The 64,107-nt window shown below is 36.8% G+C and overlaps 1 protein-coding gene across 1 annotated transcript; it reads left to right on the top strand.

The window, feature by feature from the left end:
* The first annotated feature begins 6,315 nt into the window (after positions 1-6,315).
* On the top strand, positions 6,316-20,313 carry LOC121369744 (gamma-aminobutyric acid type B receptor subunit 1-like). The gene is made up of 9 exons (XM_041494802.1): positions 6,316-6,540; positions 7,753-7,890; positions 9,091-9,165; positions 13,954-14,124; positions 15,430-15,531; positions 16,699-16,764; positions 17,488-17,821; positions 19,195-19,330; positions 20,247-20,313. The coding sequence occupies exons 1-9, from the start codon at positions 6,316-6,318 to the stop codon at positions 20,311-20,313; spliced, it is 1,314 nt and encodes a 437-aa protein (XP_041350736.1).
* The last annotated feature ends 43,794 nt before the right edge of the window (positions 20,314-64,107 follow it).

Raw genomic sequence — 64,107 nt, 5'->3', positions numbered from 1 at the left:
TGTTCGCAACCGCACCGTCCTAATGCATAAATGTTTAACGACACCCCAACACAAAGATACACATCGGCTATTACGAAGCCAATCGCACAAACGAGCTATCTGCTGAGTCGTGCCCGTTTGTTCAGCACGTAGCTCGCTGTGCGCGCGTAAATGTCGCCGAGGTTTCCACGTCATGAACGAAAGAAATGTTTTATTTAACGACGCACTCAACACATTTTATTTACGGTTATATGGCGTCAGACATATGGTTAAGGACCACACAGATTTTGAGTGGAAACCCCCTGTCGCCACTACATGGGCTACTCTTCCGATTAGCAACAAGGGATCTTTTATTTGCGCTTTGCAGGATAGCACAAACCATGGCCTTTGTTGAACCAGTTATGGATCACTGGTCGGTGCAAGTGGTTTACACCTACCCATTGAGCCTTGCGGAGCACTCACTCAGGGTTTGATTTAATAATCCCACGCCTCGACTCTTAAATAGGAAGGTACGATTGTCGACAGTACTTTGTCAAGATCAAAACCGGTTTTAACGAAAGTATAGTACGTATCCTCAACCGAACGTTCTTTGTACAGCGCAAGAATTCTCATTTCATTTTTTGAGACGAACCCTAAAATTTCAAATCCGCAAACGCACCTGTTAACTGAAATTGACAACAGGCTGTCGTTTGTGGTTCGTCGAGCAATGGCCGCACAGGCAACGAATCGAGCGTATGCTTTTGACGTTCACCGTTCATAGCGAACACACACGAATGTTTTAAAAGTGCAATTGAACTTGTATTTCATATTTGTGCATGATATTATTATATGGTAACCAGACACTGTAACTTTAATAATGCATTAATAACTGGGATACCATAATATTTATTGGTGCCAAAACAGTCTCCGCAACATCTGTGGTTTAACTCGCTATTACATATTGCTGAAACTGCTTATTTATCATTTGAATGAATCAATCAATGTTTAACGACCATTGTATGTTTATCTGCTAAGCATGCAATTAATTTCTCTCGAATAATGGGTATCAAAAGAAATATGCCAAGGCAATGGCCAATATCCCCCTTGCCTCCTGCATCTAGTAATATGCTAGGTGCTTGGCAAAACCATTACAGAACGAAATCTCATTCACTATTTAAAATCCAACACGTTGATCGCCCACAGACGTTGCAATTGATGTCAACTATGTACCAGTTCTAATACCAGACAATAAAGATAATTAATTACCTGCAATTCTGTTCTGTTGTTAGCCCACCAAGACTGGAATTTATTTGTAACAAAGAAGGTAACATGCCTGTTAACCATTTCAGAAATAGAACTATCGATAAGCAAAATCACAATTTGTATACTGGCGGACATGGGCTTACAATCATACGAAAGACTACAAATAACTCAAATTGAAATAGTTTGTTTGGTTGTTTTGTTTAACGACACCACTAGAGCACACTGATTTATTAATCAGCTATTGGATGTCAAACATGGTCATTTTGACACAGTCATAGAGAGGAAACCCGCTACATTTTTGTTTCATTAGTAGCAAGGGATCTTTTATATGCACCATCCCACAGACAGGATAGCACATACCACGGCCTTTGATATACCAGTCGTGGTGCACTGGCTGGACCGAGAAATAGCCCAATGGAAACACAGACAGGGATCGATCCCAAACCGACCGCGCATCAAGCGAGCGATCTCAAATTGATTCAAGTGGGCGCATATACGTTTTAGGTCTGTCAGAAATTGTCCCCGCGTCATGTACGAGTTTATTATCGTTGTAGGTATTATGCAGTGGACATGCCATTTTCAGCACTTTCAAGGGTCGGATCAGTCCGTAATAAACGACACGGATATTCAAACATTTATATATGTTCATGTTCGGCATGGCAAATTCATTAACATTAAAAATGCCATGTAATGGATGAAATTCAAATGAAGAATATTTCAGCAAGAGACATGAATATTCTCATTTTGTCCTAAAAATGGCAGGATGGTCCATAGAAATTTTCTCCCAATATATTTCCCTTTCTAACATGTTTTTTAAAATAAATTGTTTATTGTTCCCAGAAACATAAGCAAGGTCAAGGTTTGGGATCTTGAATCATTGTTGTTCATGGTATAATATATGTGTGTGTGTTTGTGAGAGAGATCGTCAGACAGAGTATATATATATATATATATATATATATATATATATATATATATATATATATTCATTCTTAATAAACATTGTTTATATTTAATTACATTAATATATTGGAATTTCCATAGAAACACAGAAGCTGTGGAAGTTGTGTAGAATTTTCAATCGATTATTGATTTCGAGAGACTAATCATTTTATCTCCCAGCTGGTACCGATAATTAGGAAGTTGATTAAAATATTAAAATTAAAAATACTGCAATTTACATTCCAGGGACGGATTTTGGAGATTGCCAGTCCCCTGCCCCTTTGTCTCAAAACCTCTCCATACAATCCCTGCAATTAAACAAGTGTCCACGGGAAAACAAATCTATGCCATTTAAAAAACCTGAATATAGTTCAAGGCAAGAAGGTGTTGTGGAGAATTAAAAACTCCACGGCATTATCAGTTGCCGTGGGCAATTGCATGGGTTGCCCTACAAATATTATTTCTTCCTTGTATTTTCTACGACTATTCAAGCATCGCATGTCCTACCGTATCACAAAATCTAGTATCATCTCCATAATAATTCCTGCAACATATTTATTCTTGAAAATATGTCACGCACGATAATCCGTAAACAGTTATTAGTCTATAATGATGTACGACAACCTTATTATTTCAAAGCTAAAACTGTCAGTTTGAAATCGATTACGTCAATGTTCATTTAGGCCAGTCATTAACTTCGGTGATTTGTAAAAATAATTATTTTATTTTATTCTCTCATTGATTTTCGTCATGTTTGCTGTATTTGGTCTTCAAAACATATACGTATGATTATTACAACGTACAAGACCTTTTCCTACATTAATTAGAGAGAAAAGGGAAAAGAAACTCAATAAATCAACATAACTTATTCAGGCGACAAAAAAATAAAAAGAAAGGAGGACGATAACAAAAGAGTGGAATCGATAATCAAAACTATAAATATAGGTTTTGTTTAGAGCAATGTTCCAGTTACAGAAGCAGAACGAGTCTTCAGTCACATAAGAAGCTACAGGATTGATTGACGTTCTAAGGTGCAGTATTGTTATTATTATTATTATTATTATTATTTATCACTTTTCGGGGGGCACGACATAGCCCAGTGGTAAAACACTCGCTTGATGCGCGGTCGGTCTGAGATCAATCCCCGTCTGTGGACCCATTGGGCTATTTCTCGCCCAAGCCAGTTGAACACGACTGGTACATCAAAGGCCGTGGCATGTACTATCTTGTCTATGGGGTGGTGCATATTAAAAATGCCTTGCTACTAAAGGAAATGTAGCGCGTTTCCTCTCTAATACTATGTCAAAATTACCAAATGTTTACCATCCAGTAGCCGATGATTAATAAATCAATGTGTTGTAGTGGCGTCTTTAAACAAAACACACTTTTAGGGGAATTATTAATGTTTTCTTTTACACTATTTTAGAAACGTGTAAATGTTCACTAGATTTTTAATAATGGAAATAATATTGATGTACTTACCTTCGTTTGGAACCTAATAGCCGAACTTTATTTTTGTGCTGAGGTGTTGTTAAACATTCATTCAAAGTTTCACTACTTAAATCACCAACATAAAGTCATATTTCTTTCTGCATTGTTATTTATTATTATTTGTTGATTTATTATATTTACTTTTATAGCATAGGGTGTCACAAATTGTCAAGGCTTACAAACAAAAAATAAAGTACAAATATATATCGCGTGCCCCCCCCCCCCCCCCCGCAAAAAAATGGAATTGGCTAAAAAAAAATACAAATGTACTTGGACTGTAATGGTTTGCTATATAGATATTTACCACCTTCAGGGAAAATTGTACATCAAATATCGTTAAAATCGCAACATATTCAAACTTGGAAGTTAAAACATGCGACACAAAACGATATATAAATTTTATCTACTTTAAAGTTTGTTTACTGCACTGCACAGCATTCACAAAGGATAAACTAATGAAGAAATCATGTTGGAAGAAATCAGAAAATCGATTTTTTTTTTTTTTTTCATAGGAAATAACGTTCGAGGGCTGTCTACGAGCAACACGGTTGACATATGAACCACATTTCGAAGTAAGCAGAAGTAGATAACATTTTACTTGGCTTCTGTCGTTGCAGGTTTGACTTAATATTTGAAGCTGTTGCTATTTTAATATTTGACGTATGACCTATTGGCCTAAATGTGTCTCTGAATGTGTTAGGGGGTGGCACAAAGGAAGTTCATATAAAAATCACCTTTATTGAAATAGGCGTGTTCGAAACCCCAGAGGTATGTGAACACGTAAAACTGAAATATATGTAATTATAAACATTATAAAAATTTCAGTTTACCCCGTACCCTTGGGACAAATTAAGAAGTACGAGAATAGTTCAAAGTAAAAGTCAACAAAATATTTTAAAATGTCAATGACTAGTTTATAACGCGTATAATAATATACTATCTGAACCAGAAACATTTACCAGAAACAGAATTAGAATCTGAAAATGGAGTACATGTAGGTATAATTTAACACGAAGTTTAAAAATGATATTTCCAAACGGCAAGTATACACAAACGGCAAGACTGGGACAAAGAAAACTGGCAAATGAATTCTACCAACGAGCGACATTATTTATTAAACCTTATCATTTGAGTTCACAAATTAATCTCGTGTAGGCCTACAGTTTGAATGACCTTCCACCCTGACTTTGGCACCAGCCACACCTTCACCACTGACATTATATATATATATACAAACAGTACAAAAGACTCATTCATAACCTTACTGACTGGGTTCTTTGTTTATTACGGTTATATGTCATCGAACATATGGCTAAGAACCACACAGATAATCAAGTATTCTTTTATATGCACCATCATAGATATGGAATTATACATACCACGGACGTTTGTTACATCAATTGTGGAGTACTGACTGGAACGAGAAATAGCGCAATGGCCCACCGAAGGGGATCGACCATAAACCGACTGCACATCAGGCGAACGCTTTGCCCCTGGGCTACGTGTCGCCCCAGAGGTTAGGTATAGACCTAAAGACAGACCTGTAATTGATTGCTAATATATTTAGCCCTATAAAACAGAATGACCGGGTATTTTCTAAATTCACAACGCTACTTTATTAAAGAGACATTCCTGAGTTTACTGCAATTTTTAAGATGTTATCGACTAACAGACTTTTTGACGACTGTAACTATGTATCAAATAGATTTTTCTGCATAAAATATTAGTGGCTGTATATTAAACATGTTTCTGATCGTTCTAATATTTGTACTAGGTTAAATTTCATTTTATTTCCTAATGCTTGTTTCGTACGTACGAAATTATTTGAAGACAAAATTCAGTTTGAGCTTCTTACAAATATTAAAACAACCATACACACATTGAATATAAAGACACTGATATTCTAAACAAGAACATATATTTAATATGTAAGTTTAATGGTAGAAGTATTTTATTAGTCGCAAACATCTTACAATGCAACAAACTCGGGAATGTCCCTTTAATATCATCAATGCGCCATCTATTTATGTCGACATGTTCATGACATATGTAAACCTTAGATTTAACAATATGGATTGCTTTGCAAATATACAACATATTAGTGCTTTAGAAGATGATTAATAAAACATTCTCATTGGTTTAATGAAGCACAAGATAGATTTTTCCTTTAAAAGGATTACTTACTTCATTCATAAAATGGCTCCCATTGAAAGCAATGCGTCATCAAATGAGCCTGCTCTGAAATCACTTTCAACTTTATGACATTATCAACAGACTTGTTGGAGTTGTTTCATTTTGACCCAGGTTTCACTTTACTCAAGGTCCTCCTAAATATGGACGTAGTAATGGGTATAAAATATCAAAATCACAGTCCCCATACTTTTAAAATAATTATATATTCAGTAGGGTTTTATCGTTTGTTCTTGTTTACTTGGGGTGGGGATATGTTTTGAGATTTGATCGTTTGTTTGGGTTTTTGTTGTTGTTTTTTTGTTTTGTTTTGTTTTTTCAGGGATGGGGACACCCAGTATATATATTGATGATATTTTGTGACAACCGTTCGACAAATTATATTTAGATCATGTTTTATTTGTCATCGCAGCCCATGAACATTTTCTACATGGTTAGATAATGTTTTTATTTATTTATTTATTGACGTAGATGGATGTACCAATGATTCTGGCCATCGCAGCCCTTGTTGGGAACTCTCTACCTGGTGCAACTTCTGTGAAGAACATCTATTTTATTGGATTGTTGCCGTTTGATGGAGTTTGGAATGGAGGCCAAGCTATTTTGACGGGCATTCAGATAGCTTTAGACCAGATAAAAGAAAGAGAAGATGTACTGCCGGGTTACAGAATCAACATCCTCTGGAACAATTCAAAGGTATCGCCGTATCTATATTTTCTCTAATTTTTATTTTTATTTTATTGAATTCGTAGCTATTTACTTTAATTCTGTTTATTTATTTAATCTATTTTATCACTTTCAAAAAGTAAATATTTGTTTATCACTTTCAAAAAGTAAATATTTGTTTATGTATGTTTTACTCATTCAAATGTTAATGTTTACATTTTACTTGTTATTTACTTACATGAGATGAGCTACTGATGGGTTTTTTTGGGATTTTGGTGGTTTTGAAATCCATAATCAAGTCTCAAAAACACTAAAGGAATTAATCTAAACTCGCTTTATGTTGAGAATGTTACGTTAGCAGTTGAATACACCTGTTGTTAGGTACTGGTTAGGATGAGAAAACAAATTAGTGAATGGGCCCATCGATGAGTTTTGATCCTAAAATAAAATTTCCTCAGGCGAGTCTACCGACTGAGCTAGAATCACCCAAGTCCAATCGGACAAAGAAAGTATGGTTCTTTCTATGTGCAAACATTGTGATATTACCCTATATATAGCTGGTATTCTAATCTTGTGGCACCATGTTTCAACCGTTTCTCAACCGAAATAGTGGAACAAATGGACACACAAACCAAAAATGTATAACCTACCATACCCACTAACTCCCGATTGATGTACTTGCGTCACTGTTGACAACACAAATCTTCCAACGACAACCTTATAAACTTTCCCCGTCATTTTAAATTTGCCTCGCGCTACACATTAAGAAAAATATTTACTTAAAGGGGCATTCCAGAGTTTGCTGCAATTTTTAAGATGTTATCGACTAGCAGAGACTTTTTAACGACTGTAATTACATATCAAATATATTTTTCTGCATAAAATATTAGAGGCTGTTGTTTAATATTATTAAACGTGTTTCTGATTGTTCTAATATTTGTATTAAATTTCCTTTTATTTCCTAAAATATAGTTTTTTCGTACGTACGAAATTATTTGAAGACAAAATCCAGTTTGGGCTTCTTAGAAACATTTAGACGACCAGAAACACATTGAATATACAGACACTGATATTCTAAATAAGAAAATATATTTAATATGTAAGTTTAATGGTAGAAATATTTTATTAGTCGGAAACATCTTACAATGGAGCAAAGTCAGGAATGTCCCTTTAATGTGCGCCCTGCACTAGAATTTCCCCACCTCTTGCACTAAGGCAATTCCCGCCCTATCTTGTTTGCAGTGTGACCCAGGAGAAGGCCTGAACGCCATGTTCCACCACTTGTACACGCCTCCAACTAAAATAATGATCATCGGTGGCATCTGTTCCTTGGTATCTGAGGCGACGGCGATGGTGTCATACAGGTGGAATGTTGTGCAGGTGATGTATCAACAACAAACAAACCAACCAACCACAGACACACACACACACACGCACACGCGCGTTACAACACCCATGTGCATACAAGCAATGGGAGTAAGCAGAATCATTCAGCTGTCCACCGGACACGTATTCTACTTGACAGCTAATATATTAATTTCTCAAAAAAAGAAAAAAGAAACAAAATAAATCTACATTGAACATTTTTACTGGACTACCACCAAGGTACAATATGCTTGTGTGAGTAGATGTTTACTTGACTGGACAAACGGACAAGTCCTTATTTCGAATACTACATATGAATGGATGATTGTTTAATGTTGTGCAGGTTGAATGTGTAATAACACCACAGCACAAAATTAATGAATGAATGTTTAACGACACCCCAGCACGAAAAATACATCGGCTATTGGGTGTCAAACTATGGTAAAGGCATCAATATAAAAATTCAATAGTTTCTGTAAGATGACTGCACACCAGCAAAAAGTGAAATAAAAACTGTAAAGAACTGTGTAAAAATACAAATATCACAGATAGATAAAACTAAAATTTAGAATAAAAATGTAAAAAATAAAAATAAAAATAATTTCTGAGAAATTTTAAAACATGATCCCTCACAGTTCTCTGACCAAATACGACTTTTACCATATTTTACAGATGATTGCAATCCACCAAATTGTGGCACATTCACACATGCCTATACAGATAACACAAATAGTTTTCTTCATTACCCAGGTATTTCAGTTTCCAACATTATGTTTCCAAAATTTCGGAAATATCTTCATATTTCGATCTACTATCTTGGTGTATCAAATCATCAAACATTGTCTGATCTTTAACTTCTCCACATTTTATCATGTAAGTTTGAACATCCATTAGTTTGCCATGTAATTCATTGTCAATACGGACATCGATTTCTATTTGTTCCATGCCAGGGTCCGTGTTTTATGTTGCCTGTTCCATCAGTTGTCTTCATGCATATATTGTAAAACTAGAACCAGGCAAGGCGGTGCATGGAGGGGGGCGAGTGGGCTGGGGGGCGCTCTGGCCCCACCAATAATAATAATATATTTTTTATTTCAGATAAGTGATCCATAGAACATATTTAAACATCACATACAAAACTGATTACATAATATACAGTAGCTTGTGCCAGTGATTTACACATACAGATTTGACATAAACATGTGTACACCGCAGGTGGGAAGGTCGTTTGAGGTTGTTTCGATTCAGCTCTTCAGCCAATATGTTGTTGAGCGAAGCAAAGCATCAAAGGTTTGTACTCGATGACTGACACACATCTTGCTGGCACTGTATGGTCGCCGTTGTCCGATCACCCATCGGTATGCATTATTATAACATATGTTAACATTATTCATGGTATCCTGTGTAAATTTCACCCATAATGCACCTGCGTACAAAATCACTCACAAATAATTGTGTTATAACAGATTCTGAACATTTTGCAAATAGTCGCAACAACATGTTTGCACGCACACAAAGGGCTCTATACTGTCGTTTATCGTCTTTCACGTTTTTGCATATAATATGACCTAGATATTTATAGTTGTCAACAAATTTCAGTACATCACCACACAAATATATGGAAGGCACATTGATCAACTTCAGAGTTCAATACACATACAAACAGTTTACGTTGTATTATATATAATATAATATCTTCTGCAAATTTCTCGCAAAACTGTAGGTAAAGGTCATCAATATATATATATATATATATATATGGTGGCATTTGTTACATTAAACTTACAAGAAATATATGCACCCCATTTTACACAAATTGGAGCATCCCTTAGTTGGGATGGTGATACGAAAGTGTGTCTTTTTATCAATTGCAAATAAAGATGTTATATTTTGTTGGGTACCCAGCCATGTTGGCATTAAGGGTAACGAAAAGTCTGCTTTGAACTTGCCCCGTGTCCATGTTGGTGTCCCTTACAGTGATTTTAAATTTCATATTAACCAATACATCTTTTTGACTTAGCAAGACGATTGGGACAGTGCGGTTGCGAACAAGCTTCATTCTGTCAAAGCAGTCCTGGGAGAGTGGCAGTCATCCTACAGGCGATGCAGGAAGGATGAAATAGTCTTGTGCCGTGCCCGCATCGGCCATACATATCTGACGCATTCCTTTATTTTAAAGAAGGACCCTCCCCCTCAGTGTGAACATTATCAGTGTACACTGACTGTGCGCCACATTTTGGTGGAGTGTGATCATCTCAAGCCGACGAGAATTGATATACTTGCCAAAGGAAATGTTTTGGAATCTTTTAAATTCCATCCAGAATTAATTGTAAAGTTTTTAAAACACTTTGACTTCTAAAAAATTTTTTTAAGATATACTTAAATTGATTTTATATATTGTATTATACCCCCCCCCCCCCCCCCCCCACAGCTCCTTACACTGTTCATATACTTACAATTTGTGACGCCCAATAGCCAATATGTATTTTTGTGCTGGGGTGTCATTAATTATATCATTCATTCCAAGGTGGCAAAATAAAATATGAAGACGTTTCCAAAATGTTGAAAACTGATAAAAACTGCTTAATACGAAGACCAAATGTTCGAATCGCATTCGGTTTTGCATCAAATAACTTCATATATTTGTTATGAAACACCGCATTATGGTCAGAATGTTTTAGTATTGATTTAATCTTTGCAGTATACTGCAGAGAAAGCTTTGCAAGTCTAGAACCCAAACTAGGTTCGTGTGCATCGACATACAAGCTCTCCACAGGAGATACCTTGAAAGCACCAAGACAAAGCCTAAGTCCCTGGTTGTGTATAGGATCTAGCATTTGTAAGTAAGATTTGCGTGCTGACCCATACACAATGCACCCATAATCAAGTTTTGACCGAACTAAAGATCTGTAAAGTCGGAGCATAACCTTTCGATCTGCTCCCCATTCAGTCTTGCCAATAACCTATATTGAGAACCTTTAAGCCCTTTTTTTTCACATACTGTAAATGAGGAACAAAAGATAGCCTCCTGTCAAAAATAACCCCCAGAAATTTGGTCTCCTTCACAACTGGAACCGGAGTTTAGTCCAGAAACAGCCGAGGATCTAAATGGTGGCCTTTTTCTGGCAGATATGCAGACGCTTTTTGACTTTGAGAATCGAAATCCATTGTCAGCTGCCCATTGTTGAAGTTTATTCAAACAAAGCTGCAACTGACGTTCAATGATACTCATACTGGACGACCTGTAGCAAATCTGAAAATCGTCGACATATAAAGAGCTATCAACGCCAGGTTTTAAACGCTGGGTGATGCTGTTAATTTTCACGGAAAATAAAGTTACTGACAGGATGCTACCTTGAGGCACACCCATCTGTTGGGAGTGAGAATCGGATAACGTAGATCCCAATCGTACCTTGAAAGAGCTATTCTGTAAAAAAAAATTGAGATAAAGTCAGGAATACGGCCTCTTAGGCCCATGCCATAGAGGTCTTTCAAAATGTTTTATTTAACAACGCACTGAACACATTTTATTCACCGTTATGTGGCGTCAGACATATGGTTAAGGACCACACAGATATTGAGACAGGAAACCCGTGGCGCCACTTCATAGGCTACTCTTTTCGATTAGCAGCAAGGGATATTTTATATGCACCATCCCAGAGACAGGATAGTACATGCCACGGACTTTGTTACACCAGTTGTGGAGGACTGGCTAGAACGAGAAATGGCCCAATGGGTCCACCGACCGCGCATCAAGCGAACGCTTTACCACTAGGCTACGTCCCGCCCCATATTCAACATTAAAGGCGCTCGATCACGGATTTAGTGGGCCTTATTTCTCTAAATATGGATTATAAATGGAAATTACATTAATTTTGAATACCAAACCTAGTTATTATATGATCCAAAACATTTTAATTGAACTACGATCGAGGGAATTCCATGACACGCTTCATTTTAAAAATTTGGAAGTCTTCTTGTGAAAAGTCATAAAAAAAATACGGCAAAACAAACTCGCAGTGATGAGGCTATATATATACAACAACCGTATAATGTATTTTTCAATTTTATATATAAACGACCGCCGTATATAGAGACTTGGCAAATGAGGGCCGGCTATATACATGGCAAATAATAAAAAAATATTCATGACGAAAATAACTGAATACGCTGAAATAAAATAATAAACAGTCGGAACATGAACTCATCATTTATTATTATTATTATTATTATCAGGTGCGTGTGCATGGAATTTAGCAGGGATGGAGTCTAGACGGTTACAACGCTATAGTGCTTGGTTAAAAAACGATAACGTTTTCCAGTGTCACCAATGTGGCATACGACCAGTCAGTCGTTTTTCGTTAAACGTTTGCAAATTATATTGACTAATTCGCAAAGTGGTAATTCGGTTTAATGTATAGCGTAAAAAAACAAAAACAGTATAGGGGCCTACTGTCCAAAGGTTGGCTTAATTAGTACTTAACCCAGTTGAATCCAGTTCTACGCGCAGGGACAAGTTCAGCCTGCCATTTGTGCGTGTGTGCCTGCACGTTAATCTTACATTTGTATAGCCACCCAACCCACCCCAAGATAAAACACCGCCCTCCCACCCCAAAAAGGTAGTAGTATAATAATAATAATAACTGTGTGTTATTATTATTATTATTATTATAATGTTGGTAAAATCACGTCGCGGTGGGGTGGGGGCGGTTGTTATAGAAACATTACATACATTTATAGCCTGGGAGTGATCTCGGCGTTACTGGTGTAAAAAAAAAAAAAAAAAAAAAAATATTTTGAGATTTACTGCCCCTTGCAATTTTGCGCATTTGAAATATGACTAAATACAGCAAAATAACCTTTTAGTCATACGGTGTAATTATTTGCGGTAAAATTTACTTTTTGAAACATGTACGTAAGGAGCCTCAAAATTGCAATCGGTTTAAAATTATTAAGTTCAAGCCTTGTTGATTTCAGAGAATACCACTGCAGCTTATAATTTGTAATGTTTATTTATTTATTTATTTATTTATTTATTTATTATTGTTATTGTTATTATTATTATTTTATTTTATTATTAATTTTTTTTAATACTGTAGGGGCAATATTACGCTATTCACATGTCTATAGAAACCGTTCATAAAAGGGTCCGCTAGATTCATATACCCCCCCATTCAGAAAACGTACTGTTCGTATAGTACTTAGTATGTATTCCTCCTGTTCCAGATGGTTCGGTAATATGGATCGGTCAAATAATTATTTACCGCCTATATACATTTTTGCAGTGAATATAGCCAGCCCTCGTTCGCGATGGCTATATACACGGCCGTCGTATATATAGTCACATCGTATATAAACACTGTCTAGTTAGAGTATTCTTTAAAAATGTAACAATTCCTATTCCAAGTCAGCTGTTATGGCATATTTTGCATATTAATGAATTTAATAAGGTGGAAAATGAAGGTGTTTGTAATCTAGATGTTTAGAGTTTTTTTGCGTACGACTAACGATAAATTTACCTAAAGATGCAAAGGCCTAACTATTCGGGATTGTTGACGTTTAACATGCTTCTGTTAATAAATAAATTAATGTACAAGCTTATCATTCACTACATGTTTTTATTAATTTTTATTAACTTATTTTCATTGCTGTTTTTTTTCTATTTACCCTACGTCGCAGAGGACGGTCAAGCGTTCTCGTTACACAAGCTTGGTAAATCGTTTTGACACTGTGGTTATTCGGGGGTTGCCCATCACGTGACTACAAAAATAATACGTCACACCTCTTCACTCCAAATGGCCGTTTACAAAATATCAGTAATAAGTGGGTTATGTTAGTTATTAGATGGTTATTAGATAGTTATTAGATAGTTAAATAAAGTACTTTTAGCGACAAATCAAATGTATATATTTTCAGATAATACTTTGTTAGGTCATTAATTAGGTCAACATCCGTGACGGAGCGCCTTTAACTGTACGTATTAAAAAAACAATGATTGATTGGTCGAAGATGTATGTTATTTTTTTATTACGGGTATATTTATTATTGTATTAACATGTTTTGTATATTTTGTATTAGTTATCACCCGGATCCGTCTCGCCAGCGTTATCGGATAAGACGATATTTAAGAAGTTTCTACGTACCAACTCCCCAGAGAGTGACATCAATCCAACCCGCATCAACATTTTTAAGGCGTTTGGATGGTCAAAAATTGCCACGATACATCAACCATATCCACTATTTTCAGTGGTAAGATTATTATATTCCGGAATTGTTTCTTTGTAGCAATAGGAAACGCTTGATAATTATTTATATACCCAGACCTCGCCGTGAAAATCACAAATTGAGGCGAGTGATTAATTGCTCAGCTAACAGGTTTTGGGGGAGCCATTTAAAATATTACTGTATAAATAGGGAGATAAAAATTACTCACCTTCATTTAGTTTCAGGGGAATGATGGAGAGCCAAAGTCAGCTTCGGCGAGGTCTGGTGTTATTTCCGAGTCATGCGGAAGTAGGTCACATTGCCAGCTGCCGATAGTGTTGAAATGCATTTTATTTCGTTTTTTAGAAAATTAAAAAACAATGGGTGTAGGTCACATGCAAGAATGGTACTCACTACCCTCATTGTCCAGATATGAAAGGGGCCACCTTTTGTGAAACCCGCATTTCCATTTGCATGGGCGAGACGTAGCCCAGTGGTAAAGCGCTCGCCTATTGCGCGGTCGGTCGGAGATCAATCTAGCTCCAGTGCCCTCTAGCCGTGGTCTGTTTACAGAGGGCACTCGAGCTAGCATCGATCAGACCCTTTGGGCTATTTCTCGTTCCAGCCAATGTGCGCCATATATCCTAAGGTCGTGCAGTGTTTCTGCCAGAAAGAAATTTTATGTATGGCGTTAGGGTATGGGGCGCCTCCCCCAGAATGAAAATGGGTTAAGTTTAGGGTTAGGTTTAAGAAGGAGGGAAATGTTTTATTTAACGACGCATTCAACACATTTTATTTATGGTTATATGGCCTCAGACATATGGTTAAGGACCACACAGATATAGGGCTACTCTTTTCGATTAGCAGCTAGGGATCTTTTATATGCACCATCCCACAGACAGGATAGTACATACCACGGCCTTTGTTACACCAGTTGTGGAGCACTGGCTGGAATGAGAAATAGCCCAACGGGGCCACCGACGGGGATCGATCCTAAACCGACCGCGCATCAAGTGAGTGCTTTACCACCCAGAGTTAAGAAAGTGATACATTAGTGACGAGAGTAATTAATTTTGTCAAAAGGTTAACTTAGAAAAAAAAATGGGTATGGCGTCATACCCATTTTACCCTCTAGCAGAAACCCTGGTCTGTTACCCTGTCTGTGGGGTGGTACATACAAAAGATCCCTTACTACTAATGGTAAAATGTAGCGGGTTTTCTCTCTTAAGACTATGTCAAATTTACCAACTTTTTTAAAACCCAATGATTAATAAATCAAGGATCTGCGCCTTTTCATTCTAATCTTATAACAAACAATAATTTGTAATACATTTCTACGTTATCTCTTAGAGCACTGACCACTTACTGCGACTGATGAAACAAAATGGTCTGGAGATAGTCAGGTCAGAAATCATTGGAGAAAACCCAGCTATTCAGCTGCAGAAAATAAAGGTACCTAGCTACATGATTCCTCCGTTAGTTAATTTAGAAAACGCTTAAATTCGTCATGGAGTTTGTTTTTTGTTTTTCAGAGACGCGGGTTAGGTGCTACGGCCGATCACAGTTTTAACTATAGTCCGAAGGGACGTAGAAAGTGTGGTTCTTTCTACGTCCGAATAGTGTTACGTACCCTATATATAGCTGGTATTCAAAACTTGTGGTACCGTGTTTCAACAGTTTCCCAACCGAAATAGTATAATAAATGGACACACAAGCCACAAATGTATAACCTACCGTACTCACTAAATCCCGACTAAGTACTTGCATCATTATTAACAAAATAAATCTTCCAACGAGAACATAAAACATTTCCCCGCCATTTTAAATTTGCTAAATAGAGGGAAGCACCTCGCTCTGCACATTAAGAAATGTATTGACTTAATGTGCGCCCTTCACTTAGTCCTTCCCACAGGGAATGCCTTTTTTTCATACTGTGGAGGGCGGGACGTAGCCCAGTGGTACAGCGCTCGCTCAATGCGCGGTCGGTCTGGGATCGATCCCCGTCGGGCTATTTCTCGTTCCAGCCAGTGCACCACGACTGGTAAATCAAAGGCCGTGGTATGTACTACCCTGTCATTGGGGTGGTGCATATAAAAGATCCCTTGCTGCTAATCGAAAAGAGAAGCCCATGCAGTGGCGACAGCGGGTTTCCTCTCTCATTATCTGTGTGGTTCTTAACCATATGTTTGACGCTATATAACCGTAAATAAAATGTGTTGAGTACGTCGTTAAATAAAACATTTCTTTCTTTCTTTCATACTGTGGAATTTACTACAAGTTATTTATTTCTAAAACGATTATTTTCTAAGTTGCACACAAACAATGTATGTCATAGTATATTTCCAAAACACTTTTCTTCTTACGTCAAACCAAACTGAAATTATTTACAAAAAGGGAAGTTTTTGTAGGAGGATGGGACGGACTATAATTTGGTCCAAGTTGTCCATCGGAAGAATCAAACTTGAACCAATCAATAACTAAACACAAATAGCTAGCTAGTGTTTTCCATTATGCATAATATATGAATATATTTATCATTCATTTGTAAATCCATGGGTAAGAGCTACAATTATTCTAAGATATCTTAAGATGTTCTCCTTTGTGTCATTGTTTTTCCAGGATCACGGTGCTAGGATCATCGTGGGTAGTTTCTATGGCGATATGGCTGTTAGGATTTTCTGCGAGGTGAGTCGAAAAACTACTCTTAAGCATTGGCGGGAATCCGAGCGCTAGCTTACTGTTGTGACTGGTACCATCGTGTTCTATCATAGCACACTAATCTAACGTCAAGAGAATAAATCAGTTTATCGACTGACCGCGATCGCTTGAGCTCCTGAACATGTCTAAGGTAACAGCAATTACGAAAACGTTCTAATACTCATGTTGTTGGGGGGTTTTGTGTGGGGTTTTTTTTGTTTGTTCCCTACATGTATTGATTTACCGTGTACTGTTACAGATCAAGTTTGAATTTCATGGCGATTTAGCAGAGTTATGGCCCGGTAGGGGACATGTATTGCTTTGGAAGTACTCTCAGACTATTTGTTTTTACAATGCAACTTTGTACATTTGTATGAAACTTAAAGGGACATTCCTGAGTTTGCTGCATTGTAAGATGTTTCCGGCTAATAAAATATTTGTACGATTAAACTTACATATTAAATATATGTTCTTGTTTAGAATATCAGTGTCTGTATATTGCATGTGTTTTTGGTCGCCTTAATATTTGTAAGAAGCCCGAACTGGATTTTATTTTTAGGAAATAAAATGAAATTTAACCTAGTACAAATATTAGAACGATCAGAAACACGTTTAATATACAGCCACTAATATTTTATGCGGAAATATATATTTTCTTAAACATTGCAGTCAAACTCAGGAATGTCCCTTTAAGACGATTGTATATTGCAGGCTTATAAAATAGGACTATATGGTCCGCAAATCGTCTGGTTCATCCCTGCCTGGTACAAGAAGGATTGGTGGAAGATCCGTTATCCTTCGGTGACCTGTACCGAGGAACAGATGCGAGAAGCAGTCGACGGCTATTTTACAGTGTCTCGTATCCACGTCAATCCCAAGCCGGAGATGACTGTTTCAGGATACACCCCTCAGAAGGTGGAGGAAATGTACTGGAACCAGGTGAATCGTTCACTGCCATATAATGACCTTGGAATTATCGGATATGACGCTATCTGGACAGCGGCTCTTGCTCTGAACAAAACGGTTGCGGATCTGAAGAATAATGGTAAGAATATACACAATTCTAAAACGGAGGCATGTGCATATTTCGAAGGTCTACTGCTCCATAATGTTTTGCCCTAATCTTGACTAAATCTCGTGCTAAATATAAACAATTGAGGATAGTTGATTAATTGCTCAACTACCTTTGATTGGGGGGGGGGGGGGCCTTTAAGATTTTACAATTTTGAGCAGTAATAATTAATTTTTAAAATCCACATGCAGAGTTGCCCTCAGAATATACCAGTTACTCATTGCTATGCCTTTTAACGGTGACTTTTAAAAGTTATTGAGTCAAGTTCCTGATATGTATACATTAGAGCTGCAATGATTCACTCGTGTATTCGGTGCATCCGAATACAGGCTATCCACGATACTTATTCGTTATTCGGTACCCAAAGAACCGAATACATTCGTGGGTTTTTTTAACATCTTTATTATTATTATTATTATTATTATTATTATTAATTATATTAATTTAGAAAGACCACAGTTTGCAAGCTGTATGTACAAGCAGAAGTATATTAAGGAGCTTGTTTTGTTTTTTCGTTTTGTCAGTTTTCTTTTTATTATAATTTTGTTTTTATAACTGACATTTAATGTTTTAATTTTTAATGTCTAACATTCCAAAGTTTAGTGTTAAACATATCTTAGTATTTAAATGCTATTTTTGACTTTTGTTCACTGGCGGCTTGCTTCATTCAGAAATTCAGTAGTACAGTATTGGTAGATTCACTGTAAATATTGATATTCGTATTCAAAACCCCATATTCGTGATACGTATCGTATTCGCCACTTGGTGTTTTCGTTGCAGCTCTAGTATACATCTTGTTTGATAACTAAAATACTCAAGAAAAGAAATATGTGATCACGCTAACAGGAAAGAGAGACTGCAACCAAAACCATCATCCAGTGTCAGGAATGAATGAATGAATGTTTAACGACACTCCAGCACGAAAACTACCAGTGTCGGGGAACTTACCCATGTTACTGACTTTCAATCACGCATTACCGACATTCAGTCCCACATTACAGCACTAATAGTGACTAAAATCTGGTCTATAACACGACGTGTTCCCGTATCTGGCTCTTGGTATATAGATGGAAGTGTTTTACAGTCCCTGGTAACTAAACCGTGTTAGGTGTGTGTATATAATGTAGGGTATCGGCCACAGGGTACGAAGGGTAAAATTAGGTATCCCAAAATCTTAGGATTTAATGGATGTTTAAAATTCGCCGAAGTATATGAAATGCAGTGTCAAATTATGAGTGTCCAAACCCATAACCACTTAGTATGTGCACTTATGATGTTTTGTTTTTATTACGTACCTTCAGAATTATTTTCATACCACACCTAATGCGTTTATCTTCCCATTGCAGGACTGCATAATATTGAAGATTTCACCTATGACGATGAAACCACTGCAGATATTTTGTTCAACAATGCCCTCAACCTGGACTTCTATGGTGTACAGGGAAGAATTCGATTCAACAAGAATGGGGATCTAACCGGGAGGTACAGGATCGACCGGTTTCAAAGTAAGTCATGTGGAGAAAACTGGGCGTATTATTTTATAATAGGGAATAGGAATTTAGGCGTGAACGATTTAGTACTTCAAATTTGTTCAATTTCATTATAGAATTGGTCAAAATATTACTCAGAATGTCTATAACTACCATGATTGTAGCTGGCCGGCTGACGCTACCTCAGAAATTCTCATCAAATAGTATAGTCGAGATTGGGTGAGCGTAAGTATGCACATCAAGAAGTAATTTCTTTTTAATATAGAAGGGACTTTGCCTTTAAAATAAGTTGTCCAATATTTGTGTCAAAATCTTAAAACATTCTTTGAAATAGTATTCTATGTACAGCCGTATGCGCATTCACGTTCCTCTTTACAGACATTGTAGAAAGGTCGATGCATGTATTGGCGCGCGCTATAAGTGGCAGTCCTCCTACAGACGGAATGGGAACTATTCGTCATGGTTAAGACCAGCTTTCCAATACGATTGTGACTCATGATGCTTACATAACTTAATTTTGGATGCCTTATACAGAGACATGATTCTGATATTTCATGGAAAATTCGTAATTATCATACATTTTATGGCTCCTTTTATACATTTTAAATTTTATCTTGCATAGGCAGGGGTTGTTTAACACCTGGTGTGGATTGCTCGTTATATGTCGATGATTTTCAGATTTGCTATAGATCGTCCAATATGAGTATCATTGAACGTAAGTTGCAGCTTTGTTTGAATAAACTTCATCAATGGGCAAGTGACAGTGGTTTTCGATTCTCAAAGGCAAAAACGGTTTGTATGCATATCTGCCAGAAAAGAGGTCTCCACTTGGATCCACAGTTGTTTTTGGACAAAAATCCAATTCCAGTTGTGGAGGAGACTAAATTTATGGGGGTTATATTTCACAGGAAGCTAATTGTTGTGCCCCATCTCAAATATGTTGAAAAGAAGGGCTTGAAAGCTCTCAATATTTGAAAAGTTATTGGTAATACAAAATTCGGGAGCAGACCGAAAAGGTTATGCTCCGTCTGTATAGATCTCTTGTGAGGTCTAAACTAGATTATGGATGCATTGTGTATGGGGCACGCAAGTCTTACTTGCAGATGCTAGATCCTATACACAACCAGGGACTTAGGCTATGTCTTGGTGCATTTAGAACATCTCCTGTTGAGAGCTTGTACGTTGATGCACAGGAACCTTGTTTGGGTCCTAGACGTGCAAAGCTTTCTCTGCAGTATGCTACCAAGATTAACCCTTTACCACAACATCCTACACATGGTGCGGTGTTTGATAACAAATATATGAACTTGTTTGATGCAAGGCCAAATGCTATTCGTACATTTGGTCTTCGCATTAAGCATTTTTTTGTCTCTTTCCAACATTGATTTAACTGACACTTTGGAAATTCATCTGAAGAAAGATCGCACATATGCTGTTATTTATAAACAGTTTTTCATGGAAATTCAAGACAAGTACCGTGATTACAGATGGATCACGGAATGGGAATTCTATAGCTTGTGCTACAGTCTTTCCATCAGACACTATCATTTCCATACGACTGCCTGACTTGGCATCGATCTTTAGTGCTGAAGTTTGGGCAGTCATTAAAGGGGCATTCCTGACTTTGCTGCAGTTTTTAAGATGTTATCGACTAACAGAGACTTTTTGATGGTTGTAATTACATCAAATATATTTTTCTGTATACAATATTAGTGGCTGTATATTAAACGTGTTTCTGATCGTTCTAATATTTGTACTAGGTTAAATGTCATCTTATTTCCTAAAATATTGTATTTTTCGTACGTACGAAATTATTTGAAGACAAAATACAGTTTGGGCTTCTTACAAATATTAAGACGACCAGAAACACATTTAATATACAGACAGTAATACATATTTAATATGCAAGTTTAATCGTAGAAATATTTTATTAGTCGGAAACATCTTACAATGCAACAAACTCAGGAATGTCCCTTTAAAGCCTTAGAAGAAATCAAGGATTCTAGTGCATCCAAATTTATTGTTTTTAACGACTCGCTTTCCTGTCTCCAAGCTTTGCGCAATATGAAGCTGGACCATCCCTTAATTGGGATGGTGATACGAAAGTGTGTCGTGTTATCTATTGCCAATAAAGATGTTGTATTTTGTTGGGTGCCTAGCCATGTTGGCATCAGGGGTAATGAAAAGGCAGATTCTGCTGCCAAGTCTGCTTTGGATTTGCCTCATGCCAGGGTTGGTGTATCTTATGCTGATCTTATATATTGTACCAACCAATTGATCTTTTCGACTTGGCAACGTCATTGGGACGGTGCTGTTGCGAACAACCTTCATACCATCAAGCCAGTATTGGGAGTGGCAGTCCTCCTTACAGACAGTGCAGGAAGGATGAAAGAGTTGTGTCGTGCTCGCATCGGTCGTACTTACTTGACCCAATCATTTATTTTGAAGACGGATCCTCCACCTCAGTGTGAGCGCTGTCGGTGTACTCTGACGGTACGCCAGTTTCAAAGACACTCGAAAAGATATATTTGGACCACGAAATGTGATGGAATCCTTTCGATTCTGCGTTTTATTGTAAATTTAAAATATTATCTAACTGTGATATTTGTATTTTTGCACAGTTCTTTACACTGTTTTAATTTAACTGTTGAATTGTATATTGATGTCGATCAACACAATGTGTTTACATTTACCATGGTTTGACACCCAAATAGCCGATGTATTTTTCGTGCTGGGGTGTCGTTAAACATTCATTGATTCATTCATTCATTCATGCATAGGCAGGGATTCTGCAAGACAATAATTGCAGGGTAAGTGGGTAAAGGTTTGAAATCTGTTCTAATTGGATACTGCATTTGATACAATTTGCCACATTTCAATCACAAGATCTATAAGCTTTCTAAAAATAAACTAACTGATCACTTTTAAAATAAGTTTATCTGAATTAAAGATACTGCAATAAGTTTGAAAGTAATGAGAAAACATTCGCCAAAACACACCCTGTGTTTCCGAAAAGTCAGTTTCCGGATTAGTGAATTTCGTGCAGTCATGAAAAACAGCATAATTTGAATTGTTTAAAAATGCTCGTGCATGATTGTTGCATAATCAAGGCAAGGAAGCATATCAAAAAGAACATCAGAGAGATGCCGAGACTGACCCAAGCAGAACGCAAGAGAGCTATCGGTATGGCCGATATGGGGGCCTCTCAACGGCAGATTGCAAGAACCTTCAACTGCAGTCGAGCCGTTATCAGCAGACAGGCCAGGCACAAGACCGTGCAAGATCGGGAAGACAAAGGGTCACAACGCCAGCTGAAGACTGCTAGATCCGGACAATCCACCTGCGGAACCGATTCGTGACGGCGATGTCAACGGCGGCGACAGCACTGGGACACACCCATCAGCAGACGAACAGTCTTATGACGACTCCGCAGGGCTGGTATCAGAGCTTTCCGCCCCTTCCGTGGAATGACCTTGACCCCTCTACACCATCAACGCAGATTACAATGGGCACGAACTGTACGTCGGTGGCAGCGGCGTGATTGGGAAAGGGTGCTGTTCACGCATGAAAGTTGCTTCAACATGTTCCGAAATGATGGCCGAGTTCGTGTTTATCGACGTTGGGGAGAGCGACTGGCGCCGAACTGCATCCAAGATGTGCACCCTTTTGGTGGAGGCGGCGTCATAGTATGGGGCGGTATTTGCGGTCAACGGATAACAAGGCTTCTGATCATCCGTGGAAATCTGACTGGTCAAAGATACAGGGATGAAGTGTTGCCACCTGTTGTAGTGCTATTCTTGCGTCAACAGCCTAGGGGTACCCTTTTGCAGCAGGACAGTGCACGACCTCATACAGCCAGACTTGTTCAGGATTATCTCAACAACGTTAACGTCAACGTATTGCCTTGGCCATCATGTTCTCCAGACATGAATCCCATAGAGCATCTCTGGGATCATCTTGATCGACAGTTGAGACAACGTGATGCAATAGCTAGATTTGGTTTCCAACAATTAATGTAATTTTTATTTATTATCCATTTTTAGAGAAATAAGGTCCTTAAATCCGTGACATGATGCCTTTAACACAAATTACCATCAATTGTTTTTTGTTTTGTTTTTTGAAAATATGTTACTTTTGAGGACGAATACCTTTAACACATAGTGGTGATTATTTTTCTTGAAACAAAATCGATATGGTAGTGAAGTCCTGTTAATTTATTCAGAATATGTAAATATTCAGAGATATGGCATAATTACATATGTTTCGTTTTGTTTTGAAGATGGAAAAAAAGAGATGGTTGCTTTATATTATTTAACAAAGATGCCTGGAAAGGAGATTGAATGGCTCGAAAATACACCAATTGTTTGGAAAGGTGAGTCAATATTCATTCACTGATCTTAGTGCATAGTCATCGTGGCGCGTGTAAACTATATCTATACAGAATATAAACAACAAAGACGGTCATAAGATGTGTTCGTTAGTTTATTTTCTGTTCTATCATCTTCTATATAAATTTAATGTTGGATCCAGGAGGATCACTGAAAGAAACAGCCACATCTCAAACTTTGGACGTAGTCGAGATTATATAGGAGGTTCGGGTAACTGCGGACATTTTAGCACTCTCTGCAACCGTTGCTTTGTAACCGCGTGATTATAGGTAAACACTTACATATAATGGTTGAAAATTGATTGGCTGCTTTCTTGAAAGACCTCCATAGTGGGGGGGGGGGGGGGGGGGGGGGGGTAAATGGGTATTTCAAGGTACGAGTCGGATCTGATGATATCCCCCTCGTACCTTGAAATACCCATCTACGTTATCCGATTCTCACTTCCAAGAGATAGGTGTGCCTCAAGGTAGCATTCGGTCAGTAACTTAATTTTTTTGTGAATATATATATATATATATATATATATAATGATGATGTCGATGATTTTCAGATTTGCTACAGGTCGTCCAGTATGAGTATCACTGACCGTCTGTTGCAGCTTTGTTTGAATAAACTACAACAATGGGCAACTGACAATGAATTTCAATTCTGAAATTCAAAGACTGTTTACATGAACATCTGTCAGAAAAGAGGTCACCATTTAGATCCTCAGCTGTTTCTGGACAAAACTCTGGTTCCAGTTGTGGAGGTGACCAAATTTCTGGGGATTATTTTTAACAGGAGGCTATCTTTTGTTCCTCATTTACAATATGTTTAAAAAGATGGGCTCAAAGGCCCTCAATATTTTAAAAGTTATTATTCCTCATTTAAAATATGTTAAAAAGATGGGCTTACAGACCCTCAATATTTTAAAAGTTATTGGTAAGACAGAATGGGAAGCATATCAAAATGTTATGCACCGCCTGTATAGATCGCTAGTGCGATCAACACTTTACCATGGATGCATTGTATACATCTCTGTTTACACAGACGGAATTATGTGGTTTCTGCTGCAGTATTTCCATGAGACTGGCCGATTCAGAATCCAGTTTCACCACTGGATGGAATCATCATCCACCAGGAAGGTTCCCCTAATTGTTCTGGTTTTCTAAATCCAAGGTCAGAATGCCTCTTTTTCTTTACCAGGCACAGACATTTTGAAAGAGATTCTGGCTTTCAATTACTTCATTCCCATACCTGTTCGCGCCAATAGCCACTTATAGTCCGGTCTCACCGGGCTTACCCCTGCGCGTGCTGTAACCTCACCGTGGTGCAGGGGTGTAACATTCTCTTTGAGAATGGCTAATACAGCACAAATTGAAGTTTAGAGTAAAATTCGGTGTCCGTAAAATTCTGTGATATTTGTATTTGTATTTGTATTTTTGCACAGTTCTTTACACCGTTTTTGTTTAAACCTTGAATTTTTATATTGATGTTGATCATCACTTTATTTATTTGCATTACCATAGTTTGACACCCAATAGCCGATGTATTTTTCGTGCTGGGGTGTCGTTAAACATTCATTCATTCATTCACCGGGCTTAAGTCGTGTTCACGATGGGTTTCCGTTAAAAATACGCTGCGTTCAAGTTGAGATTTCGACAAAACCTTACCCTATCGGAGACTATTCTGCGTTAGGAAGCAATCACTCTGCGAACAGTCTGCAACCGATCGGGGGAAAAATATAAAAAATTGGGGGAAAATGAATTTTCTAGTCTGCGTCCTGTCGCCGAACACTCAGCGAACACCTGGAAGAACCTGGAAAAAATTCAAATTATTTTGTTTATTCGCCGACCAAACGCAGACTGTTCTGAGACTTTCCGCAGACTAGTCTGCGAATGGCAATTTAACGCAGACTATTCTGCGAGTGGTAGGGGGTCGGTAGGCGGTGTATCTCAGATTAATCTGCGTCTATCTACGTGATCGATCTGATGTTTTTGTCGCAAGGAGGAAATGCTGCATGCAGCAAATCCTGCTTGCGTTAAAAAATCGTAGAATGGATTGTACACCGATCTATTCCTACTTAATTCTCGTTGCGAACAGCCAAAAAAGACATCGGAAACCCATCGTGAACACGACTTAAGCCCGGTAAGACCGGGCTATTACGGCTTACGCCCATCTGCGATACCCGTTTTAGCAATCGTTTTTTCAATATCTGATGGCAACGCAGGTTTTCTACCTCTGCCAAATCCCAAGGCACGCTTTCCTTAAACCTATACTCGACTTTGGAACGTTTGATGCCTCTCTAATAATAATTTCTTTAGCGTTTACGCTCTGCATAGCTTTTTCGAAATTTGTGATATCATTCTATGTATATCGTTAATAGCACTGTCCAAGCATTATTTAACGTGTTCGCACATCTATGTACACCTGCGCATTAGAATTTTGCAACAATCGCGATACTTAAAAAAGAAGTCTTCGATAATTATTTTATAAAAATTCTTGCTACTGAATAGCTTCTTGAAATGTATTCCTGGAAATTTAACAATTGTAAAAATGTTTTCTTCATAGTGCAAACAATTAAGAATAAGAATTAAAAAAGGGAAAGGTGGGTTTTTTTTTCTTTGGTTTGTTATTTTTTAGCATTAATTTTCCCATCATTCTTAATGTTATACTTCCTCGATCTCCTGTCACTAAGAGCAAACAGCAAATAATACATGAATGACCTGATGGGAACAAAGTCAGGCCGAAGAGACGATACTCAATTGGACATTCTATTAAGAAATGGAAAATACGATACCCATTTATTTTTCAATAAGTGGAATGAATGAATGAATGAATAAATGAATGGTTAACGACACCCCAGCACGAAGAATACATCGGCCATTGGGTGTCAAAGTATGGTAATGCAAACAAATAAGGTGATGAACAACATCAATATAAAAATTCAAGATTTAAATAAAAGCAGTAAAGAACTGTGCAAAAATACAAATATCACAGACAGATACCCGTTTTTACAAAAAAAATCAATTTGTGCTGTATTGGCCATTCTCAAAGAGAATGTTACACCACGGTGAGGTTACAGCACGCGCAGGGGTCAATAAGTGGAGGCTAATTTTTGCTGGTATATTATAAATGTGAAATTTTCCAAATAACAATTAAAAAAATCAAATGATGCATCTGTTGTTACATGTCTTTTAACGCCACGAATAACCAATTCTTCAAAGAAATTCATCTTATTTGCATGGGTACAATTTGCCTTAATCCACTGCATAAAGTTTAACCAAAATTCGTTTACAATTTTACACTCCCAAAATAGGTGTGACAGAGGTTCCCTTTGCCCAGATGAAAATATATATTTATCATAATTTTGATGTTTATTCTGTATAAAAAGGTGTTGGTTCTCAATATTCTACTTAATATTCTGTATTGGAACCACCGGAGTTTAGTTTCAAGAGTTGTTTTAAATGGTTTTACAAAAATGTTGAGACCACATGAGTTGAATTAACTTTATTACTAATCACAGATGATTTCAAAACATAATAATATGATTTTGTGTCTTTCGTCGAGTGTAACTGGAGTATCATCTAAAGATATGTTAGTGTGTTCAGTCTTGAAATTCAAATTCTTAAAAACGTCCAGAGATAGAAATTCCCCATTCTCGTCATGCTTATCACAAACATGTTCTATATCCTTCTGTTACCACCTGTACTTGACAAAAGATAGGATTTAAAGACAATTATATTATTATTATTATTATTATGATTATTAAATAATGGGGTCAGACAGGTACTCTCAAAACTCTTGTCACCTGTATTTCCCCCACAAAGATAACAATTCAAAATATTGTGTTTATTTGTTTATTGGTTGAATTGGCCACGGCTTAATTTAAGGTTACCACCCGAAAATAGGGCATATGGACACAAATAGATAAATTGAGCAACAGTGTACACTGGAACCAGATATACACATGTCGAAAATATGCAAATAAATCATCAATGAAAATATAGCAAAATCCAATTAAAATAAAATCCAAATAAATAAATCCATAAATAAATAAACGGTACTGTTGTTGAGCGAGAACTGCCACATGGCGAGATCTAGCGTCACCATGCGGATCTCAGCCACCGCCAACAGAACCGCGCCGTGGCCAATTGTATATATGCCATGTCAGCCAGCGGTTACCCACAAAACTGCAGTGGACCGACTTCTCCACATGAATGACATACATTATCGGCGGCAGTTTCAAAGCACTCAAAAATTGTGCAGTTGTTATCAGGAGAAGATAAATGAACCTGGTCGGGGAAAATAAATTAGATTTTGATGCTATAATTTCAAGGTATTTTATGTATCCATCCAAACGAATTAAGTCTGCAACCCTAATTCTGGCTTTCTCAAGTACATCAAACCTCAATTTCATAATTAAAATCAATGAAATATGTTCTCTGGGGCGTAGCCAGAGAGGAAAAAACGCTGAGGAAAACCCAGATCTTTAAAATAAATATCAATGTCATGGGAAAAATAAAATAAATCTGGGGAAATTTCAGAAGAGGCATGCGCCTCGTCTGCCTCATGCTGGCTACGCCATTGGTTCTGTGTATTTTTCGACCACCAATAATTAATCATATAAATAATCGATCAGTTTCCTTTTGTTAATGAAATTTAAATATTCATTCTAAATATGAAGAACAAGGCACATAATGAACAGCATATTGGCAAACATTTAATATCATCAACACATATGATTAAACTCTCATCCAGCCTAGATCCCCAGTTTATAGGCGTAAGATAGACATGTATACCAACTAACCAAAACTGTGTTAACGTGCCTAAATCGACTGAAGATTCGTGCACGTCGATCCCGATCGCGCCATGAATATATTATATACAGACTATAATGATGTTCACAAACGTGCAAGATATACACTAAGAAAAATATATAAATTAATATATTGTACATCAGTAGTAAATGTGTAGCTTACATTTATGTAATATTTGCACATGTATACACTCCATTTTCACGTGTGATGATCTGTTTTGTATTTGGTAGCTTAATCAGAAATCTACATAGTTTAATCAACTATCGTGTTATCAATGGACAGTAGTTGATTTAATTTATATATTGATGGTTTATTGTAAAGGAAATGTGGGTTTTCTAAGCTTCTCTTGGGGGTGGCAGTAATCCTACATGTTACGAATCTCCTAAGGACGAGCACTTGATATTAGATCATGGAAGCAATAATCTATTAAATAATTTGCGTAATTTATTTTCGACTGCATTGTGCAGAGATATGATTTGTTTTGGTGTACTGTATCTGCCTCATAAATACTCTAAAACTATGATGAAATGGTAATTGTTCTTTACACCATTGATATTACAGAGTTGATTCTACCATTTATGTCTATATTACATCTGCTGTGAAGAATCACATTTCTCAGCACTTCTGTTAACCGTGATGCAAATGTTGAACAATAAATCCCGCACTTGACTGACCCAGCTACACACAGTTGTGTATACTTTTATTATACATTCATCAACAAGTTATCGGCGTTTATTGGTTTTAATCAATATTTTACAATGCGGATATTTCGGCTTATATAAGGGGGGAAACGGACTAGTTTATAATATACTATCATGTGTGATGTGCTTCGTTTTACGTCTAAGATTTGTTTACAGAACTGCATGTGTACACGTTCGTGACGATTGACTTAATGAGGCCCCACTCTTCAAAGTCATCATTTAATACTGTGTAGGTGTCATCTGTCTTTGATCACATACCTATAGGAGATAGCTTTAAATTTGTAATGGGCGATTAACAACTGGCTCATGAATGGTAACTACATATATCTCTTTTGACACTTTTTTGAAAGGCTGATACTTATCAGTGTGAACAAATAATAGATTATTACAATTAGTTGAGTTTTGGAGTTGAGTGTAACCTTGGTGGTGTAAAATGAAGCATTTCGCTAACAAATAGCTAAGTATGTATGCCGCCCGTTGAACGGAATGGTCTACTCTGTGGTTACAAGACTGTATTTTGCTAAAGTGACGGAAAATGTTATGCCACCCGATCTGAATTACATTTATAATAAAACTGTTTTCCTGGTACAAATTCATAAACAGATGATTACCTGAACAGTCCAGGTATTTGTAATAACGAACTGGTTTGGAGCACAGGTACCCCCAAACAGAAACCCCTAATATGAATACTATAGTTACATATGTAATTAATGTATATTTATGTTATTGTTACTGCAGGTAAATGTATATTATATTGTTATTTTTGCTCTGACCATATTCCGGTGTTATGCAAATAAATTATTCTTATTCTTATATAAACATGTCTGACGTCATTGTTTGGGGGATACTCGTGGTTTGAAACAGGTGTCAGCATTGTTAAAAGTATAACATTTCAAATACCTGCATAGAATAGATGTAAACGTCCTATTAAATATATGTGTCCCTGCATAGAATAGATGTAAACGTCCTATTAAATATATGTGTCCATCCCTTAAAAATATGGTTTGTCTTCAAGGAACGTAGATTTAGATAAGAGTAAGTGCCCATTAGTATATGTCTGATACATATCTGATACACGGATGCTATTTGAGTACAACGTCCTGGGGCGTAGCCAGAGGAAAAAACGCCGAGGAAAACCCAGACCTGTAAAATAAATATCAGTGTCATGGGGAAAAAATTAAATAAATCTGGGGGAAATCTGCCCATGCTGGCTACACCATTAACATCGTTTAATATATGACCGTCGCGGACGTACACAATATTGTACGAAGTGCAGAATCGGGTAAGAACAAAGATTAATGTCGGCAATTCAAAGGAGAAGAAGTCTCAACGATAAGAAATATTAAACGACCTTGCTTATTATATAGGGCAGAGACCCCAGTATTCGACCAGTACCCAGTATTCGACCAGTGTATTTATTTAATTACCATACTCGTTTAAACTGAATAATATATAGATTTCCCCAACATATTTTGAACATTCTTTCTTCCGGAAACGCAATAGACGATAACCATGTGAATGAACGTAAGTATATATTCATCGACTATAGTGATACTATATTTTATAGTATACTATTACACCATCCAACATCCCGTGAACATTTGCAGTACTTTTAATCCATTTGAAATCTTTGAAAATGTGTTTATTGTTTTTATTTATAATCAAATGGCAATGCAATGTGACCTCAGTCATTGGAACAAATAATGACATATGATAGAGAGGGTTGCCCCAGTATTCGACCAATAGAAAAGCTTGAGGATACATTCCCAAAATAAACTAATTTACTAATTTTATGTATTTTGGTGCTCTTTGTCAGAACTTACACAATTATGTTTTCTTTTATTTTCAGTCTAATAGCATTATTTGTAAATTAAGATAGGACCAAAGAGACGTATACCTGTAGCAGGAGTTAGACTCAGTGATAAGGATTCCACACTTGACATTAAACGCGTCACAAACTTTGCAGCTACTCCTGTGTCAGGTCCGGGGAGGCTGTCCAGATTTCAATGTCTCTGTGGTGAAGGTCCTCCCAACTTTTGACTTTTTTATGCCTGTGAAGGCTGCCGGCTTGAAATTATTCTGAATGATCTAAAGATATTTCGTACAAATCGTCTTATCTGCTCCATTTTTTCGAATTAAATCAACATCATTTGTTTGTAAATACTCGGCCAACACTTGAAATGTTTTATGGTCTCACTACACAGATGTCATCTGCCATTGAAACCCATGTTAAACTGCCCAACTTCAAGCGAAGATTGCTCATAGAACGGGTTCTCGTTGGCACTAACAACATACACCATTGCGAACACACATTATATAAGCATTTATTTTCACTCCAAAATTGAGAACATTTCCGTCTCATTTTTTTGCTATAGACCGCATCTGGCTGTAGTACCGGTCCGAACAGGTAGTTCATTAACCGATTCACTCCGGCTGTCACTTGCGCTATATACCCATGTCCCAAAAGGTCGATGCACAATATTACAAAATAACATGGGCAAAATACAGCCAGAAGGCTTACCATTAAACATACATATTGTTTTAATTCTTCACCATTTCCTAGAAGTGAATATGTGAACCATAACATGTGTCACAATTAGGAACTATAGTGGACCATGATGAATGAACTCTCACCCGGAAGTGATCTGTGTAGTGAGACCTTAAAGTCTAGTGACCGATTTGGTCAAACTTGGTTTGAAGTCAGTTTGATAATTTGGGTCATTTACACCATGAAAAGCTATACTAGAGCCGTGTAACTTATGAACTCTAACCAATACACCAAACGATAGATGCACCATACCATCCAATAAAACTTCATATCACATTGTTACTCCTTGGTCATCCACACAATAGATGGCCATCAAACAAGCAGCCACTATATGGTAATGTATGACCTTGTTGGTAGTTCTGATATGGGGAACATACAAAGAAGCTAATTATCTAGTTAGTTCATTAAAAATATTAGTTTCCATCAATTGTTGCTATGGGCAACAATTGTTTCATAATGAAGTGTTGAAATCCTGTTTTTTTCTGTATATTTCAGCATGAAGCTCCACATATTAGTAATGGCAGATACAAATTCTACTTTCATAGTAGAATACTATGTTATATATTCACAATACCATCAAAACTGTTTGTCACTATGACTGTACATTCGAAAAAATTCACTATGCACAAAATCACAGAAAATAGGGTGAATTTGGATATTGACCTTGTGACCTTGAATTTTGACCTTTTACAATGAGAAACTCAGTGTTAGACACTCAGATCAATTTATTTATTACATGTAAGAACACTAGAATATACATTTTGACACACTGACCCCTAAAAAATACAAAGAAAATAAAAATAAAAATGATAAAAATAAATAAAATTGACATGTTTGCAATATTTACCCAAATAGGGCCCCCATACGCTTGGCTCAAATCCACATCGATGTAATTACCTTTTATAAGGATGCTACACTAGTACATTTTCATTTTAGCTTGCTAAACTTATATATTTTGGGATAAACAGTAATTTCATGTTTTACATTATGGTCTCACTACACAGATGTCATCTGCCATTGAAACCCATGTTAAACTGCCCAACTTCAAGCGAAGATTGCCCATAGAACGGGTTCTCGTTGGCACTAACAGCATACACCATTGCGAACACACATTATATAAGCATACTCCAAAATTGAGAACATTTCCGTCTCATTTTTTTGCTATATAACCGCATCTGGCTGTAGTACCGGTCCGAACAGGTGGTTCATTAACCGAATCACTCCGGCTGTCACTTGCGCTATATACCCATGTCCCAAAAGGTCGATGCACAATATTACAAAATAACATGGGCAAAATACAGCCAGAAGTCTTACCATTAAACATACATATTGTTTTAATTCTTCACTATTTCCTAGAAGTGAATATGTGTCACAATTAGGAACTATAGTGGACCATGATGAATGAACTCTCACCCGGAAGTGATCTGTGTAGTGAGACCTTACGTTTAAAACTTTAAACAACTAACTTACGTCATACCTCAATATGACGTCACTTATAACAATGTGATGTAAAGTCACAGTTGATAGCACACAAACCTTAATAATTTGTTATTTTAAGCCTCTGAATATGCATCTATTACAATAACTAAGAGTCAATAAAACAATTTAATTGGCAAATAATTATATGTTGTTACTTTGATAACTTCATTTAATAGAAAGATTAAATGTTATTATACCATACCTCTATGGATATAAATATGTTTTGGAGATATGAGACGACCCCTCAATCAAGACAGTTAAATTTGTTCAACATCACGTGAGAAGCTCAGCGCCTGCGCAAATCACGTAAAGTCCCACTTCTACTGGCGTCCCGCTAAATTAAGAAAAACAAAGCTGGTCATTGTGTTTGTAGTTGACCTAGATAATTTAGATAAGCGAGCATTGCAAAACTATAGCGATGTGGTGGACCTTTTATGTACCAAACAGAACTGGATCGTCAATTCTAAATGCTTTAATAATAAAAATATTTCAGGGACTGCAGCTTTAAAGGATTCACCAAAACCAAAGAAATCGAATGCTTTTTTTTCAAAGTAAATCAGAAAGAGCACCCCAGGAATACATTTAGCTTCAGTATACAATAAAATATCATAAAGGATACGAATATTATCACCTCTTAGCCATGAAACCAGTTTTATCTTCGTGAATTAAATTAGGTAAACAATGTTCAGTCGCTAAGCTATACACGGAGAAGCAAGTTTATAAACTACGTTAAGCAAAGAAATAGGACGCCAAAAATGAAAAAAAGGTTTGATCTTGTTTGCTATGGGAATACAAGTTATAACTCCTTGTTTTTAAGTGACAGGTAGTTCTTTCTTTATAAAAACAAAATGAATAGATTTAGCAAAAGAACTTCAAAAAGTCAACATAGTCAGTTCTTCATAAGAAATTAATCCTTCCAAACACGTTGATTATTGGTAAATCATCATTTGATAATAAGGATGAGTTCAATGTTAGATAAACGTGAGGTTTTTTTGTTTGTTGTTTTATTGTTGTTGTTGTTGCTGTGTTTTGTTTTGTTTTGTGGGGTGGTTTTTTTTTTGTTTTTTTTGTGGGGGGGGGGGGGGGGGGTAGGCATATAAATTGTCGTAAAATCTTTTTGTTTCTAATATAATACTCACAGTATCTGAGATTAATTTCCTCATATGCTGTTTCTAAACCCGATATAGTTTTGCTTCTAAAAATGTCTATATTTAAGATTACATTTAAGTAATGAGTATTTTATTCACATTTCAACTATCCAATGCGATCGATATCTCCATTTTGTCTCAACCCTTTCTCTTTTCTATTAAAGGGACATTCCTGAGTTTGCTGCAACTTTTAAGATGTTATCGACTAACGGATACTTTTTAATGATTGTAATTACGTATCAAATATATTTGTCTGCCTAAAATATTAGTGGCTGTATATTAAACGTGTTTCTGATCGTTCTCATATTTGTACTAGGTTAAAGATCCTTTCATTTCCTAATATATATTTTTTTCGTACGTACGAAATTATTTGAAGACAACATCCAGTTTCGGCTTCTTACAAATATTAAGACGGCCAGAAACACATTGAATATACAGACACTGATATTCTAAACCAGAAAATGTATTTAATATGTGAGTTTAATCTTAGAAATATTTTATTAGTCGGAAACATTTTACAATGCAACAAACTCAGGAATATCCCTTTAAAGTTTCAAAATTTATATCCAAATTATTTACATCTCTTTCAAGATTTATTACAGAATCTAACAATTCCTTTTCCTTCTTCGTTTTTGTTCTTAAACGAACAAAAGGATAGTTTTACCACAGATTTCCATTAAAGGGACACACCCTAGTTACGGCTAGTTAACCATTACGGCGTTGTTTTTCGCTATTTAACCCATTTTTTCACAAATAAAATTGCACTTTACTTACATTTTATTATTTAGAATACACATTTCCATTCACCTGAAGTGCTTTTTGGTAATCCATATGAATATAAACTTTCAAAATTATTTCAAGCAATTGGGACATGGGGATTCCCATGGTATTTATCGATATAAAACCTGCTTTTTCACTCCATTTGATAAAAACGTGATCTAAGTGATCTAGATTAACCAAATTATAATTTATTTTCGCTGGATGGAACTAGGGTGTGTGGCTTTAACAGAGTTTCAAAATACAATTGATCATTAACCATAAAAGATATACATCTTCATTTGCAATTTTGTTTAATGAAGCCAAGTTGTATATGGGCAAAGCATATTGTTTTTTAATATCAGTAATATGTGTCTTGATGGTTTCAACATATTCGTTATCGTTAAGAAGTGAATTATTAAATTTCCAATAAGAAAACGTGTTTCCATCTTGGTGAAAGATAATGTTAAAGTTATTAAAGAGTGATCAGTTCTATATCCTGGGTGAATAAAGGCTGTCAGAAATAAAATAATTTAATCTTGCCTGCCGTAGACATGTAAATTGTGCAATATTAATATAATTTTTTCGCCAGAATATCTATCACCTATTTAAACCATGTTACGAGCATGTGGGTTATTGATATGTTGATAACTAAAATTATCTGTATCCGGATCCAATACCAAATTCCAATCACCTGCAATAATACACAACTCAGTGTTAAAATATTTAACTTGTTCCGAGACATTTCGATAGAAGTCAGGATCATCAGTGTTTTGACCATAAAAGGTAATTAATGTAATTCTCTTACCATTTACAGTAATATCCTAAATTAATACATTTCCTTTTGGGCTCGTAAAGATATTGTGTACTTTACGTATATTCAAAATGATTGTCAAATAATACAGCTACACCTCTTGACTGGCTGTTATGAGAATTAATATTACAGTCATAAACCCATTCTCATGGCACAAAGGGTTAGAGTTTTTCTAAAAGATTTATATCCTGTAGCAGGTAAATTGAATATGTTTTCCCTTTTTGCTATCAACTACTACCCAACAGTTCATAGAACATATAGTACACTCATCCATTTTCAAAGGAGTGTCAAAATGTAATGAAATAGAGACCACGGAAATGTCATAACATCTACAACATGAGTAATAGTAACCAACCTCACCATTATTTGCTCATGTTCATAACAAAAACGCATGATTTTGAAACACATTCAAGCAGGCACACATCCAAACCATAAACCCAACAAACACTGTCATACGTATCCACTAGTACCTCACACAATATTGTCTGACTTTGAAGTAAGCTAAAAAAACAATAAAAAAAACACTTTTGAAGTAAACTGCCATTACAGCAAACGATTCTACAACGTGCGAACAGTGTCTAAAAAAAATAAAGCAAATCAAGGTCATGCATTTTTGGAGTAACAAACGCCATCAACGAAATTATGGTTACGAAATCAACATGGAAGTGTAAAAAAATAATATGTTTTTCTTCAATGTGTTACCCTTAACGATTCATTAGACTATTTACTACTTACTAAATGGTTCGTCCTAAAACGGAATTTCAAAATGGAAATAACTATGGCCTTAATCATTGACGTCACTATAAGGTACTAGTTTAGTAGCTAACTGAATGAAAATTAATGGCGTAGAGTCATAAAATAATGAAACACATTTTCAAATTAATTCTAACAAATTATATAATTTCCTAGCATGTTATATTTCCTAGGTGGCCATGCACCCAAGGATTTTGTGACTAAAGTCAAAGCGACAGTGAGACTGTCTTTCTCCTTGTACGTTCCTATGTGTTGCGCTGCAGCCCTGGGCATCCTCCTCACCTGTGCATTCCTTCTCTTTAACGTGGTCTACAGGAAGACAAGGTGAGTAGGTAGAGATAGGAAGGTCGTAACGGACATTCATTTGTTGATACTCCTGGGACTACATCGATACGCTGATAGTGCTGAGACTACATTGATAAGCTGATAGTGCTGGGACTGATGAATTGTGATCGATAACATTTTCACAAACTGTAGGTCAACTTGAAGCCCAAAACGTGTGTATGTATATATATATATATATATATATATATATATATATATATATATATATATATATATATATATTGGGTGCCACTTTAAATGCTAAAAAGTATGCATAGTATTAGTTTGAGGTATGGGTCTAAGGGTGTTGTTTGTTGTTTGATCAAAGGTAATTTGTACTTGTTTGAAGTATAGGTTAAAGGTAATTTGTAATTTTTTATTTGTACGTGTTGCAATATGGGTTAAAGGTTATTTGTATCAGGTTCAGGTATGGGCCAAAGTTTATTTGTATTAGGTTCAGGTATGGGCCAAAGGTTATTTGTATTACGTTGAGGTATGGGCCAAAATTTATTTGTATTAGGTTCAGGTATGGGCCAACGGTTATTTGAAATGGGTTGAGGTATGGGCCAACAGGTTATTTGTAATGAATTGAAGTATGGGCCAAATGTTATTTGTAATGAGTTGAGGTATGGGCCAAAGGTTATTTGTAATGGGTTGAGGTAAAGACAAACTCATATCAGATTTGATTGATCTCCCATTCCTCATCGACTGATGAACGTTTGTACAATTCCATTGAAACCGTTTTAGGGATAGCTTGCAATAAAATTAAAAGTGTGTGTATCGGGGTGGAGGTGGAGTCGGAGTCTTTTTAGCGAAATGGTCCTTCTTTCGTAGAGTATTATTAACAGAATAAATAATGTCTAATTTGAACATTATTTTACATTAATCAGAATTGTGAAGATGTCTTCTCCAAACTTAAACAACATGACGCTGGCTGGCTGTTTGCTTCTCTACGCCACGGTATTTATGGAAAGTACTGTTCTAGACACCATTGTCACCGTCTGTCAGGTATATTGTATGATTTGTTATTATATAACATTTAGTCAAATATTTGAAGAAAACTTGAGTGACATAAAAAGTGTTCTCACTAGACATGACACGGACACTAGCGTTACAGTCATTAGGAAATACGTTTATTTAGTTTCCCTGCAATGTTTAGTTAATTTTCTAAAATAATGTTTTAGAATAGATGAACCACATTAATTTTTGTTATTTCGTTATGCCATACGTCGATATATTTTACCTATAACCGTTAACAGATATCACATACAAATATACTACTCAAAAAAATTTAAGCGTCAAAAATTTATAACCAAATAAGTTTCAGAGTGTATTAGATTGATGATGTAAACTACACCAAAAATTTAATTTATTGTTCCATATTTACAAAAACCCACAAATAAACGTCACTGTATACAAGAAAGTCGCATGACGTGCTGTCAAAGTTGAAGGTTGTCAAACATGGATTTTACACATTAGAACATTCGTTTAATAGTGTGTGAATCCACCCCTGGCGCGAATACACTCGACACATCGTTGCCTCATGCTGTTGATCAGACGTCTTAAGAACTCTTGGGGAATGGCCTGCCACTCTGCCATAAGAAGTTGACCCAGATCATGAAGGTTGGCCGGAGGGGCATGGTTATTCCGAACTCTCCTGCCTAATTCGTCCCAGGCGTGCTCTATTGGGGCCAAGTCAGGCGAATATGCTGGCCAATCCATCCTGGCGATACCTTGTTGTCTGAGAAAGTCCGTTACCACCCTGGCGCGGTGGGGTCTGGCATTGTCATCCTGCAGAACTGCCCCGCCGCCAATCTGCTGAAGGCCTGGGAGAACCAACGGCCGGATAATCTCATTCAGATAGCGGATTCCATTCAGATTGCCATCCACCACATAGAGGGGGGTCCTGTGGTGTATAGAGATGCCGCCCCCCACCATGACGCTGCCACCACCGAAACGGTGACGTTGTCTAACGTTAACGTCAGCGAAGCGCTCCGCAGGACGTCTGTAGACACGAACCCGACCGTCGTTGAACTGGAGACTAAACCTGGACCCCACTGAACACGTTGCCACCGCAGGTGAAGTGTGCACCAGTGACGTCTGGCCGTTCTGTGACGTGGTAGGAGTGGTGGTCGAACAGCCTGGCGACGGCAGTGTAGATTATTGGCTCTCAGCCGATTGCGTATGGTTTGATCAGACACTCGAGTTCCAGTCGCAGTCCGCAGATTGTCACGTAATCGGCGTGCAGTGGTTGTGCGTTGACGTAGAGCCATATTGGTGATGTAGCGGTCCTCTCTATTTGTAGTGCTTCGGGGTCTTCCCGAACGTGGACGATTTCGAACAGAATTCGTTGCTTGGTACCGTTGCCACAGTCGGCCAACGACACTCTGACTGACACGAAGTCTCAGAGCAACATTTCTTTGCGTATTGCCATCCTGAAGCCAAGCAATAGCCCTTCCTCGATCTTCGATAGTCAGTTGACGTCGTACCATTGTCGAATTTGGAGTGTGCACCGTACACGAACGCAAGCTCCAATTATACGGAAATTCAGCATTGGGAACATGGAATACACATGTAAAGCGTGCAAATGAAGCGCTTTGTAAAAAAGCAAGTTATGGGCACTTGGCAGACCTTTCGCTTTCGCCCTAATTTACGTGCAAATGTAAGCATGTTTTCGCCATTAGAACTAGTCGACAGTGTCAGTGACAGTGGATTTTAATTTATTTATGGGTTGCTTAGACCCACTTTCGTCAAAATGGAACAATACCATGCGTGACATTATGGTCTAGCTAATATAATTGACATTCAGAAAATAATGTCGAAAATATCGTCTGACCCTTAAATTCTTTTGAGTAGTATATATTACACATCACTTTGTTTTTAGACTGCGTTTTTATTTAACTCTTGAATATTTAACTTGATGATGTTCATCACTTACTGTTTGGTAAATTTGCATTTACCATAGCTTGACACCCAATAGCTGATGTATTTTTCGTGCTGGGGTGTCGCTAAACGTTCGCTCATTCGCTCATTCGCTCATTCATTCATTCATTCTCTTCACTTCAACACTTGTAACCGGGACACTATTTCACTTTTGTCATAGGCGTACGGACTCTCATTTTTGTAGGGTGGAGTGGGACGAAAATGTCCGAATCTGGATAACATTTATTCATATTAGCATTACTGCCCGACTGCTATATAGGGTTGCAAACGAATCACTACGCATTTTTGCATGGATTACAACTAATATTGTGGGTAGAATGTTGGAAATACATGGTGAAAAGGTTACAGACAAGCTAATTTTGTCCGAATATCTCTTATTTTTTCGCCCGAATTTGAGGATTTGCTTTAGTCGGGGAGGGGGGGGGGGGGGGGGGGGTATGTAATGCGCTGTATGTTACCACATCCAGAAGGATGGCTCATGGATGGGTTGACGGGCACACTGTAATGATATATTATATTTGTTCTTTTAGATCAAGATTTTATCGCTTGCAGTTGGATTTTCGATGGTCTTTGGAGCGTTATTTTCGAAAACTTGGCGTGTGTATGTTATATTTACTAACGGCGCAAAGCAGAGAAAGGTACTTTTGACAGATATTGTCCTGAATGAATCCACTGCATTTATATGATGTTTTTGACTTAAAAGGTTTTTACAATGACTAAGTTTTATCACACCAATGTCTCAGAGTGTGTTTCTGATCGTTCTACTGTTTATTTAAGGTTTGTACGTTATTTACTTTACGCTCATGGAGGTATGAACAAACAAAAAATCATTCGCAAACTGTGTGAATCGGCGAAGCCTTTCTTACATAAGTTTGCGGATGATTTTTTGTTCTTCAAAATAGTAAAGTTTGTTTTATTTAACGACACCACTAGAGCACATTGATTTTTTTTATCTTATCATCGGCTATTGGACGTCAAACATATGGTCATTCTGACACTGTTTTTAAGAGGAAACCCGCTGTCGCTACATAGGCTACTCTGAATCTTTTATTTGCGCTTCCCACAGGCAGGATAGCACAAACCATGGCCTTTGTAGAAACAGTTATTGATCACTGGTCGGTGCAAGTGGTTTACACCTACCCACTTACTCGGGGTTTGGAGTCGGTATCTGGATTAAAAATCCCCAAAAAGTCATAAATACTGAAATTGCACCCAGATGCACTGCCGTCACATGTTATTGTTGCGTGAATTTCACTCCCTTAATGGCGGCCGTACGGTTACGCCATCTATCGACAACGTCATAAACTGCTGGACGACAGCCAGGAAAATCCGTCTATACGCTGTAGGTTTTATGCAAAGAAAAACAATTTATATTTATTTGTCATCCACATTCTATAAGTATGATAGCGCTTGCTATGTTACAACCGTTCATCTTTCACTGGTGAGTATACAAATGAAAAAATAATCTGCTAGTATGTTTTTATTGAATTAAATAAGACGATCAATATGGTGAAAAGTGTAATTCATATTTGTTCTGCCATATTCTTTTGTTCTGATGTAACCCACTGGCGTAGGGAAACGGGAAGGGGGGGGGGGGGGGGAGCAAGGGGGAGCATGTGCCACCCACTTGTCAGATATTTTGCTTTATAATAGTGTAAAAGTGTGCCTCCCCCCCCCCCCCCCCCCCCCCCCCCACACACACACACTTTTTAGCACCTGCCTACGCTCGTGTAACCAGTTTAGTCGAGAATATATTGATCATATTGATATATATGCAGCATATGAAGTAAAACTGTACAGCACTAGAGTACCCATGTGTATTTCCGTTGCATTTATCTATACCGTATTGGTATTTCCATACGTGTTTTCTATATCTTATCTCTCTCAAATGTAGTATGACAAATCAATGTCCTAGAGACATCACTATTTCGCGTAATAGGCAAAGAGGCGGGATGTTACCCAGTGGTAAAGTGCTCGCCTGATCCGCGTTCAGTCTAGGATCGATCTCCGACGGTGGCCCACTGGGATTGTTCTCCTTCCTGCCAGTGGACCACGACTGGTATATCAAAGGTTGTGGAATGTGCTTTCCTGTCTGGGATGAATTCCTGTTAATAATGACAAATGTACCGATTTTCTCTAAGACTCTATGTCAGAACTGCCAAACGTTTGACATAATTAATAAATTATATAGTGTGTCGTTAAACAAAACTCATGCGAGACCATGTACGTTTCATGTATCTTCTCATTGCAGCCTATAAAGGACAGTCAACTTTTCGTTATGGTCTTTATCCTAGTCATCATCAACGTCACAATCTTGATCACGTGGTTTGTCCTGGATCCTCTACAACTTGCAATTGCTTATCTGCCAGTAGAGGTAATGGTAGAATCATTTATTGTAAGCAATCATTTCTACATAACGTGTCTTCCTTCACTTTTCTACATTAATGTTGTGTCTATCACATTGTGCGTTTTGATTGGGGCGGGGTTTGCCGGGATGGGTCTAATTAAACACTAATAATATTGTATCAATAATGTAGCAATTATATGTTCGAATTTGAATGAAGCAGGGATATATATAAAGTCAGAAAAACAGAGTGAAAGGGTTAGGATAGACAACGTTATTCAAGACTAGTAGCACAGTTCCATAGTATACGTACATAAACTGATGATGATGAACGGATAGTTAACGACACCTGAACACAAACACAACAGCGGCTAATTAGTGTCAAATAATAATAATAATAATAATAATAATAATAATAATATCTACAAAAATAAATGCTGTGGCCAGACCATAAAAACTGTATGGAGCTGTCGTGAACTTATCAAGATAAAACGTTTCGAATGAATGAATGAATGAATGAATGTTTAACGACACCCCAGCACGAAAAATACATCGGCTATTGGGTGTCAAATTATGGTAATGCAAACAAATAATGAAAATTGAAGATTTAACTAAAAACAGTGTAACGAACTGTGCAAAAATACCAATATCACAGATAGATACTGACTTTTACTCAAAATTTCAATTTGTACTGTATTGGCCATTCTCAAAGAGAATGTTACACCCCTGCACCACGGTGAGGTTACAGCACGCGCAGGGGCGTTTCGAATGAATGAATGAATGAATGTTTAACGATCAACAACACAACAGAAAACCTTCACACACACAACTTGTATCTTGCCTTGTTGCTTCGTAATTCATATACTGACTTTTGTTTGACACTCAATAGTTGAAGTGCATTTTTATGCTGAGGTGTCGTTAAACCGATTTATTCATTCATTTTACATCTTAAAGGCGATACAAAAACCATTGCAATTAATCATTAATAGAAGCTGTTCTTCTCAAACTACTGCTTTCTCTGCCTCATACTGTACGTACGTTTTGTTTACAAGTGTTTTTGGCTTTCAGGTGCACACGGTTGCGGATACAGAGCTTCACAGAAACGTTGAACACTGCGAGTCGCCTCGTCAGATTTATTTCATTGCTTGTCTGTTTACTGTTCAGGGAATCCTGCTCCTCTTTGGGGTTTTCCTCGCTTTCCAAACAAAGAAGGTGTGTACATTATTTTCGAATTAAAACATTAATTATAAGGAAGGAAGGAAGTAAATGTTTTATTTAACGACGCACTCAACACATTTTATTTACGATTATATGGTTAAGGACCACACTTCATGGGCTACTCTTTTCGATTGGCAGCAATGGATCTTTTATACGCACCATCCCACAGACAGGATAACACGCTATCTGGAGGTCAAGATGTGTCTAAACACGTTCTGGGATGACTCATGGTCATCGCCGTATATGGCCACGTTTCAAACTGTTCCTTCCCCGGACGTGCACAGCTGTTAAACCCATTAAACCCACGCTATCTTGCCATCGGATAGTTATTAATGATTTGTGCACCGTCTGTTTCCTGTATTGATCCCCGACAGCTACCAAACTCATTAAACCCACGCTATCTTGCCATCGGATAGTTATTAACGACTTGCGCACCATCTGTTTCCTGTTTTGACCCCCGACATCCGGTGTGTCGTGACACAGAGGTCAGGTTCCCACGCCCATACCACAGCTGCCAAAGTCGTTAACCTAGTCCGCGATCCCGTGACGTCACACCCCACGACTGGAGGTCAGCCAATCAAAAGAGGCCAAGGCCTAGAGGTCAGCCAATCAGAACACGCCACGCCTAAATCACGTGACCTAGCACATTTGCATACATGAGTCTCAAGTGCCAGCACTACTACTCTTGTTGATTTTTTTGTGATCCTAATAAACATATATAGGTAAAATAGGTAGCATTATTTAACACTTTTTTATATTACAGTTAAAAACTGTCTAACATAATTATGTGCATAGGATATATAGGGTGTATACTACCAAATCAAATGCCATAGACGACAATAGTAACATATGTGGCTAAAACTCGTACCTGCAACGTATCAACCGACATAAACAGCACGGATATAAATACTACCACCCCTTACACTTAAAGTGAATCAGAAAAAAATGTGGGTCAAGCTGCTCGTTTCTGAGATAACTGGTAGCGTCTATGACTACCCTAGTTTCGCACAAAATTCGAGTACTTTTTTTTACAGGTACCCCATACATGTTTCAAGCACAAGGCTACTTGACACATTGGTACTAGATGAAATAAAATTGCACATTTTTTTTACTCAGATGAAACTATTATTTTTTACAACCAACACACTCACATTTATAACCAATCACAGGACTTGTGGTGTTCACTTCTCTATCAAAAGTTCGGTGCACCTCCAACTTTGACCCAGCCGGAAGTTATTTGGTTTAGTACTACCTAGAGATTATTATACGTGCTTGTATATCATACTGGTTTTACGAAACGAGTGTCAGGATTATAGTATTGCTCGATCGAGAGCGAAGGAAATACATAAATCCTGACACGTGTTTCATAAAACCAGTACACACAATTTTTCTAAAATCCATAAAATAATTGGGTTGTTTTTGTTTTTTTGTTTTATGACTTACAAGAGCCATCTTAAAATGCTTCAACCACAACTAGGAGACGATGAAATGACGTCATATTTCACATGCACAGTCTGAGCTAGGACTAGAAGAGCAACGCCATGTTATGACGTCGCTTCCCAAAATTACAATACAATCTTTGTTGCAAACAGTGTATGAGTATACTGGTGCTTCGTATGAATTTTATCAACTCGGTTATGTTGACCCATGTAGATAATAATTACCAAAAACATTCCACTTGTTGATCAGGTGAAGGTTGAATCTCTGAATGACTCGAAGATGATCGGCATCTGCATCTACAACGTCTTGGTTCTCACCTTCCTCGGCGTCATGGTCTACTTCATGTTAAAGTCCAACATCAACCTCAACTACGGCATCACGTCCTTCATCATCACCATGGGAACTGCTATCACGCAGTGTCTTATTTTTGTGCCCAAGGTAATATAGCTGAAGACGCTAATCTGATTAAGTCGCCAAAAACGAAAGGAAATAAAGTAGTTCCCTTCCCCAACTCTTTATCAGATTTGATTTTAATCGTATAGTAATGTGTGTGTGTTGCTGGGTGGGGTAGTGGGGACATTATGAAAGGTCCGTAGCCGACCTGGTGAACGAATGTTGTGCCGCTAGATCGCGCCAGATTCTACTGAATACTGTGCAATTTTCGTTGTATAACGAAATGAGAACCGGATATCATAATGCATGGGGTGATAAGTTCAAATGTCACGCCTTGCACGATTAGTATATATCAAAGTTCAAATATGCTAACCTGAGACGTTTTTACCATGTATTTCCACCATTCTAAATTCAAAATAAGTTGTAATCCATGTACAAATGCGTAGTGATTCGTTTGCAACAATTTAATTCCTTTTTTGTTTTAATGTATTGCAAATCAGGCCAAAAAAAAAAGGCACTTGTCAGATATAATCCCCATAAATTTAGTCTCCTCACAACTGAAATCTGATTTTTTTTTTTTGGTCCAGAAATTGTTGTGAATCCAAATGGAGATCTTGTTTCTGGAATATATGTATACAATGAATGAATGAATGAATGTTTAACGACACACCAGCACGAAAAATACATCGGCTATTGGGTGTCAAACTATGGTAATGCAAATAAATAAAGTGATGATCAACATCAATATAAAAATTCAAGACTTAAACAAAAACAGTGTAAAGAACTGTGCAAAAACACAAATATCACAGAATTTTACGGATACTGAATTTTACTCAAAACTTCAATTTTGTGCTGTATTGGCCATTCTCAAAGAGAATGTTACACCCCTGCACCACGGTGAGGTTACAGCACACGCAGGGGATATATGTATACAGTCTTTGCCTTTGTTAAAGTTTTGTCAAACAAAGCTATGACTGATGTTCAATAATACTCGTATTGGACGACCTGTATGAAATAAGAACACCGTCGATAGATCACACATTGTATATATTCGTCTTAACTATGTATTATATTTTCAATTTCAGATGATCAACCACTGGAATAAAGTAGCGGACGAACAGACAGCAACGCAAAACACATGTGCTGCTAACACCCATGCAACAGAATAAAACCAAACATAACAGTCGTTAAAGGGACATTCCTGAGTTTGCTACATTTCCGATTAATAAAATATTTCACCGATTAAAGTTACATTATTAAATATATTTTCTTGTTTGTAATATCAGTGTCTGTATATTTAATGTGTTTCTGGTCGTCTTAATATTTGTAAGAAGCCCAAACTTGATTTTGTCTTCAAATAATTTTGTATGTACGAAAAAATATATTTTAGGAAATAAAATGAAATTTAACCTAGTACAAATATTAGAACGATCAGAAACACGTTTAATATACAGCCACTGATATATTATGCAGAAAAATATATTTGATATGTAATTACAATCGTTAAAAAGTCTCTGTTCGTCGATAACACCTTAAAGATTGCAGCAAACTCAGGAATGTCCCTTTAACAGGAAACTATCGGAGACTTTCCTATAGGTGGCGTCCGTGCATTATATACACAATTCCGATTTCTAAATTTGTATTTTCGTAACACACCGATCGGTATATCCACTCTATTATTCCCGAACTAATTATGAGCATGCATGTGACTGAAACGTAGAACGGCTAAAAATTAAAGTAAATAATAAAAATCTACAAAATTCTGAAGTTGGTGGTAAAAAATAAATAAATAAAATAATTAAAGTTCAGTCAAATCGTGGGTTCCCCCCAACCATGTAGGCTACACCCTACCGTTCTCACAACTTTCTATGGAATATCCACCATGCCAAAACCATTAAATGTATACATATTTGACATATAATATTTGATGTTTGCAATAATAAAAAAAACCGGTAACAGCATTTAATAGTTTTAATTTGTAAAACGCCAAGACCGGCCTCGGTGTCGTCGTGGTTAGGCCATCGGTCTACAGGCTGGTAGGTACTAGGTTCGGATTCCAGTCGAGGCATGGGATTTTTAATCCAGATACCGACTCCAAACCCTGAGTGAGTGCTCCGCAAGGCTCAATGGGTAGGTGTAAACCACTTGCACCGACCAGTGATCCATAACTGGTTCAACAAAGGCCATGGTTTGTGCTATCCTGCCTGTGGGAAGCGCAAATAAAAGATCCCTTGCTGCCTGTCGTAAAAGAGTAGCCTATGTGGCGACAGCGGGTTTCCTCTTAAAAACAGTGTCAGAATGACCATATGTTTGACGTCCAAAAAAATCAATGTGCTCTAGTGGCGTCGTTAAATAAAACAAACTTTACTTTTACTTTTTGTAAAACGCGACGTTCCATTCTTCTCAGTTTACTTGCGGTTCTATTCCATGTTTGTTTACGCGATTTAATATGAAGATATATGTACTTTTTGTAAAACGCGACGTTCCATTCTTCTCAGTTTACTTCCGGGTTCTATTCCATGTTTGTTTACGCGATTTAATATGAAGATATATGTGTTTAAAACCACACATTAATTGTTTGCAGAGTAGTGTAAATTCAACCAAATTTTTCGACATAATATATATTTTTAATTATTTGAATGAAAAACACAAAAAAAAACTAAACAAAATTATTACGGTTACGTTAACAAAAATAAATATTACATTATTATATAAAATGTAAAATCAATAATTAAAAAAATGATATGTGTATACACGTAATAAAAAATATAATAATAACATGCGTATAATTACGGAAATAAATATTAACTCTTCAAATGATAACAAATAAATAGGAAATTTTAGAATATTAAATATACTGGGTTTGTTTGGGTTTTTTTTTTTTTTGGTTTTTTTCTTTTTCCTTCTTTTTTACATGTAAGTAGTAGAAATATAGCAATGCTTTTTCGTGCACATTTACATGCAATTAGAAATGATAGTGGTATTGTTTTGCAATATTTATACTTTTTTAATATAAATAATTTAATTTGAGAGAACAAAATGACAGTGTATTGCAACATCTCAGCACATTTTAAATTTGGTGTTAAACATCTGTGTTTCATAAAAACAGCCTTCGTAAGTTTGGCCCATTGTCATTTTGACACTTGGCCTAGATACCGACTCAATGAGAAGGTAAACCCATGGTCATCACACAGGCTACTTCTACCCATTACTTTAAATTCAGCAGTTTGACTTAGAGTTATTTGTTTACATAACCATCACAGCCTCCTTTGGTAGTATTTTTGTCAGTAATTTCAGATAGTATAAAAAGAAAATGCATCCTACATGCATATTACATCTTACAAAACCGATATCCAACTAGTAGGCCCCCCTATAGACATATTAACAAAGTAATAATCAAATATAGAGATTAACAAATGAAGAAAAGAAAATTGTATTCTGCCTTGTGCCTACAAAATTGTGTTTCTGGGAATATGACAAAAATATTAGGTAGGGCCAGTCAATTATTTGTGTGGGTACATTTGCACTGAAGATGCCATAGGTCCTATGTTAGCATCTGAAATTTAAACTTATTCTGGGTTAGCATGTCTATGAACCTCTACTAACATGCTCTCAAATATATGCTCTCTCTCTCTCTCTCTCTCTCTCTCTCTCTCTCTCTCTCTCTCTCTCTCTCACACACACACACACACACCACGACCTTCGAACTGATAGCACACTACTAGTACCCCTCCCCCCATCCCCACTTTCAAATACACTCCGCTGTTTGTTTCTAAAACACTTTTCCTTTTAGTTTTGTGAAATTATTGATTAAAAATAAATAAATAAATAATCGACAACGAACAGGACCAATGCCATGAAGGATATGACAGTCCTATCCCTCATGCCTGTAACAGATCCGTTATGCATTCTTTAGCCATTCTTTATGTAATGTCTCATCGTCTGAAAAAAATCTGACCACTTTTCCTGTTCGTACAGTGGTGGACAAAGTAATTTTATGCGACCAGTCGCTTCAAATGACACTACCGAACAGCTGTTTAAACCGAGACTATAGTGTGTATGATAACGACGCGACACTTAAGAGGGAGATAATTTCTGGGGGTTCGTCATTGCTTTAATTTCTACGATCATTTCCCCTTGACCGGTATAATTATGACAAGGATGGGATAAGTCGATGATTGGTCAGCGAATACGATGTCCACAGTGGCGGACTCAGGAATTTAATGTTTTCCGGGGTTGTGGACTAAGAAAACAAAATTGTTGTAATATCATTATAATTTTTGATACTAATCTTGTCTCATTGTTACTAATGTTTTTAGTTGGTTCTGAAAGTGAAATAAAGGTGTTTCTTCTGTTTATTGTTTTGTCTTCAGCAATCTGGAACAGCATTCGACAGTCTATTTTTTACCATAATGTATTGACATATTATTGCCTGGTGCAACAGATATTTTCTGAATGACATTACTATTTATGAATATCAACAGCTGAAAAAAAAAGGTGAAAAGCAAGAGCGGCAGTACATATAAAAATGTCACATTCATCTTTCTCATCTGTCGCCCTCTGCCTATCATTCTCATTATATTAATATAAAAAACAAAACAAAAAACGTTCTAATTTCTTCTTTTTTCCATCTAACTTCAAATCATTCAAAATATTTACAAAATACCATATGCTAAAACAAATTCCAAGAATTACAAAAACATTATATTAAAGGGACCGTCTTGAGGCTGATGTTCATAGTGTAAGATGTTGGAGACTATAGTCCTGTTCAGTTGTTTAGACTCTTTACGTTTTTTGCAAATGTTACGTTTAATTCCTATTCAATACTTGGGTTGTTTTTTACATAAGCGTGAAAACAAACCCAAACCACGACATATTTCATATACAATTCCATCATCTAAAATGCACAAAGTTGACTTATTTCCATTTTACAAACATCTCTGTATGTTTTGAATGCAGGTTCTTTCTCCTATAAATAACCAAGGATATTTGCATTATAAAAGCATCACTCTATAGTGTGTTTCAAACTAATGTTCTTTCCCACCTTCCTAGCGGAATATATTGTAGTTAAGTCAATAAACAATTCAGACGGGGAGTCCAGGTGACATGCCCCCCCCCCCCTCTATTTTTGTCAAACAATATATATTACAGAATACACAAAAAATTAAAACGTATCCCATCCACCTGTTCAAAAGGTTTAGACGTTGCGCACGGTACTGCGACAAATTTTTAAATCCGGGGTTCGACCACCGTTTTTCGCATTTACAAAAAGTACTTATGTATATATTACTTAAATGTTTTAATTTGTTTGAAGAAAACATATTTTCTCATTAATAATTCCATTCAATCTTGTCTATAAAACGTTAAAACATATCGTGTATCTTCTCCGTTCGATTGACAAATGTCGTTTATTAACGTGTAAATAGTAACATTAACAAACGAGTTACTTTAGTTTCAAACACCATTGCTTAAAGGGACATTCCTGAGTTTGCTGCATTGTAAAATGTTTCTGACTAATAAAATATTTCTACGATCAAACTTACATATTAAATATATTTTCTTGTTTAGAATATCAGTGTCTGTATATTCAATGTGTTTGAACATTGGCTGAAAATATTTCAGCGGGCCATACAGTTTGTGTACATGATTTTTAGGAACATTTTAGGCGTTTTGAAAAAAAACCCCGAAATACAGGCTAATTACTTTCAGAGAACAGAGGTGACTATACATATCACTATTTTATATCGTCACGCAATTTTAGAGTGCCATTGTGAATCCAAAAATAGTCACTGAACAATTATTTGTTGTATCTCCTGATAAACAACATAACTGCCATTTCACATATCACTGCCAGAAATTCGTCTCCGATTATCTCCCACATATTTGCTCCGATACAACAGTTATGCATGAGTATACTGATGGGTGCAGTAGTCAGTATAACAGCCGATACTGCATGGGGGATGTTAGTACTTACTTCTTGGAACTACCATACTCAAAACTCGTACGAAATTATTTCGAGACTAGCCACGCCAAAGGTCCTCAAGACGCAGCGGGTGGCTTTATAAAAAAAAAACAAGCCGACATGGCTATTTTGCATGGACCGAAACCATTCAAAATGCAAAAGATTTCTTTGAGTCAAAATCGGGTATTTACAAACGTAGGACATTTTTCTACGCGGAAATGATCCCCTGGGACAGACTGATAACTTTAATCCAGTAAGTGGCAACAGGAAAATACATCAAATTGTAACGACAGATACACCAGCTATTTTCAACGCACGATGTTTGTCTTGTTACGAATGTGACAGATGTTTGATGGGGAAAATAGATACATTTGCAAATGTTAACAAGATCGGAAACTATTGAAGTGTTAAGAGGAACGTATTTGAAAAAAAAAATCGTTCAACACTTTGAAGAAGACCAGAGCTGCGACATATGCACTTTGATCAGAATAGGTTCCGTTATAGCTGTAGAAGCAGATGACACTGAATTTCAGTACTACTTGATGAAAGTCACTAAGTTGCCGAGTATCCTTAAGAAAAACGCACGTGACCACTGGGGATGTAGCTTTATGAAAAATGTCAGTGTAGTTAAAGGACTTTACTATAATAGAGTTAACGGTTCGGCCACCAAGTACAAATTGATTAACATAACAGCAATAGTATATACAGTAGCAGTGAAGTATGCCTGTGTAGACATCCGTGCTGTTGCCAACATCACTATTTCAGAACAACTTCATCTTGATATTATTGACATTATTTACGATTGTTAGATGGTAGTAGCGAACTAAGCAAACATTTTGAACTTAACTGGCAACTCACATACACTGAAGACATTTGCAATAGAACAAACTTATAATTTTCCAAGATACGACTTCAAAACATCTGGGCCCGGTTATTCGAAGCCTGGGTTAGTGCTAACCCTGGATTAAGTGCCTAACCCAGAGTTAAATTTATGCACTGATTGAAAAATTCGTTGTTCGAACGTTGATTAGCGCTAACCATGAATTAAATATACCCTAACCCAGGGTTAAAGTTAAAGCAGATCTGACTTAGGCGTAAATGTCTTATCAGTGATTAAAAATGGCGAATTTGATTCTTTTTGGGCATTTATCGGTAGGTCAAAATAACCGAAAACCATGAACATATCGAAATCACACTGTAGATCTAGATAATTTTACTGACACTGAATGCAGGGCGCGTTTTAGGTTTGGTAAAGAAACGATTGAATACATAACAGACATAATACAACCTGCTTTAACAAGAAAAACGTATCGTAGCCATGCATTATCACTACAGTTGCAGGTGTTGATAGCGTTACGGTATTTTGCCTGTGGCAGTTACCTTCAAGTTGTTGGCGACACATTCGGCGTTGATAAATCCACCGTCTCTAGAACTGTTAGCAATGTTTATTGTGCGCTATCTGAACTGCGAAATGAGTAGGCTACATCAAGTGGCCAGTAAGTGACCAGCACCTCGCCGTGGTGAAGTAGATGGGACACACATTCGTGTGCAGGCACCATGTGAAAATGAACCATCCTTCGTCAATAGGAAAGGGTACCATTCTCTGAATGTGCAGGCCATATGCGACCACGAAGGTAAAAGTTATTATACAGTTGTTGTTATTATTACAGTGCAATTCAATTCACATCGTCAAATGGTGTAACAACTGCCAAAGAAAGACAATTCTAACTATGTCATCAATTTATTCCCCTTGATGACACACCTTTGGGAAGAGGCCCATTAAAGGAAACGTCTAAAATTATCCATCACTGAATGTGTAAACACAATTGTATGTGGAGGTGTTGGGAATGGAGGTGCTGTAGCTCCCTCACTGCTAGTAATTTACAAATATATTTATATTAATAATAAACTGTCAGTCAAATGAGGAATAAATATTAAAAGGAACGTACTTTGTCACAAATATTATTTATAGAATTTTCAATAAAGCACTTACTTCTTACAATGGTAATGGAAATGGATCACAACTTCAAACTACATAGTTAAAAAACATACAAATAATAATTATTAGGTGGCCCCGTTTCAGGTGTATGACATTATGGTGTGAACTAATACCCCCCTCCCACCCCTAAAAACAAAACAAAAACAACAAAAAAAACACATCATTATTATTCATTATTATTAACTATGTAATTAGAGAGTGGGGGGGGGGGGGAGATAGAGAAAACAAGAGGGGGAGTTAAAGTTTGTTTTGTTTAACAATATATGTGAGTGTGTGTGTATATGTATATATATATTTTTTTTTAACAGGCAGATTCACCAACAGAGTTGCCAAATGGCCCGGATTCACCCACGTCAGCCATGTATTCAGAATGTCATCAGTATGCACATACTTAGAGACAAGACCTTTCAGTTTAGATGATGGAGTTATACTAGGTAAGTAATGTGCAATGCTCGGTAACAAACAACTATACTTAAGTTTAATTACATTCAATGTAATATTGTAATAATAGTTTTATTTTCAAAATAATATGCAAATATTTTAAACTTTGAAACAAATTTAAGATGCATACAAATTTTATATATAGAATAAATTAGTGTTTCAAAACAGATGCCTCAAATACTAGCAAATATTAGTGGCGACTTATTAAAACTAATACCATAATGGAAATGGGTTTGTTTTGGGGGTAAATTTCTTGTTAACTGTCATTTATACTTAAAACCAACTGATGAATATTTCATTCATGTTCACATGCACATGATGTGTTGGTTATGCAAATTTAAATTCAGGCGAACCGTGAAGTAAGCCTATCAAAGAAACTGTTCTTTAATGAATTGCTATAAAATATTTCTATTTCATATTTCATTATGTTTAAACTTAAGAAAAATACTGTCATTAAACTGTAAATTCAATGCATATTTAACGTACTGTAACTGAATAATTTACACAAATATAATTCATGCAACCAAAACAATCGGTTGCCTATGCAAAATCCTGTGTTCAACCGATTACAGGTTACCGCAGATTTTAAAATACTGTACCCTGGTGCTCCATGAAATGGTTACAATATAAAAAGCATTTTGAAACAACTTACTTATATACATTTATAGAAACATTTAGCTAAATGAATAATAAATAGGAATATTTTTAGTTCACTACTAAATGTATATTCATCTGTTTCAGGAGACAGTGGATATGCTTGCAGCCCATATCTCATGACTCCATTCTTGCACCCAACTACACAAAAGCAAGTAAGATACAATGTCTGCCATGAAAGTTCAAGAAATGTAATTGAGAGAACCTTTGGTTGGTGGAAACGCAGATTTGGATGTCTACATAATGAAATTAGAATGAACCCCCAAAGAGTGTGTAGGATCAGTGTTGCATGTACGGTTCTTCACAACATTGCTTTAGACCACAACGCGCCTATGGATGATGATGTCACTGAAGATGATTCTATCATCGACAATTATGTTGGACAAGAAAATGGTCAGCTTGTCCGTGCACATATTGCAAACACATTTTTCTAAACTGTTTCATAAAATTACTGTGCAATCCATATCACTTAATGATTAATTTTATCGCATTTAGTTTGTTTGTTTAAATGTAGTTGTACAATACATACCATATTGCACAGTTTAAGACTAAAGTCCGTTACATACTTTCATGTGTTATATGCAACAAAGATGTTTACTCCATTCAGAGGATATTAACTACTATGAGTTTTCCGCTTGTGTAATTTTCTCAATAACAGAACATGGGTTATGCCACTAATTATTTTTATATGCCACTAACTTATTTTTTAAAATCAAAGACAGGCTGGCTAATGAGCCATACAACAAACAATGGAACATCATCCAATTATTACACGCCCGTCTATATATATATTAGTGAGAGGAATTTTGGGCACAAGGTATAGTGGTGGCAAACATTTTACCTTTAGATGGCTGCATACAGATTCGGAGAACAAGATAGCTATTTCGTTTTTAATGTTTTTTGACACACATACACACACACACAGTGGGATACAGAGGAGGGTTGGGGCACAGGAGTCATGCCCCTCCCCAGTCAAAACCTTTTATTACTGTACTACATTTTATATCATCATACATACATAGTGGGTCCCCCCCCCCCCCCCCACCCTTCACTATAGAATCCTGGCTACACCAGTGCGCACGTAGGGCGTAGCGTGAGCTGGACCTGGGGTGGGGGTGGGGTTCGAATATGAACCAAGTGGACCTTTTCTATTTTGTTTTTGCACCAGAAACTCCATATGTATAAACCTGTATGTTTTAGTTCTGAAAGTGGACCATTTGCTTTAGTGGGGGAGTCATCCGAACCCCCCCCCCCCCCCTCCCAGCCTACACCACTGGCACCCACACACACATACATACATACATACATTTGTACATACATAGGCTCTATTTATATAATGTATATAATGAAATAATTCTTGATTTTTTTTTTAATCCAGTCAACTGCACAAGCAGGCCTATCATCTATTTAGCCAATTTCTTTTTCTATTTTCATTTGCCAAATATTACACACAATTTATATTGTTACCAATAATGTCTTCTTCCACTTCTTCATCAACACTCTTTTGTTCTTTAGTCAATGACTTTTCTGAAATGCAAATGCATATAACTGTCACATGGATTTAGTACTTCAGTAGTAATTTATTATTATTTGTCTTTTTCTTTATTTTTCTTTTATATGTTTATTATCATCATCATCATCATCGTTTATTTTATTTATATTTTTTACATAGGTCATACTTGATCTGAAAGGAAATTATACTATTTAAGTTTATTTTAAGCGACTCCTAAGGAAGGCCTCATTATTGGGGTCAATCCTTTACCTTGACCTTCGATATTTAATTTTTTGGGGGGATGGGGATATTCGGGATAATGTCTGTTTTATACTATTTATTTCATTATGGAAATTACCTTTAATAGAAATTTGTATCACCATTACACATTTTTTATTAAATTTATTTCGTGAGTAATGTAAGTTTGTAGCCATATGATTGTGTATAGCACATCGGAAGATTGTTGCAGACGACAAATGACAAAAGGAAGCAACCATGTTCGGCTCCCAGGTGAAGGTCACCCTAACAGCTGATCGGAACTCGGTATGAATATATAAAATGAGTAAAAATAGTAAGTAATTGAAAGTTATACTTACCGATCGGACCAATGACGGTCTGCAGACCGTCTGGGAGCCCAATGAATCTGGGGTCGTCCGCAAAAATATCGACGATTTTCGACGTCACTGGCGACAGGTCTTTTGGGGCGGGTCCCCCGCCTGTCAAACGCGTACACTTAATTATCTCGGCATTCTTTCTTTTTTTTTGCTGCCGCGTACAAATTTCTCCAATTTTCTTTCACCTGTGTCGGGTTTCTTTGTGCGATACCCAAAGAGTTCAGTTCAGCTGTCAGCGTAGTCCATAGCTTTTGTTTTCTTTCGTTTGTAACACTGTTAGTCAATTTCGCCCTTAACGTTTCTATATGTTGTGCCACATAGTCCACGATAACAGAGACTTCTCCAATATCAAAATTCGGATTGCGTTTGCTATTCATTGTGTAATTAATTAACTCTTAAAAAATGACCTAGCAGACGAACAAATTTGACAGAAGTAAATAAAGAATAGAATTATGGGAAGTTGTTTACTTTGCATTCATTGGTCAACTGCAATTAACCCTGGGTTACTGAAAACTAACCCAGAGTTAAAAGTGTGTTTTAGCAACGGATTTTTAACCAGTGATTAGCCAACCCTGGGTTAAGGAATTTAACTCATAGTTAGTGTTAATCAGTGATTAAGTTAGCCCAGGCTTCGAACAACCGGGCCCTGAGCTGAGTAATCACCGATTAACATTGTGCAAACAGTGGATATAATCGAAGTGTTTACATAGAAATACAATGATACGTCTGAAGTTTCCACTATCTTTAGCTAAAATGAATACTAGTATAACCTGTATGTAGGCCACACAAAATTAAGCGTTTATTAAATGTGGGGGAAATGTATATAAACTTGAGTGCTTCACGACAAAACATTTGCATTAAAATCGAAAGTAAACCAGAACTGACGCAACGCCAAAATAGAAGCGGGTTTTTTTTTAATTGCCAATTTTTTTGACGTTTTTGACGTTACGTAAATTGGTAGCAATACCGTGCGCAACGTCTAGACAAAGCTGGTACACATTTTACATTGCAAAACATACATAACCTTGATTAAATAAAACAAGCTATAACGGCCTTCACGTAGCCTCGTATCCTAATATTTTGTTATGCAAATAGCCGTAGTTATTTATAGGAGAAAGAACGTGCATTCAAAACATACAGAGATTTTGTAATATGGAAATAAGTCAACGTCGTGCATTTTAGATGATGAATTGTATATAAAACCTGTCTGGGTTTGGGTTCGTTTTCATGCAAAGTTAAAGAAAACAAGGTTTGATTAGGAATTAAACGTAACATTTGCAAAAAAAAAACCTCTTAGGGTCTAACAACTGAACAGGACTATAATACAATATTTTTAATGACAAATCACATATGAAATATATGTTCTTGTATATAATATCGATTATTGTGTACTTTTAACGTGTTTATGATCGTCCTAATATTTTTAAAGGGACAGACCCTAGTATTTAAACATTAAGGCATAGTTTTCACTATTAGATTTGTTTATGATCACTGAAGTCAAACATTACTTATATTTTTATTGTTTATATTATCCCTTTCCAAACAGCCGAAGTGTTTCTGGTCATCCTGGTGTGTTTAATACCTCAAAATGCATTTTTTTAAAGATCTTTTTAAATACGCACGTGAATGAATGAATGAATGTTTAATGACACCCCAGCACAAAAATACACATCGGCTATTGGGTGCCACAAATGTTAAGTATATGAAAATATTTATATATATTTATGTAAAACCACAGTGTAAGGAGCTGTGGGGGAAAAGTATAATACAATACATAAAATCAAGGTAAGTATATCTTAAAAACTTTGTATAGAAGTCAAAATGTTTAAAAAACTTTACAATTAATTCTAGATGGAATTTAAAGGATTCCAACACACTTCTGTTGCCAAATAGATAATTTCTCGTCGGCTTGAGATGATCACACTCCACCAAAATGTGGCGCACAGTCCGCGTACACTGACAATGTTCACACTGAGGTGTAGGGTCCTTCTTTAAAATAAAGGAATGTGTGAAATATGTATGGCCAATGCGGGCACGGCACAAGACGCACGTGCGTCTGAGAAGTAATGATTATGGAGTCGTGTTTTAGTATCAACGTCACAGACTCTTGTTTCACTGTTGTATCCAAATTTGTAAATTAACCAAACTTAGTGTCCATGTGAAAAATATGCCTTAAACTGCTACACGATACGAGTGACTGGTACGAGTCACTCTGATTGCAACGCCAACAAGCATATCGTTTACCATGGTTACAGCAAGGATATTTTTCAATGACGTCACGTTTCATACGATTGACAAGTACCGTGTGGCAATACGTCCGATTCATTCGGTCCGATTGACTCGTACGAGTGACTTGGTCCGATTATATTGTATCGTGTAGCAGGCCCTTTAAGTACCCCAAACTGGATTTTATATCCAAATAATTTGGTACTTATAAATATCAAACTAAGTACTCTTCAAAAAAAGAAACGCAAAAGGGTACAAATGGGTTATAACTCCGATTTTATGTTTCCTACCGGTTCATGCTTTGTGAATATAAGGTCATTGCATGTCCCAAACACATTCCCACGGTTACATTCGATAAAACGCAGCTACTGTACAATAAAGTTCCAAAATGTGAATATTCGCAAAAACGCAGCCACGTGCAAACCATGTCACCACTGCACGTGCGTTGTCTGCACGTGCAACATGAACACCGACAGTATAAAAGTGCAGGGTGTTCGCTTGCCTGGCCTCTGTATCTGGCCGACAGTTGACAATCCAGGACATGCCACGTCTCAGTGAACCGCAGAGAAACAATGCCATCGGCCGACTAGACGCAGGCGAATCCAGAACGGCCGTTGCCAGGGCATTCCATGTGTCCCCAAGCACCATCTCCAGACTGTGGGACCGTTACCAGCAACATGGATCAACACGTGACCTCCCTAGATCCGGTCGACCACGGGTCACTACCCCCGGGCAGGACCGCTACATCCGGGTACGCCACCTTCGGGAACGATTGACTACTGCCACCTCCACAGCCGCAGCAATACCAGGTTTGCGCAGGATATCCGACCAGACCGTACGGAACCGCCTACGTGAGGTAGGAATTCGTGCCAGGCGTCCAGTTCGAGGTGTCATCTTAACACCACAACACCGTCGACTCCGACTGCAGTGGTGCCAGATTCATCGACAATGGCCTCAACTGCGATGGAGACAGGTGTGGTTCAGTGACGAGTCCCGATTTCTGCTCCGACGTCATGATGGAAGATGTCGCGTGTATAGGCGTCGTGGTGAACGTTATGCGGCAAACTGCGTGCAGGAAGTGGACAGATTCGGCGGGGGTAGTGTCATGGTGTGGGCAGCCATCTCACACACTGGCAGAACTGACCTGGTCCGTGCAGGGCAACCTGAATGCACAGGGCTACATTGACCAGATCCTCCGGCCACACATCGTTCCAGTTATGGCCAACGCCAACGCAGTGTTCCAACATGACAACGCCAGGCCTCACACAGCACGTCTCACAACGGCTTTCCTACAGAACAACAACATTAATGTCCTTCCTTGGCCATCGATATCACCGGATTTGAACCCAATTGAGAATCTATGGGACGAGTTGGACCGACGCCTCCGACAGCGACAACCACAGCCCCAGACCCTGCCCGAGCTGGCAGCAGCCTTGCAGGCCGAGTGGGCCACCATCCCCCGGGACGTCATCCGTACTCTGGTTGCTTCAATGGGCAGGCGGTGCCAGGCAGTTGTCAACACACGCGGAGGCCACACCCGGTATTGACTCCAGATGACCTTGACCTTGGTGGTGTGTCCCATCACTTACTCACAATGGACTAGAGTGAATTGTGAACAATCCTGCAACATTTGGTAATTATCGGACTCGCCATTCAATAATTAAATCAATTCTCCAAATGTTACGACAATGTGGTTTTCCGTTTCTTCTTTTGAAGAGTATATATTTTAAAATGTTGTAAAGAAATCAGTGTTTTAAAAACTTTCAAGGGACATTTCTGAGTTTGCTGCAATTTTAAAGATGTTATCGACTAACAGACTTTTTAACGATTTTAATTATATATCAAATATATTTTTCTGCATAATATATTAGTGGCTGTATATCAAACGTGTTTCTGATCGTTCTAATATTTGTACTAGGTTACAATTCATTTTATTTCCTAAAATAAATTTTTTCGTACGTACGAAATTATTTGAAGACAAAATCCAGTTCGGGCTTCTTACAAATATTAAGACGACAAGAAACACATTAAATATACAGACACTGATATTCTAAACAAGAAAATATATTTAATATGTAAGTTTAATCGTAGAAATATTTTGTTAGTCGGAAACATCTTACAATGTAGCACACTCAGGAATATCCCTTTAAAATTAATTCAGGGTTTAATTTAAGATTCCAAAACATTTTTGTTGCCAAATATATCATTTCTCGTCGGCTTCAGATGAATACACTCCACCAAAATGTGGCAAACAGTCAGTGTACAGAGGAAGGTCCTTTAAAATAAATGAATCCGTCAAATAAATATGGCCGATATGGACACGGCCCAAGACTACTTCATCCTTCCTGCACCGCCTGTAGGATGACTGCCACTCTCTTAGGACTGGTTTTACAGAATGCAGCTTGTTAGCAACCGCACCGCCCCAATCATCTTGTCAAGTCGAAAAAATATATTGATTAATGTGAAATTTAAAACCACTGAAGGGAACACCAACACGGGGCAAGTTCAAAGCAGACTTGGCAGCAACATCTGCCATTTCGTTAGGACATTCCTGAGTTTGCTGCATTGTAAGATCTTTTGTGGTCGACCAGTTCTTTTGGCGTTCTCAACACTTCCGCTTATACAATATTTTTTCCACACTGATAGAATGGTAGACTCGGGCACCGTCAATAATTTGACATTTTCTGAGTTTCTGTGGCCATGCGATTTTAAGTCAAACAATCAGTTGTTTTTTCTCGGTAGTAAGATCTGTGGATTTGCGACCCATTTTGCAAAACACCGTCTGCTTCAAGACTAACAGAAGTCGATAACATCTAAAAAAAAAAAAAAACTGCAGCAAAATCAGGAATGCCCCTTTAAATTTCATTTTATTTTCTAAAAAAAAACCAATTTCATATAAAACAATATACATAACATTTTAAAAGCCACTCAATACAGAGTTATGAGAGACGATAATATTATATAAATAAAAGAACATTAAAATGAAAGATAAAAAATTAAATATAATAGTTACAACTTTTCAAATAAATAACTTTGTCTTACTTTAAAAATCTGTGCACAGGTTTTGGCACAAGATCGCATAATAAAATTGTTGGAAAATAAAAATATCATTTTATCATGACAACTAAAATTATCATTAATTACCGCAGCGTTGTTAAATAAAATTGTTCTAAAATCATTATACAATGGACAAGCTAAAATAACATGTTCTTCATTTCCGATAAAATTATTACAATAAAAACATAATCGTTCATTTTCTAAAATATTTTCGTATCTCCCCGTTTCAATTCTAAGAGGTGCCACACCGCACCTAAACTTGGCAAACGCACTTCTATGAGCAATAGGTAACATTGATGTACAATAAAACTCAGTTATATATTTGTTTTTAAATAAATAAAACCTCCTTTTCTATTAATACTGGTATCCCTTCGAACCTTATTTAACCAATCTGCTTCAAATTTGATTAACATAGCTGGTTATGACCATGTCATGAACCCCCTTCCTCCCATACGCTCTTTGCGTGTGATATTCAACCCCTCCCATTCATGGCGCGTACATATTGTATTTAGATGTCCAATAACCCAATGACATCATAAAAGTAAAATTTGTAAGCACATGAATGTATAAATTAAATATATTAATACGATATTTTTCACAAATATACAAAGTTGATCTTACGTAACCTGAATACTACCGATAATGTATAGACAGACATACAAAAAAAACTTGTTTCCATTTTAGCCATAGATTTTGGTGCCGTTTCAGTCACCGCTAGGTTACGTTTTGTCTAATATTTAAACTTGGAATCGTTTTGGCACGGTTTCGTTCCAATGCGCAGAATGGTATCGGTGCACGCGCATTTCGTGACCCATTTGCACATGTTGGACTTCTTTTCACTTTCTATTTTTGTTCAAGATAATGTATTGTTTCAACAAAGGACATAGTTTTTCTCCAAGTCTTGTTGAAGACTTAAAAACCCAAAGTGTAAGACTGATATCGACTGTATGGTGCCAAAAAAAAGAGGATTTATTTTGAGTACGTAATTTTACCCTTGCTGGCAGAAACACTGGTAAGAACAAAATGTATGAAAATTAATAAAATAAATAGTATACCTTCATTATTGATAAATAAAAACTGATTCTAATTAAACGTGTTTCTGATCGTTCTACTATTTGTACTAGGTTAAATTTCATTTTATTTCCTAAAATATATAAGACAAAATCCAGTTGGCTTCTTACCAATATTAAGACGACCAGAAACATATTGAATGTACAGACACTGATATTCTAAACAAGAAAATATATTTAATATGTAAGTTTAATGATAGAAATATAATTTTTTCGGAAACATTGTATGCAGCAAACACAGGAATGTCCCTTTAAGATTTTTATTTTCTTTATTAAAAATTTACTAATGAAAGAACAAGAACATGCAGGCATTCAAACAATGTAAACTTTGGCACAAAGCTCTGAATACATCTCAAATTAAAGCAAATTTTAGGAAACAGTCTTCGTCGTCAGACTCGCCACTTTGATTTAGGTTTAATGGAGCAGATGTAAGGCTTAGATAAAACTGAATGTTCTTCAGAAAGATACTTCTTGGCCAGTTCTTTCAAGCAAATCACCTTTTTGGGGAGATTTAGTTTCCTGTTATGGTAGCTCATCTTTTTGGGCCAGTGTTACTTCATTAGCAATGGAAGACTGTGCAGACGTGTTAGGGATCTAGTCCAGTCAATTTAAGCATTGACCCAGGAAAACATTGCAAAAGAATTTATTTTGGTTTTAACAATTAAAGACTTTCTCCCTTAAACTCGTATCAAAAATGTAGAAAAATGTAAGTAGGGGAACATTGTTTATTTTTTATGTAAAAGTTGGGATACACAGCTTTGTAGAACAAGTCTAGAACAGTGCGCGATACAAGCAAAGGGAGCAAACTCGTGATATTGACCGTCATATTTTGACAGCTGAGAACGATGATTGTAACTAATTAAATATCCAGAATGTGGTGAGTATGCACAAAACACACTTAGTTATAATAGTCATATATAATTAAAATATACATGTACCAAATATATGTATATAAATGAAATTAAATCAATATCCAGCTTACGTTGTCTGACGTTTTCTGCCATTGCTTACGTCATTGTGTATACGGTACTTTCTACATGTTTTTCGTGTTTATTTACTTTATAGGACAAGTATTTTTGCATAACATATGTTCATACCATGGCAGACTAAGGTTAAGCTCTCAACTTGTATTTCACACATTGTAAAAGAAACATAATGTCAGTCCCAAGACTGCTAGGTATTTTAAGTTAAAAACAAAAGTACGGA

Source organism: Gigantopelta aegis, chromosome 4, assembly GCF_016097555.1.
Source record: "Gigantopelta aegis isolate Gae_Host chromosome 4, Gae_host_genome, whole genome shotgun sequence".
Lineage (NCBI taxonomy): Eukaryota > Metazoa > Mollusca > Gastropoda > Neomphalida > Peltospiridae > Gigantopelta > Gigantopelta aegis.
Note: the sequence above shows the minus strand (reverse complement) of the source record. Positions and strands in the feature narration are given on the sequence as shown.

What these genes read in the sequence shown, in the direction of transcription:
- LOC121369744 (XM_041494802.1), top strand. Translation starts at nt 6,316, where the DNA reads ATGGATGTACCAATGATTCTGGCCATCGCAGCCCTTGTTGGGAACTCT. An exon ending in TCCTCTGGAACAATTCAAAG is followed by an intron (nt 6,541 to 7,752) that starts GTATCGCCGTAT and finishes TCTTGTTTGCAG; the next exon opens with TGTGACCCAGGAGAAGGCCT. An exon ending in CTGTTAGGATTTTCTGCGAG is followed by an intron (nt 16,765 to 17,487) that starts GTGAGTCGAAAA and finishes TGTATATTGCAG; the next exon opens with GCTTATAAAATAGGACTATA.